The 65858-nt window shown below is 37.8% G+C and overlaps 1 pseudogene; it reads left to right on the top strand.

Moving 5' to 3' along the window:
* The first annotated feature begins 25178 nt into the window (after positions 1–25178).
* LOC102502871 (60S ribosomal protein L10a-like) lies at positions 25179–32107 on the top strand (annotated as a pseudogene).
* The last annotated feature ends 33751 nt before the right edge of the window (positions 32108–65858 follow it).

Below are 65858 nucleotides of genomic sequence, written 5' to 3'. Positions count from 1 at the left end.
GTTCTATCTTTACTAAAAGCCACAAAAACCCAAGGATAAAGTGAATGGTTTAATTATTTTTTTTTCTGGATCCAGATCACTTAAGCCCAATGTCATTCATCAAACAGTTCCCTTGAAGGCCTACAGTTTATGAGAGTGAAAAATGCTAAAAATCTTCCTAGAAAACAATTTACGAAAGTATACCAAAAGCCTTGAAAAATTATACCATTTGAACCAGTAATGCCATTTCTGGGAATCTAAAGAAATAATAAGCAAAAGTTATTACAAATAAAAGTATTCATTGAAGATTTATTTATGTAGACCAAAAAAAAAATAGGAAATAACCTTAATGCCCAATACAAGGAGAATTGGGCAGTAATTTAAAATAATATCTTCAAGAAATATTTAATTACATGTGGAAATATGTTCAATATGCTGCTAAGTGAATAGAACCAGGTTGCAAAATGGAATATACAGTATGATTCTAATTTAGAAAATAAAGAAGAAAAATATACCAATTGTTAGGTGCAGTTATCTCTGGGTAGTAGAAATGGGTTTTAGACTTTTTTTTTCTTTTTTTTTTTTTTCGGAGAGGTTTTTGCTATAGGGCGCGTGCGCTCGCCAGACAGACAGAGAGAGACAGAGAGACAGAAAGCGAGAAATCACCCCCCAGGGGGGATGGCCACGCCGCAATCCCTTCTCCTCCATTCTCCTCTTGGGATCTTGGGCACGCACGTACACTCACCCTGCGTGAGTTTACGCCACCGGGTCCAAGATGCGAACCACGGTTGGTTACATGGGAGTCCAGTGACATAACAATCACGCTAACTGCTGGTCCCTAGACTTTTTTTAATCATACGTGTATTTGTGTGTGTGTGTTTGTGTGTTTGTCGGGATTTGCATTTTTCCTACCACATTCCATATATCACTTTTCAAATTAAGACAATGTCCCTCAGACTACTCCATGCCATCTGAAAACAGCTCAGTAGACATTTAGACTGTCTTCTAGAATTCAAATGAAATTGGAAGTTCTTTCTCCTACTGACATTTCTGCTTTTGCTCCGATATCTAGCCACCTCCCATATCTAACAACTGTGATTTAAGAATCTCCCTCAGTACTGCATATGGTAATAGCTTTGGGAATTCATATTGTATGCTGTAAAAATGTACAATGATTAAATATGAATAAAAATACACAAACAATAAAAGAGACTCCTTCAGTCTATGGGAGTCCTTGATAATCCCCCTTAGTTGATGGGAAAGTCTCTGTAGGAACACTGGCAAAGAACCATTTCCTTGATCTAGGGAATTTATCCTTTCTCCCCAGACTGAAGCAGACACTTGGTCACTGCAAGGGCATCTCGCATTGCACTGATAATCTAACTGTTAGAATTGATAACTAAATGCACTTTGCATTACTGGGTAGTAGAGGAGGGTTTGCCTTGGGCCTGTACTTAAACCTAGGAACAGCCCACCACTGATGCAACCTTTCCGCCAGAAAAGCAGATATCTTTGATACGGTTTCTGGTCATAACCAGCTCCCAAATGGAGAGGCATCTCAGTTTAAGATTTATTTGTCCTGGTTTCCAGTGTTGTGCTATGGCCCATATGTTCTATCATCTACACATCCAGCACTGGGTATTAGGAAGTTAACTGGTACGTCAGACCTTTAGAAAGGAATATGAGATTGGGGCCAGCAGGTGGTGTGGTGGCTAGGGGCGCTGGACTCCCACGTGACTGACCTTGGTTCAAGTCCCAGACCTGGCATCTTCCTTTCTCACTTTCCTTCTCTCTCTCTCTCTCTCTCTCTCTCTCTCTCTCTCTCTCTCACACACACACACACACACACACACACACACACACACACACACTCTGTCCCTCTCTGGGCAAATTTAAATAAATAAATAAAGTTAAATAAAATAATTATTTTTAAAAAAGAAAGGAATATGAGATTAAGAGCCTTAAGAAAGTAATTTTTCCTCATTGTAAGTACCGAAAGAGGAGGGGCTACCTCATTCACAGACCTCCAGGCCCCCGGCACATGCCCTTGCTCATAGTCAGTACTCGGTATTTTTAATTAACTGAGTGGTAAATGGCACTTGTTAAAGCATTCTTTATGGGGTTCATAATGACCATTTTTAGCATGTACATGTGTATAGCTAGAGTTACGTTCCTTTTATTCTAATGGTCATGCAAGATGGAAAAAGTAATAATGTCTTCCCCTTTTTTTGAAGGTTTACTGGGCCTCAGATAAAAGGGAAGAAATAATTCCATCTCGTTCGAAGGAAACTACGGAGTCTCAGTTCAAGAGATCAAAGCTGCATTAACTCTTCCAGTTACTGCCATTTACCATTTACTATCATTTAGCGCTCTGGAAAAGGTAATCTACTAAATAGTACCCAAGTGGCCCGGCAATTTATTAAGTGAGCAATTTATTCTTTTCTCGCTACCAAGATCAAACCATTCACCATTTAAATTCTACACATTTCTCAGAGATAACAAGGTGGGAAAATGTCTTAGAGACAGGGAAACTAAGGTTTAGTCTTGAAATAAAACAGCGGGGGTGGAAGGGAGAAAGAAAAAGAAAGAAATAGAATTTTCTGCCGCTTATTCTAATTCTCTAGTACACATTGCATCTTTCCTAAATTTAGAATTGTGTTATTGAAGCTCTAGCCTTCTCTTTTACCAAATTTGTGTAAAAGAAGAGCTGTTTTGGGAGCTCTAGTCCTAATGCTATCCTGCAGCACTGTGAGGAAAGGAGTGCTGGTAGAAATGGGTAAGAAGATGGACTAAATCAATCAAGAAAGTGATAATCAAGACACAGAGAGTCATTAAATCTCAGGAGACTAGGAAGGGTTAAAACATTTAAAGATATTTCGTCTTTGCCAGCAATTACTGAAAGTAAATATTTCAACTGAAATCAGGCTTACACTAAAACTAACTCGTTATTTATCCATTCCTCCTATTGTTCACATTAGGGGAAAGGGTTCTGCACCTCATCTCCCCTAACCCTTGATCAGCTTGAGGTCACCTGGTTTCCTGTAACAACATGCCTCTTGCCCCCAACCTTGGAAGTGCTGATGCCATCAGAGTCAAGACAGTAGTGAGCCAGCCCTGTGGCTTAGTGGTTAAAAGAACTGGATCCCACGTGACTGACCATGATTCAAATACCAACCGGCAATTTGAAAAACATGCCAGGCACATGTGTGTGCATGCCCCAAATCCCAAAAGGATGGTGAAATGGAGAAGGGATAGCAGTGTGACCATGTCCCATACAAGGGTGCTTTCTCCCTCATCCTCTCTCTGTCTCTCTCTTTCTCTCTCTCTCTGGCAAACAAATGCACCTTCTTGCAATTTAGTAAAAAAAAAAAAAAGACAGTAACAGACTCCCTGGGCTGCCCATCCTGTCCTGAGCTCCCAGAGATCTTCCTGCTTCAAAAAAACAATAGCAGCAACAACCACAATATACATGCAAATTTCATAATATACATAACCCTACAGGGAGAAACTACCATTACTATCGTATGGATGAAAAAAAATAAGACACAAAGACCTAAAACATGTCCCACATTCACATAGTGAAAGTGATTGTAGTCAAGTTTTAAACCCATCTACAAGATTCTAAAATGCATCTCTTCTTACGTCTCTTGACACAGACAGTACATTTGTGTTTTACTATACTGTATGGACTCTTCTAGTGAAAAGTGGAAGTAACGTTCCAGGACTTAAGTTCATTTTGCCATACTCTTCAAAAAAGTTCAAAAGCTTATTTTAGCAATTCATGGGTGGTTGTTGTTGCCTAGTCACAGGCCAGAATCCTCCAAAATGAACCAAATCTATAAATTCATTAAAACATTTCCAAAAATGTGACTTATACCACAACACAATACAAAAAGAAAATACAATACAATACAAAATACAATAAGAAAATACAGTTGTCCCTTGCTATCCAAGGGAACGGGTTCTGGGACACACACACATATACACTCATACCAAGTCCTGCAACCTTCCCCCCCACACACTCTGTGAGTACCAAAATCCATAGGAACTCAAGTCGCTTATATAAAGTGACACAGTGTTTTTATGTAACCAACACACATCCTCCTGTATATTACTCTATTTCTAGAAAACAAATCATTTCTAAATTAAGTTATCATAGCATAAGATAAGAAAAATACATAGATATACTTCTTCACCATCTTTCTTTTAGGGAATCACTTCCATTTCATAACAATTGGCATGGCATGGCTGCATCTGTGATTGGTTGAATCCAAGAACACAAAGGGCTGACGATACAGTATCATGTTACCTCCATGCCCCTTGCCCTTAGAGAAATTCTCAGCACACAATTTGCAGTAAATGAACACCATGTTGAGTACATAAGTTTTTATAAGAAAATACACAGACATTACTATGGGGATACCTACTATCTTATACTAAATAACTTGCTTCCTGGAACTCATCAAAATACTTAACTTTACTCCTAAATTTTCAGTAGCATGTCAAAATAATTAAGTACAACTAAACATGTCAGAGTGACTGCTGATCTGTCTGATTCACTTCCTGTCACCAGTAGATAGAAGTGTATTAATTCTAGATGCAGGATAATTTTATCTATTAGTAGAGACGTGCTCAAGATTTCATGAAAAACTCAAATACCCGTAGTTAACTATAATTTTGGAGAGAAATACTTGAAAATGTTACTAGAACTACCTTTAGATGTTTCAATTTCTAGTTACAATTATTTGTTTATGATTATAATTTCTTATAGGGCATATGTACTCACCAGAGAGACAGAGAGAGAGAGAGAAGAGTGAGAAAGCAAGCCTCCAGGTTCAGGACTTGAACTGTGATTGGCCATATGAGAGTCCAAAGCCTTAACACCAGCCACTGGCTGGTCCAGTTATTTTTTTCTTTTAAATCTCTCCTGCATTTCTATATTTTAACAACAAACCCATGACTTTTGTAATAAAAGTTTTAATATATAAACGTTCAGGGAAAAAACTCTTCTGATTTATAGAAACACTGTTAATTAACATCAACTAAACCTTACTGTGCATTTTCTATGTGCAAGCCACTGTCCTGTATTTTATATGTAACCGCTTACTTAATGCTTACATTAATAACCCAGTGAGGTGGATAATATTAACCCTGTTTTACAAATGAGAAAATTGAGGCATCAAATGGTAAAATAACTTGGCTATGGTCAAACACACTTAGAAGTTGAAAAGTCAATACTGGAAAAGGCCTTCTCATCCCGAAGTCTGCATTCCTGACAACTGGACCATTTCTTCATACCATGAACACATTTAGAGTGACACAACACTTAGTACTCAGAGTATACTCAAAAACATAAGCAATAATTACCCAGAAGTCTGTAAAGGAAGAAAATGGAAAAGAGCTTTAAAATAGTAGCAGTGATCATTTTTCTGTGATAGACTCGGGAATGACTACTTCCTATTTCTAGTGTTTTCTCTCTTCCAGTATTTATTTAATCTATGTATTATCTACATAATTGTTTTTGCCACAAAGTGGTATTATTTTTGTTACTCATACAAATACTTTTCTATTATGCCCCAGGGCACACTGGAGAATTTGGCAGTCCAGGAGGGGTGGGAGAGGGGATCCCCTCAAAGACCCAAAGACCGATAACAGAGGATGGGGGGGGGGTTGTTGTCATGGTGCAACTTGTGGCTCATGTCCATCTTGCAGGTGGCTCTTCCTCCCTCTACCTAACAACTGGGGGCTTGAAGATGACAGGACGGGAATCCTCCAGGTGCTTAGGAAATTTCACTTCGCTTGTCCTATGCAGTGGTCTCTTTGGTAGGCAGAGTGTTCTCCAGCAACTTCGTTTTCTTCTCCTTAGCCTTTCAGAAAGGTGCATAGCCTGGCAGTTACCCCCCACCCCCACCCATCCGGTCTGTCTGCCATTTTTTTTAAAAGTCTGAGCTGTCTAGCTCCAAGCCCAAGCTCCTGGTACTTCCACTCAAGTAGCAGCAGCTAAAGACCTATATTTAAAAAGAAAAAAGGCAGTGGAAGTGGAATCAATAGAGTCTGAGGAAGGACATTTAGAAGAAAAATAGGCAAAGTATTAATGGGACAAAGAAATGTGGTATTACCTGTTGAAGATATTTTATAGTTTTATCAACTGGACTAATGTTCACATGTTGAAATATTCGGTTTGTAAGCTAAAGAATGTAATTGAATGTAAAAGAAAAAATGAAATTTAAAAAAATTTAAAAAAAGAAAAACAAAAAGAAATGTAACATAGAATGGCCCTAGAATATATTCTCAAATAAACACATAGTTGTTGGAGCCTAATCTCTGAGGAAGAGTTTCAAACTTAAATTCCAGACGTCTAGTATGCTCTTAAGGAAATGAGCAGATAGGGGCTAGCAGGTGGCTTAGTGGTTAAGGAACTGGGCGCCCATGTGGTTGAACACAGTTGGAATCTTGGACCTATGGCTTGAAACACTGGGTACATGTGTGTGCATGTCTAAAATCTCAGGAAGATGACAAAGGAGAAGGGATTGTGGTGTGGTCTTCCCCTCTAAGAGGTATTTTCTCACTTCTTTCCCTTTCTCTTCCTCTGTGTCTCTGGTGAGTGCACTCACCCCTCACCCTATGGCAAAAACCTTTAAAAATAAAAAGAAGAAGAAAGAAAGAAAGAAAGAAAGAAAGAAAGAAAGAAAGAAAGAAAGAAAGAAAGAAAGAAAGAAAGAAAGAAAGAAAGAAAGAAAGAAAGAAAGAAAGAAAGAAGAAAGAAAGGAAGAAAGGAAGAAAGAAAGAAAGGAAAAAGAAAGAAAGAAAGAAGAAAGAAAAGAAAGGAGAAAGAAAAGAGAAAGAAAGAAAAAAGAAAGAAGAATAAAAAAGAAAGAAAGAAAGAGAAAGAGAAAAAAGAAAGAAAAGGGAAAGAAAACAAGAAAAGAAAATGAGCAGATACAGCTTAAGTCCTACTTAAAAACTCTAAGCTTAGATCTGGTCTATTGCTGAGAAAGCAAGGACAAATAGCATCGGTATTAATTGAACAACCCTTCAATTATTATAGAAGCAAATTTGGATAGAGTTTGTGTTGATATCTAAGCTCCAATTAAGCTAGAAAAGAATTAACAGGTGTCTAAAAAGCTCTCAGAGGCTTGTGGACAAGTCCTAGCTTCTATGGGCTCAAAAGCACTTTGAAACATTAGCCTCCTCTTTAGTAAAAAGATTGATTGATTGAAGGGTGGGTTGGTTAACATATTCCACTTTTTGAGGGAGGAATTTAGCAATAATGTAGTATATATACTCATTAAAGATGGGCTATAAATTTGACTCTAAGGTTTCTGGCAGCCAACTGAAAAAAAGTAAGCTCAGCCAACACTACAATTTTCAAAATATGTAAGATAAAATGAGCTAGTGTCCATGCATAGGTCTAGTAGTTTGGATACAAAACCAAACAGGAATTACAGGACTTCACACAAGTAAGGTGCTGTGTAATGTCATGAGCAATATGATTATCATAAGCATAATAATATGTTTAACAGACTAATTCTTTGAAGCCAAAATTCAGATCAGTAACATACACACAACACATGCACACACACACACACACACACACACACCCTGGGCAAGAAATGACATATGATCTATCTATTCAGTACTCAGCAAGTCTTTTTTAGGTCTAGTTCCATCTTTGGGAGTGTTTAAAAGTATTTCTGCTCCTTTGTCCTCTTCGTCTAGATTCTTAACCTGCACAATAAGTCCTGGGAGCAGACAGGAACAGTCCCTTTACTACTGCATACTTGTTGCTGTGGGTTTTCAATATTTATTGACTGTGACCAGGGTGGAAATTATTCAGTTGTCAGGGCACTAGACTGTAAACTTTTTCAAGTTCGGATCATATCTCTTACTAACTTTTATTGGTCTGTATCTTAATGCCTAGTACAAAGCTATGAATCAGGTGGTCATCCTGTTGTTAAAACTGAATTGATTTGTGGTTTATCATATATTTTTCCAGGGTGGCTGAACTCAAGAAATAGGTGAGAAAAAAAGGAAAAGTAACCTAGTGAGCTCAAACAGGTACTCAGGGAAGAAACGCTGTATGACATACCTCTCGTCGATCATTTTAAACATGTGCCATTGTCCATTTGCATAGTTAAGGTCTGCTTTCTAATTTCACCTTTGCTTTTGTCTGGAATCCTTTGGATCCAAGAGACTCTCCATGCTGCCAGCTGGGATCATAGTATAAACTGGAGCTTCAGAGTTCTTCAGCATAGCCCACCCCAAAGTACTGTGCTGAAGGTCTCCACGATATTTGCAGTTAGCAACTACGTAAGTATGGAAGCAAACTAATAAACAGAGTCTTAACAGCCTTAACAGGCATCTGTCTATGAAAAGGTCCTCCAGGAATAAAGTAAGAGGCTCCTAAAAGCTAATAAGGAGAGAAATATGTATCAGATAAGCTGCCCGTGCTTTTAATTCTTCTCCCTTACATATCCTGCTGTATGTAATTTATGAAAATCAAGCCTTCGGATTTAAGCACATGATACATATATAGGAAATAGGGCTTCCAATAGTTTTCCATTGCTTCCTGCGTTCTAGAAAGAGTCATTTCTTTTAATATTCATAAATATAACAACAATTTCCTCCATGTTATAGGTTACAATGGTAACATTCTGAATAGTTAAATAATAACATAATATTTTAATTTGCCCAGGATGTTAAACCAGATCTCTTAAACTGAGACCTGTATTATTCCCTTTACACCATCTGTATTATTTAAAATTAATATGATCAGACTACATAAATGATGCACAGTAAATAGGGGCACATCAATTTCCAATTGCTGATGATTCCAGTGCACTTGCCCCCTCCTCTGGGCATGGAGCATGTGCCTGGATTTTTGGGCTCTTCAATCCCTTTGTACAGGGACTGTCTTAATACCACCAACCCCAGCCAAGATCAAGCACTCCTGTTCTTGAATAGCTGTCATGTCAACTTTCAGGACCAGATTTATTGCATCCCTTTCACCTCAGTTACCATCAGAATCTAAATATTCCACACCAGTCATCATCACATGATTATATTTGTAAATATATGTTCTACGTTTTTATTTCTCACCTCTTTCTATTTAACCAAAATTTCCTATTCTGCTTTTAGAGACCATTGTCTATTATCGCCAAATGCCCCCACATCTTCAATCTCTTCTATGTTTTCTTCATGTTCTGATCTAATTCCCCTAAAGACATTGCTTTCCTTCTCACTTTCAATAGCAAGTTCACTTGGTAATTTCAAAAAAGAAGTGGTTTTAATTTAAATCAAAGAAATGCTAAGGGACTTTGCTTAAACTTAAAGCCAGAAAACAGGTTAGGGTTCTGTTCAAATGGTAGAATGGGAAATCACATTTTGTATGCTGTGATGGTGCTTAGGGAATGAATGTAAATTAAGTTGAAAAAAAAAGCTTCAGAAAAAAATATTTCAGAAGTAAATTACAGGACATTCGTGACTAGATTCTAGCTTTGTGCATAATTTTAGTTTAGCATATTTTGTGAATCAGTAAAATATGGAAAAAAGTTTAGTATGGGAGGGAGGGAGGGGGAAGGAAAACAGTAAAGTATGCTTAATTGACAAAAAAAATGAGAAACTATTTGCTGATTAAGTTATAGAGTAATATCTTTGACTTGACTGACAAGCATAGTATTTGTGCTAGAAAAAATGTACACTGTAAAGATGTGATTAAATGTAAATAAATAAATTACTTTAAAAAAAAACAAAAAGACATTGTTTTCTTTTATCTCTCGATAGAGAGTGGACTTTTTTCTATACTTTGGGACCTACTTACCTTGATTTTGCTTCTGCCAAGCTGTATTTTCTTCAAAATCACTTCTGCTTTAGAGCTTGTGTGTTCAGACTTTTTTAAATCTCACTCTTCTCACTTACCAACCTTCTGGTCCTGCCTTCTCATTCACTGATAACTAACATCTGGATACCTATCTTCACCCATTACAGTGTGATGACTTCAACTTTCACAAAAATGAGATATCAAATAATAGGTTCTTTTCAGTTCCTTGACCTCTTGAATTCCAACTATCTCCTCACCATTCAACCTCTGCTAGTTATACAAAACACCTCACCATTACTATTAATGGCCTCACCTTCAAAATTTCAGTTTTAAGTGTGCTGTCTGGCAGTCACCTTCTGGCATTTCTATCCCTTCATCTCACTTGTGCTAATGCTCTAGTCATTTTATGACCTTACTGGTATTTGTCCTCACCATTTGTTTCAACTTCCATTTTACCACTGACCTTCTCTACTCCCTAATCCAGTCCATATTAAATGGTCACCATATTCACCCCCTTGTAGACATCCTTAACTAATTTGCCCCACTCTCCCTCTATCACATTCATCTGGCAATACACAAACCCTGGTCAAACTTATTTACTTAATGTCTTCAAACAAATTATTGGGCATTGCTGGAGAAAATAATGTATCCACACTTATTGAACTTCACTTATGACTATGAATCTTAATTTGGCACTCAAAAACATTATGAGGTAGTTTGCCTATTAAATTAAATTTTCTCTCCTCCATAATATGTTTTATGCCTTCTGTTATGTTAATTATATGTTCCTACTTTACAGTTGGAATACAGGTTACTCAGATATTTTGTGAAATACCATTATGGGTATATCTGTGATGGTATTTCTGGATGATATTAACATTTGAATTATAGACTAAGTAGACTGCCCCCCACCCCAGTGAATGTGGACCTTATCCTATCCATTGAAGGACAAAACCTCAGGACGGCTCTTTGCCTGTCCTTGAGTTCAACCACTGGTTTTTAATCCCACCTTCAAACCCCACCTTGAAATTATACTATTGGTTCTCCAGAGTCTCTAACATGCCAGCTAGTTCTGATGCCTCTATACTTGGACTGGAACTATACCATAGGCTCTCCTGGGTCTCTTACTTGTCAAGTGCAGATTATGAAACTTTTCAGCCTCCATAATCATGTGAAAGTGTGTGTGTGTGTGTGTGTGTGTGTGTGTGTGTGTGTGTAGGTATGCACACCCCTATTGGTTCTTTGAAGATCCCGGACTAATATGCCTTCTCTCTTTTCAAATCCTCAACTAATATTCTCCTTCATCCTCACTCTTAAATTATTTTTTTGCTACATACTTCATAGAGAAGGTACATACAGTCAGAAATACTGTGTATTTCTACTCCCAATTTCAGAAAACTCTCATATCTACAACCACATAGTCTATGTTCCTTCTGTTCAAATGTAATCAATATCACCACCCTTACCAAAGAACAAGTCTTCGACTTGTGCTTCTAATTCAAGCTCTTTCACCTTCTGAAAGACTCACTCTACAGCTGGTGTTTTTTATCTACTGTATCATCAATTTTTACCTAACTTCTTATTTCAATAAACATGTAAACATGCCTTACTATCAATCATCTTTTTAAAAAAAAGGGTGGGGGGGAATGTCTTTCTTAAACCCCTTTATCTCTCCAGCTCCTGTCCAGTTTCTTTTTTCCTCATTGCAGTAAACTAACTTTTAAAAAAATTGTCTATCTTTACTGTCTCCAATTCCTAACCTCCCATTCTCTCCCCAAGGTACTAAATCTTTTCTATCACTCCACTGAAGGAACCAGTTCTTCAGTGGTTGACAATGACCTGCTTAAACACTGTTTTGTCCACCATTCAGTGTTGCATTCTTGTCTCAATTTTCTCCACTTTCATGGTCATACCTTCTCGATCTTAATTGCTGGTTTTCCCTGTTATGTCAGATCTTTAGTGATAGAGTACACCAAGTCTCTGTCCTTGACTCCCTCTTTTCTACCTACGGTCTCTCAAATGATCCCATCCAGTTTCAAACACCATCTATATGCTAATAAAACTCAATTTATATCCCAAGTCAAGACCTCTCCTTGAGCTCTAAACTCCTAGATCTAACTGTGTACTTGACATCTCACCTGGCTTTCCAATGGGCATTGCACACTTAACAGAAGCCAAATAGAGCTATTAATTTTTCCCAAAAAATATACTTCCTACACTTTTATGCCTTTTGCATCTCAGTAACTGGCACCATCATTTACCCAATTTCTCAGGCTCAAAACCATCAAGTCACTCTGAATTCTTTCTTACCCTACTACCCTCATTATCCTACCCATCAGTAAGCTCTTATATCTTGCCTTCAAAAATACATCTCAAATTTGACCAATTCTTAACATGCTCACGGCTAAAATTGATCACGGCCACCTTGCTTGGACAGCTGCAATGGCCTATTATTTTGTGCTTCTGCCTCCACTTTTAAATCTTTATGATCTAGCCTCCACAAAGCAGTGAGTGATCTATTCAAAGGACAATTCATGCCATGTCATTCAGTCCTCATGCACATGCACACACACACACACACACACACACACACACACACGCACACATACTTCATCAACAGCTGCAATGCCTCTGATTAAATCCTTCCCATGACTTTCTATTATATTCAAATAAGATCAAAACTTCTCACTATGGCCTACTGGATCCTCTGTGATCTGATCTTTTCACCCTTCTGTGATATCATTTCTTCTCAATATTCCCCTTGGAATCATCAAGAGTCATGAGATTATTCTTCATATGCCCTGGAATCAGGCTGATGCTTATCTTAGTGTCCTTACATCTGCTATTTCTTCTGCCCAGCATGTACAAGCATGCACACACACACACACACACACACACACCATCACCCTCTTCCACATTAACTTATTTTATATCTTTTATCACATTTGTCAGGATTTGAAATTATATACCTTATTTGTCTATGTTGTTTTTCTTCACAACTCAAACATGAATTTCTTGAAGCCAGAAATGTTTTTCTTACATATTACTGTATTCTCAAGACCTAGCATGGTGCTCAGCACCTAGATGTCACAAAATAAATTATTTATGTCTAGTCGCAATAAAAAATGATGTGGGCCTACTTCAAAAGATGAATGATCTATTTCAATAAGGTTGCAAGATTAAACTATGGTGATATCAGATGATTAACCAAGAGAAATCTAGGACAGATATGGAAGATAAAAAAAGGAAGAGTTATGCTCATTGCAGGTAACTAGCCTAGTTTGAATATGGTTGTAAATAGAAAATATATTATACTTTAGAGATGTACTGAACCAAGTAAAACAGCAAGCCATGTTATTGAACTTAGAATTGCTTAGGAGTCTGGTGAATAAAGAAATAAATGTTATTGAACATGAAATTATTGAAAAATTCTACCAGTAATAAGAGATCACTAGGAAAAGACTATATCAGAGGTCATTAGGAAAAGATGATAGCCATAGGACTATCTAAAGAATCTTGGAAATACTGTCTGAATGAAATCATAATTTTAAGATATAATGGTATGGATGTCACATAAAGTCATTCTCCAGTTTGCTCATCATATATTTTAAGAAATCTTAACTTCGTTCCTTCCTAAAATATGTTATATTACCATGGGAGTCCTGAAAAGGAGAAAGTTAACTTGCCTGTAATATTTTTTACAGAATTATTTTCTTTAACTTTATTTTTAATTTTATTTATTTAAATTTGACCAGAGAGGGACACAGAGAGAGAGAGAGAGAGTGAGAAATCAAGCCGCCAGGTCTAGGACTCAAACCACAGTTGGTCATGTGGGAGTCCAACACCCTTAACCATCATGCCACCTGCCGGCCCCTTGACTGCAATATTTAAACTGCGAAGTAGTGATCAATTAGTTTATTAATAATCAGATAATTGAGCAGCGGTTCCAGAATAAAATGAAAAGGAGAAATAACCAGCAGGACAATTTTAAGAACCAACTCTCAGCTTTATAAACTAATCCTCCTCTAATGGCCCTTTTTAATGTAATTTATAGTTTTATCATTACCCTTTTTGTATTAGTAATTATTTCTAAAATACCAAAGAACCATCTTTTTTTTCAAGGTCCTTCCCTCAGTCTGATTTACAACCCAGCTCAAGTTGGACTCTGTCTTTCTGAGGTTTGACATTTCAAAATATTTATTGCTCTTTTACATTAATGCCTTTCTCATGAATCTGAAGGTGACCGTTATTTCTTTCATCGTGTTGTAATTAAATGGATCAACTATTGCTTTATTATTTCCACTATTTGTCTGCACAGCACATTAAAACTTTCAGATTAGAAAGTGATATTGAGCACTGTGTGAACTATAACAAACAAATATTTCCGAAAATATAGGGTCCTCTTGATGCATCACTAAAGGAGCTGTTCCAAGTGAAAGCACAAAATCTTTAATATTTTATTGATCAGATCTAAACCTTCTGCCCAAAGTGGCAATTAAATTTCAATTAAACTGACTGAAAGCATCATATTAAATTTCAGCACTTTACGAGCTATCAGATAATGCTGCAGGACAAATCTTTAGTATGATCACACTCTTTTCAAATTATATTATCCTGTTCATTCACAATAAAAGTGACAGTTTTAGGTATACTTTCAATATTTCTTGAATATAAACCCTCTAATGAACACATTTTATTGCCTTTAAATCAATTATTATTGGATATTTTAATAAAGTGAATTGAGCACTTTGTTTTACACACTGCTTAGAAGTTATTATATTTTGCAGTCTGCACAGCAAAGAACTGAATCAAAGAGCGAGAGAAAGAGAGCGAGAGAGAGATGGCCAAATATCTGACAATATAGGAGAAAGGGAATGAGCCATTTATAAGGAGGAGGGCTGCCTGTCTCACACTATAACAAGTAATGAAACACGCTTATTGGCATCTGATTAATTTTTTTTTCTTTTGAAAATTTAAGTCCAAGCTCTAGAAGTACCTCATATCACAACAGAAAAATGTTAGAAACCACAAAATCATAACATGAATACTATCTCATGTATGTTTGATGATGGAAATTGAGACCTTTTTGATATTTGTTTCTGTCTCCCTTGCCCTTTGAATGTGTGATTTATAACATTATATCTAAATTTTTCAGAACAAAGTCCATGTTAAATGTTGACCAATACTGTGGCCGGCAGAATAACACAAACAGAATCCTGAAGCAGTTGTGCATCATCACTGTGGTCACCTCATGATTAATGCAGACTCCAGACTTTAGCACCCAGCCAAGGTGGTACTGATTACCCAGAAGGCCAAAATGAACGCTACAGGTCTGTGCTATCCAAATCACCTGTCACATAGTGGCCAACCACTTCCCATAAAACACAATGTACTAGTCCCATCTCATACATACATGTACACTATTAACACAAACTAGACAAATGTGGCATAGCAGTTCTCAGAGAGAAGACCAGGTAAGAGAATGCCTTCCACTTTGAAAGAACCTAGCCACAGGCAAGGATTTGCCCTTGCTTTGTGAACAGAGATACCTTTATTGCTAACATTGAAAGGTTGCTGTAGTAACATCAGTGTAATTCACTGGAATGTATTAAATTAAAATTTAGATAAAAATTGTGATTTTTTATTCAAGTGATTCAATTAGGTTATGATTGCTGAATTCAAGTAATTGAATCTCAAGGCAATGAGGGACTTTAACAAGTCATTAAAACTACCCTGTGTGGGGCTGGATTATGGGACCAACAGCAAGGTTGTCCAAGGGCCTGGCATGAGTCTAAAAGAGATACTAGAACAACATTCAATAGATGTGTGGCCAGTTAACTCTGGTTTCCAACACAACCCATACAGTGAGTAACCCCGACTCACTCACCTCCCGCTAAGTGAACAGAGCCTCCAAGTCACTGCTCTGAAAATATGTACTCTCCTGGCACCATTCTTTCTGCTGGCCATGGTCTACTGCACCTAGAATTAGCCAGACACCGTCAACTCCTTACTGCTTACCTGGACTGAGTGGCAAACATCTGCTTCCCAATGGAAAGATATCACTTAAGAATCAAAAGGTAATATGAGCAGTTCAGAAAGTAGGAGGTGCTTATCCTTACCCAGAATATCAATTGTGCTTCAGATAACTGAAGTGAATTAATAAGACACCAGTCTCTATACAATTTTATTAAGACAAAAATCAGTTTCATTTTGACAGAATCCAAAGAAATATTATGTCAAGCATGATCTCATGTATATCCTTCCTTATAGATACCAAGATAGGAATGGGAACTATTAGAAACACATTATAAAGTAAAATAGCTCTCATGGGGACTGGCAGGTGGCATGGTGGTTGAGGGCGCTGGACACTCACATGGCCGAACCTGGTTAGAGTCCCAGACCTGGCAAGTTGCTTTCTCATCTCTCTCTCTGTGTCCCTCTCTGATCAAATTAAAAGAAATAAATAAAGTTAAAAAAATTCTTAAAAAAAAATAGTTCTCAGTATCAGTGAATTTCTGTACAATATTATGGATGCCTTTCTACAGATTCAGTCTATGTGTTAACAGTAGACAATCCTGAAAAAATTTACCTTCCTGTGTAAGTGACTTCGTGTTTTATACATTAACAAAGCAATGGTGTCATAGATGTGCAGTATGACTTCTTTTTTCTTTTTTTTTTTTTGGAGAGGTTTTTGCTATAGGGCGCGTGCGCTTGCCAGACAGACAGAGAGAGACATAGAGACAGAAAGTGAGAAATCACCCCCAGGGGGGATGGTCACACCGCAATCCCTTCTCCTCCATTCTCCTCTCGGGATCTTGGGCACGCATGCACACGCACCCAGCGTGAGTTTTAAGCCACCGGGTCCGGTACTCAAACCGCAGTCAACTACGTGGGAGTCCAGCGACATAGCCATTACGCTAACTGCTGGTTCCCCAGTTGGACTTCTGATTGGACTTTTTATAAAAATAAGTATTTCAGAAAATACATTTCCCAAAAAAGACTGAATCCTTTAAAACTGAAATTTGGGGAGCCTACCCACCCTGACTTCCTCAAATGAAGCTGACCAAATGGAAGGAAGCCACAAATGCCCTCCTGACCACTCTGCCTGGCCTTGGCCAGGCCCTCCAGGATTCATCCTCTCTCCAGAGTGTCTTCAAAGTGTTCAGGGTGAGCCACTGACATGAGAGAGCACACTCAAAATCCTACTTGTATTGATTTTTATCTAAACATAAGGAGGGACATTCATCTTTATTAATACTTAATATAGAGTTTGACACTGACAGCCTCACTCAGACATGTGTAGTGGCCTCAGACAAGAGTTGGACTAAGCGCAATGTGAATGCCATGAAAGCAGCCAGGCCCACCTACACACTTCTGCTTTCAGCCTCTCCCAGCACATAATCAGTCATTCACATCTAGCCAGTTAGTCGGGCCTCCAGGTAATGTTATCTATTTTTAATTAAACTAGCCCTTACAAGATGGTCATAGGATTTTCAAACAGAAACTGGGATGTGAAGGAAAGGCAAGCACACGAACATACTTCTTTTTCCTAATCTAGTTCAGACTACAAGGTAAAAAATAAGTTGATATAACAAAAATTCAGGCAAAAATGTTTAAAATTATCAGGATAATTATTGGCAATATGGATTATCATCCATAATTGCTAATAACAACCTTCACACTATTCATATTATGCCACAACTATTTTTATTTTTATTTATTTATTTATTTAGCTATAGGCATGTGTGCTCACCAGAAAAACAGAGAGACAAAAACTGAGAAATCACCCCCCGGGGGGGGTGGTGCATGGCAATCCCTTCTCCTCCATTCTCCTCTAGGGATCTTGGGCATGCAGGCACGCATCCCCAGAATGAGTTTTAAGCCACCAGGTCCAGGACTTGAACCATGGTAGACTACGTGCAAGTCCAGTGGTATAACCATTATGCCATCTGCTGGTCCTTTTGCAAATATTTCTTGAGCACCTTCTACAGGCCAAGCAGTACTCTAAGTGAGATGATTCAACAGTGATCAAAAAAGAAGTCTCTGCACTTATGAGACAGAGGAGAAATGTGCATAATAAACTAAATAAATAAGTTATAGAGAGTATTCGAAGATAATAGGAGAAAATTGAAGCAGATAAGAGGCAGGAAATGCCAGAGAAGGATTTATAATTTTAAATAAGATAGTCAGGGATGGCCTCACCAAGATGATGATAGGTGATAAAAATGATACGGTAATGTTCAGTAAGGCATATCAAAACTAAACATCAACTGCATGAAAACAAAAGTCAAAATTTGAAGGCAGAAACATTGGTGGGATTAAAAAATGAAATACTGTTAAGCCAGCTGGTGGTATAGTAGTAAAGACAACTAGCTCCCACTTGGCCTTCTGTGCTGTTGGAGTCCTGGACCCACAAGCTTGAAAACCTTGCTGGAGGCCTACAAATACATGCCCAAAATCCTGAAAGAAAAAAATAGAGGAGAAGATATTGTGGCATGGTCATTTCCCATAGGAGTGTTTTCTCATCTTCTTTCTCTTTCTCTGTCTCCAGTGAGTATGCATGCCTTCTAACAAAGCTTGATTTTAATGAAATACTACTTTGAATTTTTTAAATATGCATTTCAAAATTAGTGGGTTTTTTTTACATTTTTAACTTAGTGCATGCTTTTAAAATAAACATAATATACTCAATGGACCATGTACTTACTATATTCATAAAGAAAGAAAGAAACATTCGCATATTAGGGACACATTCCACAGTAATATTTATTGATAGGAGTGTATGAAGAAAGAATATATAGAGTGCCTCTCTTAACCACAACCAGAGTAGGGTTTTCTTAAAACAATTTGATAATCATTTTTTTATTTAAGTAACTGTCCTAGTTTCTTTCCTGTACATCTTTTTTACTTGTCACTTACTTATTTGTTTCTTCCACAAACGAGAGAGACAGAAAAACACAGACAGCACCCCAACAGGGGCTTGATGCTGCAATCGACCTCCAGCCTCAGCCAGCCCAGATCACGGACATGTGTGTGCCCTGCATGCTCAAGGCAGTCTCTGGTCACAAACCCAGAATCTTCCCATGTCGATTAGCCTTGCAGAGCAAACTCTTTTACTCATGCACCACCCATCTGTCCCCTGAAGCTCTGTAATAGTTTCTGATTACCCTGAATAAGATATCCAAACTTTCAACTTGACTCTTGAGACCTCACATGACTTCTCCCACTTCCTGCAGTAGACCTGGTACTCCCTCTTGCTGACTTTTAGATCTCCTATTCCCTTGATTAGGAAAACTTTCAGGGAACATCCTCACTCTCAGGGATGCCCCACTGTGCAACTGGTCAGCTACTCCTTGTCCTTCATGTTGTGGACTGCTTCAGAAGTCACTTCTTCTAGGAGTCCTTCTCTGACTCACCAAGCCCAGTTTAGTTGTCCTCATCAATAATCATCTCACCACATATATATCCCAGCTTCCCTGGGAGCAACGGGAGAGCATAGATTTGTTCTAGGTCAATGCTGCAGTCCCAAACCAGTGCCAGGCACATAATGGGTATTTCACACATATTTGTTAAATGAGTAAATGAATAAGCAAAGAAATGTAGCTACGGAAAAAAACTATTGCAGCCAACTTCATGGCCTTGACACACCCATAGAGTTCAGAGTTCATCCCTTACACTCATGGCAGTCTCTCTCTCTCTCCCTAATATATAAAATCATAATAACAAGATATTTTAATCTGAATTTTATTTATTTTCACCTTGAATAGTATGAACATTGGTAGAATTTGACAAGCTCATAGTGCTGTGGGTTTTGCCTTACGTATAGCAAAATCTTCAAAAATATTTATAAAATTATGTATCACATTAATTTCTTTGAGAATATAATACATAGCCCTCAGCAAGGGAAAATCTGTGTCCATTGATGATCAATTTTCAGAAGGCACAATGTCTAGGAAATAACCTCTAATGTTATTTTGGATTACTGTGAAGGTTACTGCTCATTCAAATTCACTACATTGAGGGGACAAGCAGTTAGCGTAGTGGCTATGTCGCTGGACTCCCATGTAGTTGACCGCGGTTCAAGTCCCAGACCCAGTGGCTTAAACACAAGCTGGGCACATGTGCCCAAGATCCCAAGATCCCAAGAGGAGAATAGAGGAAAAGGGATTGTGGCATGGCCAACCCACCCTAGGGGATGATTTCTCGCTTTCTGTAGCTCTGTCTCTCTCTGTCTTTCTGGTGAGCGCACATGCCCTATAGCAAAAAAAAAAAAAAAATGCTACATTGAAATAATTGGTTTTTAAAATATATTTTATTTATGCTACAATTGCACCATAAATACGGGAGGTGGGGTGATTGTAAAGTATCAACAACGTACCATAATCATATAATATGTTTTATGTTAATGAGGAGAGCTGGGGAGAAGGGGTGTGTATCCAGACGTGGCTTCCCCATGTAATCAAAGGCTGTCTCTGCCTCGCTAATGGCTGGAAGAAGAATTTAATGAGATTCCGCAGGATCCCACCTTCTTCATGATAATCACTAGGGAGATACGAGGGGATTAGATGTGAATATAAGAGACTATACCTTCTCCATAAGAAAGACTGATCACCTTTACCCTTCTGGAAATTATGTAGATCTTAACTCTTTCTGTTGTACCAATCCCCTAATTGTTCAAACCTTGGACTAGCAAAATGACATGATTTTTTTTTTAAAAAAAAAAAAAAGGAAGAGCAGATGTATCTGGAATGACTCTTGTAGTAGTCAGACTATATTCTTTTCATGGAACACTCTTGACATTTTTTTCTTTATTTTTTTCTAAAAGCAACACTAATGTTAAATGGATAGTAGGAGGAAACTGCTAGCTTTGATCAGGAAAACAATCAAAATCAATGAATATAAATACAGAAAGAGATGCTGTTGGTTTATAAGGACACATTCTTGGTAGTTAAGCAAACACAGTCTACAAACTGAGTAGTGTATTGTGTTGATAAACTGCATGATATCTGAAAGAGCATTTTTTCCTATGATTCAGTATGTTTGGTTTACTTTTAGCAATAAACACCTTTTTCATCCAAGTTCACATTTCCTTCTGAGACATACATATGTAAGCAATCTTGACAAACTGATCAAACCAAGCTGCTAATAAATATTTTTGATAGCTATTCTTTGCATATTCTGCACCTCCTAAATATATAAATTCTCAAGCGTAATAAAAGACTAATTTTTATTGCATTTTAATGGAGTGATTCGGCAATTTTTTATGCTTGTATTTTATTTAACTACAGCAAAAGCCTTCAGAAAAGGCTTCATGAAAGAGATATAGGTAGATGGGGAAGGGAAAGGGGGAAATGCAGATGGGAGGTAAAGAAGCTTGCAGTGCTCAGAAAGCGCTTTGCATTTCATTGAGTCCTTACAATTCATCCTCAAGTACAGTAGCTCTGTTGTGTGAGCAAATCTCTTTGCCTAGACCATAATAATTGAACTTTTACAGATTTCTCAAGTACATCGAAACTGCTGCTAAATCAGAAAGGGTGAACTGAAGCCTGCTCCACTATACTGCACTTACTCATCTCCAATGCTATGCTGGATTTATTTTTGACACTAAGAAAAGAACCATGAATTTTTGTCAACTGCAGCATGGGAATTTACATTTGTTCTATAAAATGCACTGAAAGGACCAGCCTGCTCTTTGAGAATGGGAAATGTAATCTATCCAACTCTCAATAAACTTGAGAATATATATCTGGTTAAACCCATCTGAAATGAGATGCAGTTCTGGCAATATGGTGGGCTCAGAAAGGCTGGCAATAAAAGTAGATATACAGTACCTGACATCAGATTGTTTCAAGCTTAATTTCAGTAAAGTAATAATGTCAGGAAAAGAAACGCTCTGTGATGCACAGATTGATACCATTAGATAGAAACTATGCAATGCCTTATGAACACAACCATTTCTGACTTGATATCATGTGTAAAGAATAGAGCAATATTCAATGTGCCAGCTCCAGATTTGCAGTTATGGGAGTTGACCAGGAGAGTGGTCAGGGAGAGCGGTAATATATGGCAAAATATATTGCTCTGTAAATAAAATCAAATAGAATTATATTACTCTAAAATATGTTCTGTGTAAATGCCCTCCACAATTTGCCCTGGCTAGCAAGTAATTGCTCACATTGAATAAGGAGCCTTCAAATACAGAATGTTGAAGAAGAATGCATATGTATCATCATCAAGTGAGACAGGCATCTTGGTGGCACTCCCAGCCTCCATGGCAGAGATGCATGAAACAATTGGTGGAAAGAGATGACTATCTTGAAAGACCCAAGCAATGGAAGCCCAGATCCATTTACCTTTCTCCTAAATTGCTTTTTCCAGTCAATAAATAATCACATCATCACATACTGCTTCCCGGAGAACCTACGTGGTTGCCACCTGAAGCAAGTTCCATCGGTGGGCTCACGCCTTGATTCAGGATTCCAAGTGGTTGGGTCTGCCTTTGGCGTTCATCTTAACAAATGTCAAGTGCATTTTGTCTTCAAACACAATGGCATGTCCGGTTTTACTTGTCCTGTACAAAGGATCACTCCATGCACAGCTTTCTTTTTTGGAGAAGACCCTATGGCAAGTTCAGGGAAGATCGAGTTTGTAAAAATGAATGAAGTGCACACTAAGGGTAAAATTAGAAATAGACCCTCCCCCCTCCCCTCCCAAACATACATGCACACACTTCCCAGCCCAATATGGTTAGATGCCTTAACAAAGAAATCACCCGGGCATATACCCTTCAAAACCAAGGAGACACATAAATAGTCCATAAAGATCTGTCCTTCATCATTTTGGGAAATACTATGGCAAGTTTAAATCAATAGCTAAAGCCACAATTAAAAATTACGTCAAAAGTCATTTAGTTAAATATTAAGTGTGTTCCTGATCATGCTGAGAAATGAATGAAATGTTTTCGCCTCCAAAATAAAGAAAAAAAATACCCTGAGAAATCCATATTGTGGCTATTAATAGTGTCATCCATAAGCCATTTGGGGGAAAACATTATGCTTTCCTCTATTTGTACACTGGGAGTCTGTCCTCTGTCACTCCCTTTCCCTTTAATCTTGTTTGAGTGTACAGCTCACTCGTCCTTATTTTATTGACTCAATCACAGGCACACTGTCACTTTTTATAAAATGGTCACTGCAGAATCACATCAAGCAAATTTTTGATTCTGCAGTCAGTAATTTAGTGCCTTTATGGAATTGCAATTTCAGGGCTCACTGCTTGTTTTTCTAAAATGTACTTTAGGAATTAGTTACTCCAGCCACAAATCAGTTGAATTTATGCACAGTTGTAATACAGTTTATGGCCTCATGGTACATTGCTTCAAAAACAGCAGATGTGAAATTATGATAAATATAATGAGTGTTTTTTTGCCTGATCTAGTGGAGTAGAGAAGGATCTGGAGCGTGTTTACCTATCCCATACAGTACATTTAATGTCTTAGTCAGGAGCTCTGACAATGGCTGATTAATGTCCTCATCTCCTTTATTAAAGATAAGAGTAGCACTGCAGTCAGGAGATAGAAAGCACACCATAAATCTTCGTAAAATGAGCAGTCAAATAATCACTCATCAGAAATAAAATCTACATACATTAACACTAACACTCAGCCTTCCACGCACACTCCCATAAAAAGCGAGGAGAGGCGGCGGTTCCGAAGTTTTAATTTGAACTAGTTCTTTAAGTTGAATATTTCCAACCCTGTAACCTGGATGCAAAAGCTGGCATTTAAAAGCACATGTGAAAGGAGCAGATGCCTCATCATTACATTAAGAGCATGAAGCAGGCAACAATTAAGCGATTCACTGGAAAGACATAACGCTGATCTATGCTAGCAATTAATCACAGAATACATTAGACAATGATGGGTGACCTACAAATTTTTGACAAAATAATTTTTCATCATGTTGGCGATTTCTTAGCCTAATATGCCTGCAAGGCACAGAGTCAAAACCTGTCATTTATTCCATCTCTCCTTGACAGGCGGCAACCTGTCTTCCAGACAAAATGAACATTATCTGTGCTCACTAGACATTTAGTGCAGGGCTTAGCTTATGACTAATGATAATCGGCAGACAGAAATGTTAGAGTCTGAAATAATGTTCTCTTTGTTAAAGAAATTTCTTGAGGTAGAATTTTTTTTTTCCAAAAGATGTATAAAGATAAAAACTGGTTTGGATCTGGGTTTTAATGCAACTTGAAGAACCAATGTTTCCCTTCTACCAAAATAAACAGAAGGATGTAACAATTTTTTTAAATTAACATCTCATTTGAATATCGACGCTTGCCTGAAAATTTCTTATGTGGTTAGGCACTGCGATACAAAGAAAAGCCCAGGAGATAGAGCCTTAAACAAGGAAATATAGGCAAGCTGTTTTGTGTTCCAGGTTTTATTTTGAATCTGGTGGAAATAAGTTTGAAACATCATAAGTGTATGTGCTGCAGAATATAAATAAATGAAGACTGTGTTGAGAAATGGACTCCCACCACTCCTATTTCTCTTGATTTCCATTCATCACTAGGTTCTTCAAAGCCTAAGACAACCGAAAGCGTATTTGAGGAAGGCAATTTTGAGTGAGAGAAATGCATAAAATTGTGAATTTATTAAATGGGTTTAAAAATTCCACAAGCAAATACTTATTCTTATACTTATAATTAATATAATTGTTTTCTGTGCTTTGAATAAGAAGAAATGGATTTTTTAAAGTTATTTTTCTTCAACGTCACATGTGCAAAATGCCATTTTAGAGGTAGATTTTTCTTTGGATTCAGGCACCAAATTCCTATTAGCCTTAATGGGACTTACGCATGCACATTGATAGACGAATATACCCCTTAGGCTGGAAATTGAAAAGAACAAATGACAAGGACATCAAAATAGTAAAGTCTAATTTAGATGATCCATAAGCCTGCACAGTTACTTTCCTGAGAAGGCAAACAAATGTTATGCCTTATGATGTTTCTGATTGTTTTGATAGCCCTGTAAATACATCCTCTAGACTCATTAGTTAAGGGGAAAGTCTGTTTTTATCAGCAACGCAATTTCTGACCACACGTGTTTAGCTCGAATTATACATTTTTTTCTCGTTTGCATAATGTGTTACTGCAAGTTAGTACAATAGCGTTGATCGCTTCCATCACAGCATCCCGCATTATACCTATCATACAGCTTGTATGTCATTCTTTTCCCAAGGACGAAATGGAGGAAGAAAATCTCAAAGGTTTTCAACTCCAAATTGTGAACATTTTATAAGATTTGCTCCAAATCCCTTCCAGAAAGAATCTGGCTGGTACATACTCTAGAAAAACAGCATGTTATTCTGAGATGACTGCTGAAGTTCCATACATCACGTAAGTTTTGTTTTATCCATTTATGAGACCAGATAGGCAGTCACCTACCTGGCAAAGGACTGACTCGTTCTGCTATTGTTCAAAATAATTCAGTGAAAAGTGGTGAGAAAAAGTGGCCCTTTTTCTCTAGAAATATAGCTGGGATGTGGGTACACCGACTGTGAAAACCAATATTGAGTGCCTGTTTAATCTCAGGATAACAAACAACTTTAACCTTCAATATTCAAAAATCTCTACTTTTCTAGGCATTCATTTTATCTTTTGCAAAATAAACTTGGAAAAAAAAAATCGCCCTTTTCCCTATCGCAGAGCTCCTCCGTGTATTGATTCACAGCACCAAGCAACTTCTAAACGAGGGCGATGAGAACTTGAGTGTTGTAACACTCTCCTCCTGTAGGTTGCAACCATCTGCCAGTTACTGGCTGGGTTCGGATTGCTTCTCTCTTAGGGTAAAGCTGGTTCTGTGTTCCTTATTCCCACCACCAAGTGGGAACTTCCCAGAAACTTCTTTGCATTATTGAAAATTGAAATTGTACCTCAACATAAATAAAAAATGAACAATATGAGCCTTTACAGTGAAATGGCCAATTGATACCAATCACCTGTTAAATGTCATAGAAGAATAAATTAGAAAAAATTAAAATATTAAAATTTAGAAGTCAGCCAGTCTCACTTGGAGCTAAGTAACCAGAGCTCAGTGCGCTAATTCTAATTCTGAAAAAGGCCTATTTTGTGAGCTTGACCTGGACTCTCCTCATTCTCTTCGATGCTTAGTATGCCTATGCCCTTTCCCTCACCTGTCCCTTCTCCCTTGATGCCAGCTGATGGACTCGCCAGACACTTTTCTCCACATACAGACTGGAGACAGAAGAAGAAACAAACAGCAATTCAAACGTCTGCTATCTGGATCAGAATTAGAGTTTCCTAGGCAAATAAGAAAACATTCAAAAGAAAATAATGATTGGGTGAGTTTTATGAGCATGAATATGATGGCACAGCAAATGGGAATTATGGCTTTGTTTCTAGTCTTTTTTTAATATAAATTTCATTTTTTTTTAATTTGCTATAAGGTATGTGCACTCACCAGAGAGAGACAGAGAGAGGCAGAGGGAGGGCAAGTGAGAAAACAAGCTGCCAGGTCATGTGGGACTCCAGTACCTTAACTACTTACGCCACCTGCTGACCCTTGTTTCTGTTTTTAAATAGACACTTTGCTGATTAAGGAATTATTGTGAAATTATGCTTCTGATATTCTCAAGTTGACAGAGCACTGGTAACCACACTGACTAGAAGGCCAAAGTCATAACATCACTGTACATTCAAATGGAGGTGACTTGGAAACTATCCACTCTGAGCATGAATTCTCTGCAACATCTGTAATGGCCATCTGTGTCTGCCCTTACTGTTCTTCAATGATGTGGAACTTACACTAAGACCTTGTTTCCACAGTAATGTTAAAAGCTTAATAATAATAGTTATCATTTGGGGCCAGCAGGTGGCTTGGTGGTTAAGGGTGCTGGACTCCCACATGACTGACTGTGGTTCAAGTCCCAGACCTGGTGACTTGCTTTCTCTCTCTCTCTCTCTCTCTCTCTCGCTCTCTCTCCCCCCCTCCCTCTTCAGTCAAACTGAAATAAATAAATGAATGAATGAAGTTAAATAAAATAATATAAAATAACAATAATAGTTATCACTTATTTAGCATACCAGAAATTAGGATAGAGCTTTACAGACATCCTCTCAGTTAAATCCATTTGACATATTATAAACTCATTTTAAAGTAATCAAGACAAAATTTAGCAAACTTCCATAAGAACAAAGAGCTGCTCTCATCTTATTCTAGAGACTGTGCTCCTGACCATTATGAAATACCACCTCCTTGAAATAAATACACGGTTTGTTTTAATCTTGCAGAATAAGTGGCTTCCATACTGGTATCATATCTAGTAGTCTGGGTTAGGATTGACTCTGCATTCTCCTCTCTTTCCCCTGGGTATCCTTTGTAAAACCTGACACCCAGAATCAAACGCAATCATTGTGATGAGGTCTAGCCACTTTTTCTGGAAACTATGCTCCTATTTATATGAACTAAGATGAAATTAGCTAAATGAATATCGTGGTTTAATAAAGGGCTGACTATTTTTCATAAGATTATGACACATCTCCCCCTGGGTTTCTACATGGTTTCATCATCAACAGAATGTGCAACCTCCACTAGGCCTGTTTCCTCATTGGTCAAAGGAACTGATCTGTTGGATTTTCTCCAAGACTGAATCCAGGTAGAACAGCATGTGATTTTTCATCGGAGATGCCTATAAATCCCCTTTCACATATCCCTCATTCTTTTACAGGCCTACCACATTGGGGATGGGATGAGTAGATGGTATATGCTGGCAAAAGTAGAAAACTAATTAAAGGAAAAATCAAAAGCTCACTTTAAGAAGCATTTTTTTTACATTTAGGTCATTTTGAGGTACGATGTAAAGAGTCTCGTAAATCTTTCAGAGTTTAAGCTCTTAAAAGTCAGGTACATTTTGTCAGAGAAATTTGGATGTGTTTTCAGACTCAACAAAAGAAACAATCCTTTAAACAGCCCTTTTTGTAAACTGCATTCATCATATATCAAATTAACTATAGTCCATTTCTTTGAACCTAAATCATATGTGATAGTTCTTCCAGATATCACTAGAATCAGTTTTCTTTCCAGATTTCCAAACGAAGTGGCATCTTTGACAATAGAGTACCTCCAAGCCATTCACTTTAATCCTGTCCTGAGCAGAAGAACACAGAGATTTTCTAAATCATTTTGGATGTTTTTAGTGCTGACCGTGTTTCACTAACTTTGATGAGAGGAGAGACTAACACAGGATGGGGGGAAATTGCAGATAAGTTCCTCTCTCCTTTAGGCTTCAGTGATTCTTGCAGTATTCTGGGAAACAATGCCCCAGGTGCCTTCGTTCATTGGCTGAAAGATACTCAACTTATTTCTGAGAGCTCCAGAAGGAGACCTTTTTAAACGAATTATTCTTCGTGAATCTAAAAAGGATCAGACTCCGGAATCAAATTTTTCAGTTTCATTTACTACTTAATTTATGGCAACTACCAACAGAAGTCTCCTACCACCATTACTCTTTCCTCAATTTCTCCTTGCCTTTAAGTGATGTGGTAACTTTGGTTCTTTTCCTGCTTTGAAGGAAACATATGTTGAATTATGAGATCATGTCGATAAGACTTCAACTGCTAAAAGATCAACTGTAAGTTAAAACTTTATTGATTCAATATTCCATAGCATATGGGGGCAGCTTTAATATTCAGCTAACATACAGCTGAAGTCTTCAGATGTCAGGACAGTCACTTCTATTTTTTTGTGGATGGGAAAATAAAACCACAATTTTCTTTCTTTAGAGAGATTTTTGCTATAGGGTGAATGTGCTCCCCAGAGAGACAGACAACAAGAAATCTCTCTCTCTCTCTCTCTCTCTCACACACACACACACACACACACAATTACTCCCAGCTATACTGCAATCCCTTCTCCACATGCAGCCATGCATGCCCACATGCCTGGAATGCGTTTCAAGCCACCAGGTCTGGAACTCAACTATGTAGGAGTCCAGTGACATAACCATTACTCCATCTGCTGGTCCCCAAACCACAAATAATTTAAACACTATCTATCTGGCTGCTGTGGGGCAAACCAATAATGACTGTTATTCTTGATCTATGTTATCCGACATCTCAGCAGCATATATCATAGTTAACAATTTGCATCTTCTTAAAACATTATTTTTTCTGGCTTCTATGACACCATGACCCCTACTTTGCCTAGTGTGTCTGTCAGTAATCTTCCTTTTCAGGCTCTTTTCTTGGCTCTTCCTGTTCTATGCTTCCTTCTGTATATACAAATGCTTTAGCCTCTCTGAATCCACTGTCACAGAGCTCTAAACACCATCCGTAAGTCAGACTTTTAACATCCAACTGCCTCTATGACACTTCTACATGGATAGCAAATAGTCATATGAAATATATATCCCAAAACAGAAAGATTCCTTCCCTCAAACCCTGCTCTTCTCTCAGTCTTTTCCAATTCAAATTACAGCTGGTCAGCAGTAATTTGGTCACGCACATTGAATCTACTCTATTCCAAACTATCCATTTAAAAAGATTTGCTTTTCCATCAAAGAAAGCTGTTAATAACCAATACTCTGAGCATGACAATGCTATACCTTCATGGTGTAATGTTAATTATAGCTCTTTTTATTAGCCATAAGTATCAGCATTGTTTTTTTCAGAGTTACATTGACATACATCTGCTGTTAGTGTTTGATTTATTTGGCCACAGCAAAAAAATTTATATGCCAATGTAAATAAGGATGAGAGAGAAATACATAGCATTTTATAATTCATCATCCTATGAGGTCCTACAGCCTATTTTTTAACAGAAGAGACAGAAAAGCACTTCTACTATTAAGACTAATACATAATAAAAATATATTTGCATCTCACTTTGCTTTCTTCGCATACACACTTCTTTTCTTTTACTGCCTCGACATGACACATACCTATTTTGAGATGGTGTGATTTAACTCATTTAATCTGAGCCTTTAAGAACTTTTTGCCATCCAGTTTTATTATTATTACCTATAAGCTTTTACAATTTAGATGAAATTTTGAAAAACAAATAAATGCTAGACATGTTGCCTTCCACTGCATCTCCAAATGGCCAGATCAGCTGAAGACTGCACAGTTATCCAGCTATGAACAAGAGGACAGTTGTGCATTTACTTCAAACTTAAGGTGGCTAAACTTCCCATTTTATGTTTTTTTCTGTGATTACTTCTTTTGGCAGTCTCACCCTCTAGATCTTAAAATAAATGTATCTTACATATTTCTTTGTCTATTTGAAGTCTTGCATTGAAGCTCAATACGTGCACCAAGAGTTAAATGTTGAAAAGTTAAGTGGCTTCTTTAATTTGGTCTTATTAAAACACTTTTATTTCATCTCCCAAACTAAAATTATTTTTATATTTTATTTATAAACAAAAAAGTATTAGTGTCATCATGTAAATGCTTCTTATACTTCATTATGTTAAGTAGTAGCTGTAATTATCTGTACATTCCAGTATATTTTACAATTCTCTCTCTCTCTCTCTCTCTCTTTTCCATAAGAGCAGATGCATATTTCAGCAAGAAGCTTCTATTTTTTTTTAATAATCTTCCAATGAGTTATTTCTGCAACATTCTCCCAGGACGACAAGTAGTCAGACTCAAGCACACAGAGATTTTGAACTTGTCTTATGATGATTTTGTGGTAGTTCCATGAAGGCGAGTCTTACCCTAGGTATCCTGTGAATCCATATATGGGAACACTTTTTTAGTGTCCGCTGATATGTGATGGTTATGGGGGGAAACAAGGAGCCCTTTCGTTTTTAACAAAATATAATATTTTAGCCACATCCCATTTATCTACATCAATATTTGTAGAGGTAAATACAAGCAGTGCCACCCACATAGTTATTTGTTGGTCCATTCCTGCAGTCTATCAATCTTTTTTCAATCCTGAGTTCCTGGCTAGAACGGTGTAGCAACATATATTGCATCTCTATGATAATTTAATTTAACTACAGACTGCTCGGGTCTAGATTGCTCCTCTTAGCAGCCAGGGGTGACTGCAAACACTGCCAGGGCCTAGATAGTTGTCAACAATAATTACTGGCTAAAGAGAGTTTTGAAAGAATATGACATTCTACAGAAATATTCAGCAATAGGAGTCAGAGTGTATATATGATACATAGATGGGTATTTTAACAAAACCATAAATTTCTTTGTCAAAACAGTTCATAATTGATTAGCTGAAACAATCTCTAAACTGCATTTGCATCTTGGTATAAGTCTGTATGGTTTCTCCTTGCTCCAGGCGTGTTTCTTTAATGGGTTATATATACAGATAACCTGAAAACGAAGTCATTGGCTGGATTAAATAGTGGAGTATAGTTGCAAGAAAAGAAAAAAAGTCTGCTAATATATTTTCTCTTTTTCCTACTTACACAAATTCAACTGTTAAAATTAAAAGAAAGATAGAAATGCCTTTTCCCCATTTAATTACCCACATTGAAGCCATACTGTAAAAGCACACACCATTTCGGCAAATGGCATCAGTTCTGAATAACAGCAGATGACGCTGAACTGAAAAGCTTATCTTAGAAAGTGCTCATTAAGGCTCTTTTCCCCGCTACTGCGGCGTGAAGCACCGTGAGGAGCAAAGTTTCTCGCGGCACCCTGTCTGGGGCAGTACGGGAAGTCCTGCACCGGAACCAGTGCAAACGCCGGTAGTTTTTGCAAACGGTGGAGCTGCAGATCAGCTTGAAGAACTGTGACCCTCAGAAGGACAAGCGCTCTCCCGGCACCGTCAGGCTTAAGTCCTCTCCCCGCCCCAAGTTATCCGTGTATGTCAGAACTGTGGGGAGGCCAAGGCTGTGGACATCCTCCACATGGACAATGAGGCCCTGAAGAAACTCAGCAAGAATAAGAAACTGGTCAAGAAGCTGACCAAGAAGTACGATGCCTTTTTGGCTACAGAGTCCCTGATCAAGTAGATCCCACGAATCCTGGGTCCAGGTCTAAATAAGGCCGGCAAATTCCCTTCCCTGCTGACACACAATGAGAAGAACATGGTGGCCAAAGTCAATGAGGTGAAGTCCACAATTAAGTTCCACATGAAGAAGGTGCTGTGTCTAGCTGTGGCCATTGGCCATGTGAAGATGACAGATGATGAGCTTGTGTACAACATTGACTGTTAACTCCCTGGTGTCATTACTCAAGAAGAATTGGCAGAACGTCCGGGCTGTATACATCAAGAGCACCATGGGCAAGCCCCAGCATCCGTATTCAAGCACATCTTAATAAATTCTAGTACCACCAAAAAAAATTGTGCTCTTTAAGAACCAGCCAATGGCTGGCAATTAAGGCTTCTGGATCCCACATGGCTGACAGCACCGTTTGATTCTGAACACAGTAACTTGAAAAACATGCCTGACATGTGAGCATGCGAGCCCATATTCCCAAGAAGAGAATACAGGGAAAAAGATTTACAGCATGACCATCCCACCCTGAGCAATTTTCCTCACTTTCCCTTTCTCTGTCTCTCTGTCTCTGGCAAATGCACACACCCTATAGTAAATTTTTAAAATATGTATTAAAAAGAAAAGAAAGTACCCTTTAGTCATGTGCTGGTTTCCTCAGCCTTTATGTCTGTGAAGAAAGCAAAAGAAAATGATAGGCATCTCAACATAATGATTGCAATATGATTCTATATTTTGCCTTTCTTTTTCAAGCCTCATAAGAAAGTATTCACAAACAGTAAGAAGAAAATATTTGTTACGTTATAAAATATACAGATGGTTATAGAAATAGTGTCATTTTCACATGATTTTGCATTAATTCTACTAGAGCACTCTCTCCCATTGATGCTGATTAGCCAGGGCATACTGAAGGTAGTGGAATTTCTGACTGGCAATTTAACCTTAAAGGTAAGAATTGGTAGAATGTTTACACCAGCAGTTGGCACGATGGTTAAGGCACTGGACTTTCACATGGCTGACCATGGTTCGAGGTCTCTGGATTTGGTAGCTTGCTTTCTCACTTTCTGTCTCTTTCTGTCTGCCTCTCTTTGGTGAGAGTACATGCCCTATAGCAAATTTAATAATAATAATAATAATAATAAAATTTAAAATAAATTGGAGGTAAAAAAGAAAAGATTGGGGCCAGCAGGTGCTGTGGTAGTTAAGGGCACTGGACTCCCATGTGGCTGACAGTGGTTTGATTCCCAGACCTGGCAGCTTGCTTTCACACTTTCTCTCCCTCTCCCTCTCCCTTTTCCTCTTTCTCTGGTCAAATTTAAATTAATTAATTAATTAATTTTTTTAAAAATTCATTAAGAAAAGAAAAGGTTATAGAACTTGCAGGTAGTCTGGTGGTTAAGGTGGTTGGAGTTCTACCTGGCCCACCACAAATCAAGTCCCAGAGCTGGTAGATTGAAATTACACAGGGTTTGTGTGCATGCATGTCCAAAATCCCAAGAGGATAATCGAGAAGGGATTGTGGTGTGGCCATACCCACTGAAGGATGATTTCTCACTTTCCCTTTCACTGTCTTTCTCTTCTCTGGAAAACACATGTGCCCTATGGCAAAAACCTAAAAAATGATATAAAATAAAGTAAAATAGAAAAGATTCTGTTTGGAAAACTTACGTGAGTTTGAAAATTATCTAACATTATCACTTTGAATAAAATAAAAGGAGAAGAAATCAGAAAGGTGAATGACATTCCACTAAGTTGTTCTCTAGAGACCCAGGACCCAATGGCAGAGACATAGTTCCTCTTCCTGGAACAACATTCACCATCATCCCACTGTGGTCATTGTCTTATAGCTAGAGAAGCCTCAGGGTTGTAAGCGACTTCAGCTGTCATCTTGGTTAATACCCAAACTCCATTCCACCGTTACCATGAGAAAGTTCTTCTCTCATGCCTTGGATCTTTAATTGTTTTTGTCCATTTCATAAGAAGGCATTAACAGGAAGGGGGTTCCAGGAGGAGTTATTTCACACCACATATTCCTCACTTAAGGTTTTCACTCACTACTAATTTGATCTGTCCTGAGCTATTCAGGCCTACCTTGCATGTTTCCTACTGATTTTATGAGTATATATCTTGTTTAACCAATTTAGTTGTAAATTCATAAATGGTAAAATCTGTGCCTTAGTCCCAAAACACATGCATGGGTGTGAAAATATCCATAAACACTTGTGGCTCAATTATAAAACTGGGACTAGGCCATTTCATGCTTAAGAATTTCTCTAGGTGCTGTCTCCAGAACCCACTCTTTTTATTTTGCCTTTTCTCCATGGCAGATTGTCCCCTTCAAGTTCAGTTCTAAAATTATCTCTGATTACATCCTCTAAGACACAAATATTAACTTCCCTTTGTTCTTTTTTTTTTTTTTTTCCTGGAGAGATTTTCGCTATAGTGCGTGTGCGCTCGCCAGACAGACAGAGAGAGACATAGAAACAGAAAGCGAGAAATCACCCCCCAGGGGGGATGGTCATGACACAATCCCTTCTCCTCCATTCTCCTCTCGGGATCTTGGGCACACACGCACACACGCCTGGCTTGAGTTTTAAGCCACCGGGTCCAGAACGCGAACCGCGGTCAACTACGTGGGAGTCCAGCGACATAGCCATTATGCTAACAGCTGGTTCCCACTTCCCTTTGTTCTTTTACCACAGTCATGGGACACATTTTGAAGACACCTGGTCAGAAAAGAGCCCAAGTCCCTCACCTGTCCACTTATACTAACAGATGCCTAGACCATAACCTAACTCGGCCAGGGAAGTTTTATAGACCTTGCTAAAGAGTTTGGACTTTGGGGACTAGCAGATGGCATAGTGGTTACAGTTCTGGACTCCCACATGGCTGACCATGTTTGAAGTGCCAAACCCGGCACCTTGAAAACCATACTAAGTGTGTGTGTGTGTGTGTGTGTGTGTGTTGCATGTCCAAGATCCCAGGGGGAGAATAGAGAAGAAGGGATTATGGTTTGGTCAACCCCCTTGGAGGGTGATTTTTCACTTTTCCTCTAACTGTCTCCGTTTCTGTCTCTCTCTCTCTGCTGAGTGCACATGCCCTATGGCAAAAACCTCTAAAAAAAAAAATTTGGACTTTGGGCCAGCTGGTAGTGATGGTTAGGGTAGCTAGATCCCACATGGCCAAATGTGTGGGTCAAGTCCTGACGTTGAGGCCTGAGAAATATGCTGGGTGCATGTGTGTGCCCAAAATCCCGAGAGGAGAATGGAGGAGAAGGGATTATGAAGTGGCCATTCTTCCCAGGGGAGTTCATTCTCTCTCTTCTCCCCCCCTTTCCTCTCTCCCTTTCTCTTTCTCTTTCTCTGTCTCACTCTGGTGAGCACATGTGCTCTATAGCCAAAAAAAAAAAAAAAGTTTGGACTTTATCTTCTAGTATAGATAATAGGGAGTCTTTTTATACTTTGTCCAGAAAGCCCTGATAAAAAGATGAACACTTAATAGGATATAGCTAGAATGGCATTAAGTCTAGATTATAACCTTTGATTTCCATATGTTTTCCTGAGTATTAGTGGAATGATTAACTTAAACCATTAATCCAAGTAAACAGTTGATCCATTATTGTTTAGACTTTAAGATAGCATGTGAATCAAGCTAATATTTTACTTTGCAGATTTTAGCAGCGCTCAGAGAACCATTTTTCTGATATCCATATGTCATTGCACATGGATGATTTATTAATCAAATGTATTTAAAAATTCTTCATGTACGCAGATTATAATGTGCCCAATAATCAAGCACTGTGGTACATGATTTATGTTTTTAACATCATGGTTTTGTTTTTATCTAAAGGCAGTCTCTTCAAAAAAGATTGACTTCCTGTCTTCACTATTTCTCTGTTTCTCAGTGACTAAAGGAGTTTTACATGACAATCCTAAGAGAAGAAACCTTTCTTCTTACCTCAGTTACCAGTTATTTGAATTATTAGAGAAGCACTATGTCCTATCAACCTATCAAACTTTAAGTTTCAGGAGTCAATCTATGAATATGGTATTCCTTCAGTGAAAGTGTGCAACTGTGATTAAGAAAATATTGTTTAGGTAAAGTTAAAGACTCTTCATGTTTCTTGCATATAGTGATGCAGATTGTGCCCTGGCTAGCTTCTAGGAGAACCCATTAATACTCATCATAGATTTATTTATGGGACAATTGTTCTAGCAGATCGCAAGAAAATGTCTTGAGGAAAGAGAGATCTCTTCTAATTTACACAAGTGTTCCCTATGGACTAGCAGTGCAAGTGTAACATCAAATTTTATTCAATTTATAAATTAGTAGTATTTCTTCTTCATTCTAAAACCAATGCACATGTAAGAGTTAAAATGGACAGATAACATAGTTCAGAGGAAAGAAATCACTGCATCAATAAAATTGGAGGGTTAAGAATCACACTAACCTTGAAAACAGTAAGATCTGGCTCACTGATTTTCACTGACCATAACTTAATAGGGAAACAACAACAACAACAACAACATGCTAAGGACAGTCAGAAGCCTAGATTGTACTATTAGTGATTTAATTAAAAGTATCTAAAAAAATTGTCTGAATCTTTTTTTTTTAGTTCAACGTTTTTTAATTTATTACAATTTTGTACAGCTTTGTTAGGATATTTCACACAGCATGTGCATAAGATATATACAGTCCAGTAGATTTAGATATATTCACAGAATTGTAGAGTAATCTCCACACTCTTATTCAGAATATTTTCTTCACCCTGAAAAGAAACTCTATCTCCATTACCCATCCTTTTCGATTCTGCTTCCCTCCCAGCCCTTGGAAACTCTGATCTGATTTCTGCCTTTAAGGTTGACTTCATTGACCACTCCACATATGGGGATCATACACTTGTAGCTTTTTGTGTTTGGCTTCTGTCATCATAATATCTTAGCGGTTCATTCAGATGGTAGTATGGCCAAGCACTTCTTTCCTTTTATATATAGATATATTTACCCCTATGTCTGACCCTTTGCCCTTTCCCACCCTCTTCTCACACTATCTCTGGTGTCTACAGTTGTCTTCCATTCCTTTTCCCCTCACATTGTATTGATCACACAATTTCTTAAATAGTCGAACTACTTTCAGTAGCAAGTTCGGCTGGTAATTTCAAGAAAACAGTTTTAAATTGGTAAGGAAATTAGCTTAAAACTTAAAGCCTGGATACAGGTTAGTATTCTGTTCAAATAGTAAGTACATGAACCTATTGACAGCTGAAGACAGGACAAAAACTCTTAAAACTGGACAGCAAAACCTAGAAGAAAAGCAGCAATATTTTAGTCAAAAGTCACAGAACGTTATTTCACCAATTCAGTCTCATATACTTAATCTATCTTCTGTTATGGTTCGATGTTCCCAATTGAATTCTGGGATGTAATATTCAACTCCAGACTTGTCCCTACAATTAAGTTGGCCATTTTTTTAGTTTTCAAACTCTTATTTCTGTGAAACTACATTTAATTTTCCTGACATAGCACTCCCTTGAGAACTTCTCAGATATCTGGTCTGGTGCTGGTAAATTCTTTTAGGGTTTGTTTATCTGAGAATGTTCTTGTTTTTTCTTCCCATATGAAGGATAATCTTGCCAGGTACAGTATTCACGGTTGAAATTGCTTTTCCCTTAACACTTCAAATATATTTTTCCATTCTTTTCTTGTTTGCTTTGTTTTTGATGAGAGGTCTGCTGTTATCCTGATGGCATATCTGTTGTAGGTAACTTGTTTTTCTCTTGCCAATGTTAGTATCTTGTCTTTGTCTGTGGTTTTGGTCAATCTTGCTATATTGTGTCTTGGAGAAGATCTTCTTAGGTTGATTCTATTTGGAGTCCTTTGTATTTCTTGGGACTAGATTTTTGAGTGCCTCTCTAGGTTTGGAAAGTTTTCTTGAAGGATTTCATGGAATAGATTATCAATGCTGTTATGAGTCTCTGCCTTCTGGGATGCCAGTTATTCAGATGTTTGGACATTTCATGATATCTACTATTTCTTGTATATTATTCTCAAATTTTGGGGCAATTTTCTCAGTCTTTGTGGTGGATTTTTCTAGGTCAGCAATTTTCTCTTCTACATATGAGATTCTATTTTCTGTATAATCTAGTCTGCTTTTAATACTTTCAAGAGAGATTTTGACTTCCTGTATTATAGTCTTCATCTCTAACAGTTCCATTTGATTCTTTTGTAAAGTGTGTAATTCCTCTTTTAGATCTTACAAGAATTTTCTCATCTCCTGGAACTCATCAGCTCCTTTCTCCTTTCTCTTCTGAAGTTCATTGTCTCTCTTCTCTTTCATCTCTGTTAGCTTCGGCATTATAAATGTTCTAAATTCTTTATCAGACATTTCCATGATTTCCATTGAATTGTCTGTGGATGAAGGGAAGTTATTCTTTTCCCTTGGAGGAGAGATATTTTCTTGCTTTCCCATATTTCTTGTGGTACTGTGGTGATTTCTAGTCATCTGATGGAAAGTGTGTTTTTCCTCAAACTTGAAGTTCAATCTGAGTGTCCAGGAGCATGCAGAAAAGGAAATAGAGAGAGAGAAACAACAGCACCAAAGCAGTCAAGAAACAGAGAAAAAGAGAAGAAACAAACAAACAAAAAAACTAAACAAACAAAAATAAATAAAAAATATATTATTTTTTTTAAAAAAGCGAAAATTAGAAAACCGTGTGGTGTGCTAGTTCTCAGGAGCCATGAAGATGTTTACTTAGGCCTGTTCCCTTGCTTCTCCTGGGTTGGGAGAAGGAGAGGGGATTATTAACAAGATTAAAGGAGAGGAGGGGCTGAAAGCTGAGAAAATGCTTTACCTTAAAAAAATTTTTTTAAAGAATTATTTTATTTCAACTTTATTTATTTATTTTAATTTGACTAGGGAGAGACAGAGTGGATGAGAGAGAGAGAGAGTGAGAAAGCAAGCTACCAGGTCTGGGACTCAAACCGCGGTCAGTCATGTGGGAGTCCAGTGTCCTTAACCACCACGCCACCTGCCAGTCCCAGAAAGTGAGTAATCATTACCCAGGGGGATGGCCATGCTGCAATCCCTTCTCCTCCATTCTTCTCTCGGGATCTTGGGCATGCATGTACCCGGCGTGAGTTTAAGCCACCAGGTCCAGGACTCGAACCATGGTCGACTACATGGGAGTTCAGTGACATACCATTACGCTAGCTGCTAGTCCTTAAAAAATTTTAAAAAGGAAAATAAAAAAAAAAAAGAAAAGAAAAGAAGACAGAGACAGAGACAGAGTCAGGGGCAGAGGCAGAGAAGGCTTGAGGGAGCTCTTACCACTGGAGTTTGTGGGTTGGAGGCTGAATTATCAGTAGAAAAATCTTTTTTTTTTCCCTGAAATCACTAGTTCTCAGGAGCCATGAAGGTGTCTGAGGTCTGCTCCCTTGCCTCTCCACTGGAATTTGTGGGCTGGAGGCTGAATTATCAGTAGAAAAATCTTTTTTTTTTCCCTGAAATCACTAGTTCTCAGGAGCCATGAAGGTGTCTTCTCTGAGTCTTTATATGTATTAGGATCCAGCCTTGTTGGTAGAGATCGTAAGTCATTTAACCTTAGAGTTGCACATTTTTCCCTCATTGTACTGAAAGGATAAACCAGCTTGGCAGAAAACACCTTAGGAGTCAGAGATAAAATGCTATTCTCTAGATAGTAATATCAAAACAGCAGTTGTCTTAACTTCTGTAGTAAAAAGATCTCTATAGGAAGTCTTCATTTTTCTTATTCTTCCTATTCATGCTTTTATTTATTTTTTATAGTAAGTAAATGGGGAGGGGAGGAAAATCATATTGGCAGAGGGCTGACCGCTATTTTATATAATGTGTAGCTAAAAAGCTTACAGGCAGGCTATGAAGGAGAGACATTATATGTCCCCACCGAGTGTCTGCACTCTATGACTGAAACTGATTGATGAAAAGATACACAAATACAAGCGATGAATCTGAATGCCAGATGTGGTGTGTGTGGAGGAGTGGGGCCTAGGGAAGGACATTTGAAGGAGGGATACAGAGATAGAGCATTGACGGGATGGGGAGGTGTGGTGTTATCTGTTGAAGATATTTTGATCAGCTGGACTGGAGAGAAATGTTCAAATTGAAATGTTCACTTTTTAAGTTAAAAAATGTGATTGAATGTGTATAAATAAATTAATGAATTAATTTTTTTTAAAAAAGCTTACAGGCTAAAACATGTAAATATATGCAGATCTGAGAGCAAGACCTCAAAAGAGGGGAAACTGCTGGGGTTTTTAGCAACCTGAAAACCTGAAATGAATTATTATCTTGGTCCAACTGTGACCTGCTTTGGATCCCAGGAGCATATTGGCATACAAAGAAATTTAGGACTGTAGGAATCACTTATTTACTTGACCTTGAAGATACACCAACCAGGTTGACGACGGTTGATTTATCCTGGTGAGCAGACACTGCGGTCATTACAATCCAATTATTTGTGCTAAAACAGCTCACCCTACACTGTGGACAAAGGCAACCTGGGCCTGTCTTCTCCTGAGTCTTATTTTCATTGAAATAGGCCTTATGTGAACTGTAACTATCCCAGATACTAGTAGTAGAAAAAAAGCAAAATGTATATCACCAACATTTTCACTTTTTCCAAGTCTCTACTGTTTTAAATTATGTACCAATGAGAAGAGAAACATCAATTTAAGAAGAAAGTTAGAATGAGAAATCAGTTGTTTTGAATAGAAGAGCAATATATTTCTTTGAACTGGAGAATACAGATAAACAGAAACCAGGAATATTTGCAAGGCCAAGAAAATGAACATGATGCTTCTCCAAACCTCAAGAATCCCCTCTCCCCCAACAGACTCATCACATTAAAGAGCTGGAAGGAAGCTCAGCTACAGCGGCACAAAGGCAGCCCCACTGACTGTGAGGCTTGAAGCCCATGGGAGGCCCAGTGGGGCCTAGGGAAGGACATTTGAAGGAGGGATACAGAGATAGAGCATTGACGGGATGGGGAGGTGTGGTGTTATCTGTTGAAGATATTTTGATCAGCTGGACTGGAGAGAAATGTTCAAATTGAAATGTTCACTTTTTAAGTTAAAAAATGTGATTGAATGTGTATAAATAAATTAATGAATTAATTTTTTTTAAAAAAGCTTACAGGCTAAAACATGTAAATATATGCAGATCTGAGAGCAAGACCTCAAAAGAGGGGAAACTGCTGGGGTTTTTAGCAACCTGAAAACCTGAAATGAATTATTATCTTGGTCCAACTGTGACCTGCTTTGGATCCCAGGAGCATATTGGCATACAAAGAAATTTAGGACTGTAGGAATCACTTATTTACTTGACCTTGAAGATACACCAACCAGGTTGACGACGGTTGATTTATCCTGGTGAGCAGACACTGCGGTCATTACAATCCAATTATTTGTGCTAAAACAGCTCACCCTACACTGTGGACAAAGGCAACCTGGGCCTGTCTTCTCCTGAGTCTTATTTTCATTGAAATAGGCCTTATGTGAACTGTAACTATCCCAGATACTAGTAGTAGAAAAAAAGCAAAATGTATATCACCAACATTTTCACTTTTTCCAAGTCTCTACTGTTTTAAATTATGTACCAATGAGAAGAGAAACATCAATTTAAGAAGAAAGTTAGAATGAGAAATCAGTTGTTTTGAATAGAAGAGCAATATATTTCTTTGAACTGGAGAATACAGATAAACAGAAACCAGGAATATTTGCAAGGCCAAGAAAATGAACATGATGCTTCTCCAAACCTCAAGAATCCCCTCTCCCCCAACAGACTCATCACATTAAAGAGCTGGAAGGAAGCTCAGCTACAGCGGCACAAAGGCAGCCCCACTGACTGTGAGGCTTGAAGCCCATGGGAGGCCCAGCTTCTGTTCTAGGCCAACCTGAACACACCAGATGCAATTAGAACTGCCTGTGATCTGAACTAATTGAGAAGCTGGGGCAGGAGGATACACTACTGTGAAAATATCTATCTTTGTCCCTTTTCCTCCCCCCTCTTCATTCTCTCTCAAAGAAAATTTTAAAAAAAGAACTGGAATGATTCAAAGAGAATATCAATTGTAATGGTTGGGGTTTACAGTTGAGGAACACAAGGAACCAAATCTTAATGCTATAAAAAGCACCAGACCAGAACTCAATTTTCTAAACCCCCAGATCCTTCCATGCTTTTGCACTATGCTGCTCCCTGCTATAAATGTTTTTTGTTTTTTGATTTTTTTTTCCCCCAAGCCTCCTGGAACATAAATCTTTTCTCCTAGCACTGTGAATCAGCAGAGTCAGGAATAAGGGGAGCTCAGGTAAAGGTAATGGCTCTGAGCTTTATTTTCCTCTTTAGAGAAGAATCTACTAAAGGACCAACTTGTGCTCTTTACTTGAGTCAAGGCAGACATGAGTCAGAGTTGAAATTGGATTCTACACTTAATTTTGCTTATGTACATCTAGTGTGGAATATTTGTCTTACAAATGGATTCTTTCAGAAGAGTCAAACCTGAACTGCCATGAGTGATGGAAAATTCCAAGTAACCCAATTAACACAAATGAGTAAGTTATCAAATGTGAAAACTTTAGGTGAATTAACTGCCATCCACTATGTTATGATGTGATGAATAATGGGCATCTTGAGTTTTATTAATGAGCATCTAATGGAAAAGATGAAACTGGCACCAACAAGTTTAATCCCCAGCAATGTGTAAAACAAGCCTAAACTGAAACCAGGAGATCTGTAGGTGCCAGATCCTATGCTTCCACAATAGGAAGCGCCTTAACTCATGGTTGTGCTACCAGAAAGACACATGCCAGCCAGCTCACAATGTTTTCATGGGACAAGAACCTCAACTTTAAGCCACTGCAAGCATTGCTCTCTTGTCTTGAAATGGCACAAGTGCGTCTCAGAACACATACTATCCAGAGAATGGCCAAAGCCAGTCGTTACTGCTACTTAGCAAGGTAATCAGATAGAGATAGAGGTCAATGACTCTATTAGTAAACTGTGGTTAACATTAAAGAAATCCTTAAATATGGCACAACTTATTATCCTTTTTATAAATTTTTTAGAGAGATTTTTGCTATAGGGCACGTGTGCTCACCAAAGAGACAGAAAGTAAGAAATCGCCCCCCCAAGGGTGATGACCATGCCGCACTCCCTTCTCCTCCAACCTCTCCTTGGGATTTTGGGCATGCACGCATACGCACCCAGCATGATTTTTAAGCCACCAGGTCCAGGACTCAAACTGCAGTCAACTACATGGGAGTCCAGCTATATACCATTACACCATCTGCTGGTTCCATAATATCTTTCTAGGAAGAAAAATTCTTTTAAATACAAAGTTAGGTATCTTCTCAACTCTGCAAAGGCTCTAGGCATGCCGTGGCCTCTTGGGCACCCAGCATGCACCCTGTCCACAGCCAAGATGCCCAAGAGGAAGGTCAGCTCAGCCAAGTGGGTGGCCAAGGAAGAGCCAAGGTGAGGTTGTCGGCTAAACCTGCTCCTGCAAAAGTAGAGACGAAGCCAAAAAAGGTGGCAGGGAAGGATCAAGCTTCAGACAAAAGAGAGCAAACAAAAGGGAAAAGGGGAGCAAAAGGGAAACAGGCTGAAGTGGCCAACCGAGACACTAAAGATTTACCTGCAGAAAATGGAGAAACTAAAAATGAGGAGAGTTCACCTCTGATGAAACAGGTGAGAAAGAAGCCAAGTCTGAGTAATGTCACACACCATGTCTTATCAATGGTCCCTGTCTCCCTTCTTGTACAATCCAGAGGAATATTTTTATCAACTATTTTATAAATGCAAGTTTTTTAGTAGCTCTAGAAACATTTTTAAGAAGAAGAGAATCCCATCTCATCCCAGTTTTTAAAATGTAAATTCTTTTTTTAAGAGGTGAAATCATTTACTGGTTGTTTGTTTTTCAGTACAACCAGAAAATAGTGGGATATTGACTTACAGGAGGCTGTGACTCTCTTGTGTGTCAGCTTAACATTCCATAGGTGGGGACGGGTGACTAGTTTTTATATCCTAAATACAAAGCATACTAAATGGCAGTTTGGAGTCACAGTCATGCATTTAATGTGTCTCAAATATTTTAAATTACTTCTTTTATGTTTTTTAGTAGTACTGTTCCCTAAAGAAAACCACTCTTTGATTGTTGCTCTCCCTGTCAGAATTGTGTGCACTCTGTAACATCTTTGGTCGTGGTAGTCCAGTTTTCCTAATAATTTTGTTAATGTGCTGTGAAAGATTGGAAATTTGAAGTATGTAGTGTGTATGATACTAAATTGTGATTTGGTGGTACTTACATAACAGCAAGCCACCAGGTCCAGGACTCAAACTGCAGTCAACTACATGGGAGTCCAGCTATATACCATTACACCATCTGCTGGTTCCATAATATCTTTCTAGGAAGAAAAATTCTTTTAAATACAAAGTTAGGTATCTTCTCAACTCTGCAAAGGCTCTAGGCATGCCGTGGCCTCTTGGGCACCCAGCATGCACCCTGTCCACAGCCAAGATGCCCAAGAGGAAGGTCAGCTCAGCCAAGTGGGTGGCCAAGGAAGAGCCAAGGTGAGGTTGTCGGCTAAACCTGCTCCTGCAAAAGTAGAGACGAAGCCAAAAAAGGTGGCAGGGAAGGATCAAGCTTCAGACAAAAGAGAGCAAACAAAAGGGAAAAGGGGAGCAAAAGGGAAACAGGCTGAAGTGGCCAACCGAGACACTAAAGATTTACCTGCAGAAAATGGAGAAACTAAAAATGAGGAGAGTTCACCTCTGATGAAACAGGTGAGAAAGAAGCCAAGTCTGAGTAATGTCACACACCATGTCTTATCAATGGTCCCTGTCTCCCTTCTTGTACAATCCAGAGGAATATTTTTATCAACTATTTTATAAATGCAAGTTTTTTAGTAGCTCTAGAAACATTTTTAAGAAGAAGAGAATCCCATCTCATCCCAGTTTTTAAAATGTAAATTCTTTTTTTAAGAGGTGAAATCATTTACTGGTTGTTTGTTTTTCAGTACAACCAGAAAATAGTGGGATATTGACTTACAGGAGGCTGTGACTCTCTTGTGTGTCAGCTTAACATTCCATAGGTGGGGACGGGTGACTAGTTTTTATATCCTAAATACAAAGCATACTAAATGGCAGTTTGGAGTCACAGTCATGCATTTAATGTGTCTCAAATATTTTAAATTACTTCTTTTATGTTTTTTAGTAGTACTGTTCCCTAAAGAAAACCACTCTTTGATTGTTGCTCTCCCTGTCAGAATTGTGTGCACTCTGTAACATCTTTGGTCGTGGTAGTCCAGTTTTCCTAATAATTTTGTTAATGTGCTGTGAAAGATTGGAAATTTGAAGTATGTAGTGTGTATGATACTAAATTGTGATTTGGTGGTACTTACATAACAGCTTTCAACATTTGAAGACAGTGGTTCTTGATATCCTCTTAAGGAAAATTTGCCTACAAAGTTGAAGCTGGGAATGTCACTGGAATAACTTTAAAAAGAATCGCTATACTTGGCTTTTTAAATGTTTGGTACGTATGTTAAGAATTGGGCAAAAATTGAAATGTCTGTACTGATCCTTGACACAATCAACCAATAAATCTCAATTACAAAAAAATTCAAAATAAAAAATAATACAAAGGCAAGTTTTTGTGTGGCCAAAGTAAATGTCTACTTATGAGGAGCAATTTGAAAGGCACCAATATCTTCAGAACAAGGCTGCAGTATTGCCTGAAATTCTACCACTGTGGCTCTGTTCCAGTAGGTGCTGCCCCTCTTTTTGGATATGATTGTGCTTAAGAAAGATATGGGTCAGCAGGTGGTATGGTGGTTAAGACTCTGGACTCCCACATGGCCAACTACAGTGTCCAGGATCTGGTAGGTTTCTTTCTCACTTTCTCCTTTTCTCTCTCATCTCTCCAGTGAGCACATGTACCCTATGGCAAATTAAAGTAATAAAAATAAATATTAGTAATAATTAAATAAATAAATTCAGGAAAAGAAAAATAACATAGGCCCAGCCTCAGTGACACAAGCACTAGGGTGCCCCTGAGCGAAGCTGGACCACATGAGAGGTCCAGGTTCAGTTCCTGGACCAACCTGAAAACAGGCCAAATGGGGTGATGTGCACCTGTACCATTAGCTAACTGGAGCAAGAGAATGGTGATATGGTGAAACTATGTCAAAAACATCTCTTTCCTTCTATCTCTCAGTGAAAGAAGAAAAGAAAAAAAAAAGATAGCATGTGCAACCTCCTATAATATGTTATAAGTCAATGGCAAATATTCACACAAAGGTGTTAGTTTTCTCCTAACCAGTAACTAGAATGGAGAAAAAAATTGTGACTAGGGCAGAGAGACTAGATTGGTTCTGGTCTTAGTCCACTGCTTAAGGAAATCCACGTGGATTTTGAGCCTTGGATAGGTATCGGATAAAGTTAATAGGTTCAATGGAGAGCATTAAAAAAAAAAAAAAAAAAAAAAAAAAAACCTCCAACTGAATCCTTGCAGTTTCCTGAAAGCATTTTGCCCTTTCCTGCATTCAGTCTTTGCATACATTGTCTCTTCTAATGGAAGCCCTTGTCAATTTTCTCCCATTTTCCCTGGTTGAGAGCTTTCTATGATCATGGAAATAACCATATTCTTTTATTCTGCCACCAGGAATAAAATATTATTTATGCCCAAGAATTTTTCAAATTATAAATAAAAAATAAATTAGGGGGCCAGCATGTGGCATGGTGGTTAAGGACTCCCACATGGTTGACCGCAGTTTGAGTCCCAGACCTGGTGGCTTGCTTTCTCACTTTCCCTTAGTCTCTCTCTCTGTGTCTCTCCCTGGTCAAATTAAATAATAATAATGAATAAAATGATGTGGATTTTTTTTTAAAAATTGAAGTTATGAAAACATCTAAAATCAATCATACTTAGGCCAAAATTCTTCCTTGGGCCATCACAATTATCTGAAACTTATTTTCTCAAGGTGTCTACACAATTAAGTTAAAAACACATTTGGCAAGAAAATAAAATTTACCAATCAATATGGTCGTATGTTAGAACTGCATTAGTAAAACTCTTTAAATCTGCTTTTAAAGAAAATTATCTTTTAATAAAACACATCAGGGCTAAAAACAATATAACCATTAGTGCTGCTGTGCTTCTCTTGGAATATTATGATATCATTGAAACAAATAAGAAAAAAAGAAAGAAAGAAATTCCCTAGTGTAATTTTTCTAACTCATACCTAATAATGAAGCAGCTTTGGGGGAGAAATTTTCTGAGATTTTTTTTTCTCTTTTTTTTGTTCATCAAAATTACCCAAATTCTAACTTTGCACTTAAGAATATTATTTTTGCCCATTTTCTACTTTAAAAATATGTTAGGTTTCTTTCAAATCTCTTTATTTGACATATATATTTTTTTCAACCTATACATTCAATCACTATATATCATTACAGCTTGTCAGATTAATTTTCCCAGCATGAATACAGTATATATGAGTCCGGTTAAAGATATTATCATGAACATTATCATCATCAGGTAATTTTCCATTTTTGTATCCCTTGAACATTTTACTTCTTTCTTTTTATTCTTTTTCCTCTCACTCTCCTCCATCTCCCACCATCCTCCCACACTATCTCTAGTATCCACAAAGGTTCTCCATGCTTTTATATCATCCAATATTTCAATTTCTGCCATAGAGGGCAGATATTCAATATATATTGAGTGGGGACATACAATGTCTCTCTTTCATAGTCTGACTTACTTTGCTTAGCAGTGAAATTTTCCATATTTGTCCACTTTATATTAAATACCAGGATAGAAAAAGCACTTGCACATTCACATTCATTGTGGCATTATTCACAATTGCTAAGACCTGGAACCAATCCAAATGTCTATAAACAGATGAATGGATTGAAAAAGTGTGGCACATATGCACTATGGAATACTACTCAGTCTTAAGAAACAAGACCCTGGTGTATATTTTTAATTTTTAGAATATCCTTTTCAAGAAGGCTAACACACATACAAAAAAAAAAAAAGAAAAAGTTACAGGCTATCTGCTTCAATGAAGACTCAAGCCTGTCTGAGTGAGGAACCTCTAGTTAACAAGAACTAGTGCACAAAGAGAGAAATATTCTGTGGGTCATTCTATTCTCAACTGATTAATTTCTGGTGGCCTCCAGAAATTTAGTAATCAAAAACTGGGTCTAGGAGCTTTATAATACATTCATGTCAGTTACAAAGAAATGCAATAACATTTATAATATATACATATTGATTTTCCCCAGGAAAATGTCCTCCATGGGAATTCTAAGAGGAGCAAGATAACAGGCAAAGAAATGACAACCTGGAGCCAGCAAGTGGTGTGGAGGTTGAGGTGCTGGACTCCCACATGGGTGGCTATGGTTTGCATCCCAGACCTGATGCTTGCTTTCTCAATTTCCCTCTATCTCTATCTCTGTCTCTATATGGTTAAATAATAATAATAGTAAAAGTACATTAATTATTGTAAATTTTAAAAATGAAATGACAGCATGTAATCCTAAAATTCTGAAGATGAATGGTTGTCTTTTCTGGAGTGAATAAACAGAGAGGTTATCAATTATTTAAATTTATCACTCAAGCAAATTTTTGTTAAATGAACAAAACTTTTGCACTTTAAACAAATACAGAAGTGTTCTGCTCTTTGTCTATCTAAAGAAAGCAGAAACAGGAGCCAGCAGGTGGTATGGTGGTTAAGGTCCTGGACTCTCATATGGCTGACTGCAGTTCAAGTCCCAGACTTGCTTGCTTTCTCCTGTTCTCTCTCTCTCTCCCTGTCTCTCTCTCTCTGTCTCTCTCTCTCTCTCCCTCTCCCTCACTCTGGTCAGCACATGTGCCTTCTATCAAATTAAAAAGTAGTAATAATAATAAATAAAATAAAATTTATTTAAAAAGAAGGCAGAAATAAAGAAAAGAAGAAAAAAGGAAGAAGAGCTACAGAAGGATATTCACATTTGAAGTGAGAGATCTTGAAACTTAAGAAAATTGGGAATGTTTTCTGATACAAGCTTATTGATAGGTAGGTTTACAATATGTACCAAAGCCTTCAAAATCTGCATATACTTTGATTCAATAATTTCACTTGTAGAAGTTTATTCCAACCAAATCATTAAGCAGGTGTGTTTAGATTTACATATATGGATGTTATTCACTGTATAATTTATTTCAATGACAACAAATTTATAATAAGCATTTGGTTAAATAAGTAATAGCATTCCATGATAGTGTAGATACATATTTGTTAATATGGAAAAATATTTGTTGTCTTTTTTTATGAAAAAAATTATAGAGCAGCATATATAGTATAACCCCATTTCTTTTCTTTAGAGAGGTTTTTGCTATAGGGCACGTGCACTCGGCAGAAAGACAGAGAGAGACAGAGAGGCAGAAACTGAAAAATCACCCCCTGGGGGGGATGGCCACACCACAATCCCTTCTCCTCTATTCTCCTCTCAGAATCTTGGACACACACACACACACACCTGGTGTGAGTTTAAGCCACCGGGTCCAGGACTCAAACCACGATCGACTACATGGAAGTCCAGCAACATAGCCATTACACCAACTGCTGGTCCCAGTATAATCCCATTTATAATATGTGTTTGTGTACTTTATATAGTTTCTTAGGAACATTTCATGTATGTATATGTATTTACATTGTGTGTATGTGTGTGTGTATATATATGCGTATGTGAGTGTGCGTGTGTATATATACATGTACATATATATATACATATATAATATACATCTAAGACAAAAACAAAAAAGAAAATAACTAAATACTAAAAGGGGTAATCAATAAAAGTTGTTTGTCTTAGTACTTGCATAGTTTCGTTTTTAATAATGAACAACACCGATAAATATAGAAAAGTAGTAAAAAAATTTTTTCTTAATATCTATTATAGATATTAATCTCACAGGAAGATATTATGGTAATGATATTTGATTTAATGTTGACAACACTACCATTACTAGTTCAGTTTTGTTTCCAAACTAGGAAAAGGTAAAATGATTCAGGCTTCCAAAGTTTTCCTCCATCTAAGTACTTCTCTCAGACTTACTATTTATTTACCACGTCTTCTGGGACATGACTACAAATCGGTTCCCAACTTGGGAATACACAAAACCCCCAAACTAATATGTAAAACAAATTGTTCCATCATCCCATGGTTAACAATCGTGAAGAATTATTGGTATTATAAATAATATTCCATTGAAATTTCAGAACAGATATGGCTCTGCCTGAGTAGTTTATTGGAAAATCATTTGTTTCACATCAGTTTTGGCATCCAGTATTCAATGTGAATTATGTAGTTATAGCCTGGTTTATTATATTTCTGTTTTTTCCACTGTGTATATATGTGTCTTAGGCTTTAAAAAGGTAATTTGTGCCCTCAAAATGTATTATGTAACAAATTGTGATTCATGCAAATCACTTTGATTTGTTTTCCAAAAATGTAGCCTGCTTCAATTAATCAGTTGCTATTCATTTCATATGTTTCAACTGCACTCACAACAAAAGCTCCAGTGGGTTATCACTTACATAGGGGGCTGGCCTCCAGAGGGTATGAAAGACACAACAATCAGACATTACACCAAGCATACAATTACAGTGTGTGTCCCTACAAACTCCAATAAATCACACACCACATTATGCCGGACTCCCACCTCTCTGAAGTTCTCCGTTACCCGAGCCACCTACCTGCTGTAATCACAGCGCTCTGCAGTGCGTGGGTGCACGGCTTTCAACCTGCTGAGACTGACTCCACCACTCCAACTGGAGCAGGAATCAGCTGGCACATTGCTGTATCTATGTTCTGCAGCCTGCCCATCACAAGTGAGTGGCTGGAAGTGCCATGCTCCTGTGCTTAGACTTCATTTTAAAAAGATGGAAAGGAAGGGCAACATGTCAATTTTGATTGTGCTTGGATATTGATTCTATACAATGTTCTCATATAGCCTCTTTACTCAAAATGTTTAAATGGACATCACAAAAACTTGCAAGAGATGTTATAAACTAGCTATAGAAATGTCCTCTTTTAGAAAGATTTTGTGTAATGGTGAGATAACTCAAAGTATAATTACCACTCATACTTATACTTAAGTGTCACATTGTCTCAACCCTATCCCATAGGATGAACTAATAATAACGGACTAGGCTTTGCATTTTATATGAGGTGTATTATTATTTATTTTCTTAGCAATTACAGGGTACTTAGTGTCATCTAAAATAGAGGGCATTATTACACCAAAACCACTTTTCTATGCCAGCTATTTATATACCACATATGAATAGCTCTAAAATATAGGGTACTGAAATGACTAATTGCACTGGGTAGGTACTTATTAGGGGTAAAACTGCCCACAGAAGGAAGAGTTGTATATGGAGTTCTGATATTACTCTGTCAGCCATTGCCAAGTTACTTGGATGACAATGACACAAGATCTTTTGGGGGGATATTTCTTCTGAAGCCAATTACGGCAGAAATCAGTAAGGGTCAGAGGAATAAAGCATTAAGCATTTCTACCATGGAAGGATACTAGGTCTGAACCAGGGTGAGAGGTCTCAAGAGAAAAGATGCTAGGGTGTCGGTGTGTCCCCCAAAATTCATTGTATTGAGATTAGGTTTCGATGCAATTAAAAGGGTCAAATCTTGGGTGCAGCAGGTGGTGTAGCAGTTAAGGTACTGGGATCCCACATGGTCAACCACAGTTCAAGTCTCAGACCTAGCAGCTTAAAAATCACACTAGGTGCATGTTCGTGTAAGCCCAAGATCCTAGGAAAATGGAGGAGAACGGATCTCAGTGTGCCATCTTTCCTGGGGGATGGTTTATCACTTTCTCTGTCACTGTCTTTCTCTCTCTCTCTCTGGTGAGTGCATGCATCTGCATGCATCCTATGGCACAAAAACCTTTTTATTTTTTTTTAAGGGGTGAAACCTTAATCTGAATATGTTGTCAAAAGGTTGGCATTTGGGAGGAGATAATGATTAAAGTCATCAGGACAGGATCCCCATCACTGAAGCCTGGTGGGTTTATAAAAACAGGGAAGAAGTCAGAAACAGGAGGACACAGACATATGCTCTGCTCTGCCCCAGCTCTTGCTGTTGATATGTGCTGCTCTCCTAAGACCCTCACCAGTGCGACCCCTGGGCCTTAGATCTCCAAATGTGAGCTAAACAAACTGTTCTCTTAAATTACCCAGACTTGGATAGTTTCTGTACTCAGCAACAGAATGAAGTAGAACAGTAGATAAAAGCTACAGAAGGCCAGTCATATGGCATATGATCCTGTGAACCTTTCCACGTTTGATATGAATAGGAGAAACTTCAGTTCCCACAGGGTCAATCCACCAACAGTAAATCTCTGGTAAGTATTCTAAAGGGGAGATTTCAACTTTGACATTGTTGCCATTGCATTTCACAATTCTAATTTTCCTTTCCTTTTCTTTTCTGTTCATATATTGTTAGAGGGCACGAGTACTCACTAAAGACAGGGACAGAGCGAAGGCACCCACTAAAGGGGCGTGATCACATCACAATCCCTTCTCTTCCTTTTCTTTATCCTGTCGGGTCTCTGGGAACGCATGCACACACACCCAGCATGTTTTGATTACTGCCCATGCGGGATCCAGCTTCCTCAACCACTAAGTCAAAGGGCTGACACAAGAAGTTCTCATTTTCTATTCTCATTATTCTAATTTAATACTTTAAAGAAGGAAAATTAACAGTGAATGAATTGATTGAATAGCCACCATGTTATTAGTAATCAGAACTTTATCAATTGCCTTGACTTTAAATAATCACAACGAACCTGACAAACCCCATTTAAGTCAACAGAGAGTCAAAAAAGATAAGTAGCAATACCAATATAGCAAGCCCAGGTTCTGCAGCCTTTCTGAGTCTCCAGCCTGTGCTCTACCACTAACTCAGTTTTATTTCTTTGCTTTATTATGGAAAGGGAGTAATGCTTAGCTGCAAACTATAGCATAATGAAGTATTTGTATATTGCACGACTTATAAAATTTTTTCTTTGTGAAAGGAATTAACCAAGTGATACTAAAATGTATACAGAAATGCAGTTGATAGTCAAAACAACCTGGAAAAGAAAAATAAAATTGAAGACGTTTTATCTTCTGCATTTGACTTATTTTAAAAGTTAAAGTAGTTATGACACTTTGTTATTAAAATGAGGACACTTTAATATATTTACATATAAACAAGCAATTGATTTTTGGCAAAAGCAAAATTCTTTGGAAACAACAACATGTTTTAAACAATAGATGTTGGGAATCCTAGACAGCTGTATGGAAGAAAAAATACCCTTGACCACTGATTCATACTATACCCCCAAATCAATTCAAAATGAATTACAAATCTAAACCTAAAAACTAGAATTATTTCAGGATAAAAAATTGCTATATACAGAAATAGTCCAAGGACAAAACAGGGAAGACACTTTAATATATTTACATATAAACAAGCAATTGATTTTTGGCAAAAGCAAAATTCTTTGGAAACAACATGTTTTAAACAATAGATGTTGGGAATCCTAGACAGCTGTATGGAAGAAAAAATACCCTTGACCACTGATTCATACTATACCCCCAAATCAATTCAAAATGAATTACAAATCTAAACCTAAAAACTAGAATTATTTCAGGATAAAAAATTGCTATATACAGAAATAGTCCAAGGACAAAACAGGGAAGAATATCTTTGCAAACGTAGGGTAGGCAAATATTTCTTAGACAGATTCCAGAAGAATATCTTAGAACACACACCTTGGATGTCACCCAAAAAAAGATGAAAATATATGCCCACAAAAAGAATATTTAAAGAAGCTATATCCATAGTAGCCAAAAATTGGAAACAACACAGATGTTCATCGAAGAACTGATAAACAAATTGAAGCATAGTCATAAAATGGAATACTGCTCAGAAATAAAAAGGTAAGGACTACTGATTCATACAATATGTTAAGAAAATAAGCCATTTATTATAGACTCCAAGGACAACTAAAACTGATCTGTGGTGAATGAAACCAGAAACTATTTGCTTCTGGAAGGGAGAAGAGACTGGATAGTGATATAAAGAAACTTTCTAGGGTGGTGGAAATGTTCTATATCCTGTCCTAGGTGGTGGGCCGATGAGAACAAACAATTGTCAAAACTCAAAAGTGAATTCTTGAGATTTCTTATTTTATTATATGTGAAACGTTCTTCATTTCTATTGAATATAAAAATTATGGACTCACTGAGGCACTAAATAATTCTAAAACATATTGACAATTTTGTTTTGCAAATATTTCTAAGAATATTTTAAATAAGTTATTTTAACTGGGAAAAAAATCAAGCCTTTACATATTATTCCCATTTATGGGAAATAGGGAATAAAGAAATAAAGTTATTTGGCATGAAGGAAATAATCAGTCAAACCCAAAATGTGGAATGTTCCACAGGACAAATTACTTTATTTATTTCGAATAAATATTAAAATAAAAGAGGAGAGGGGCCAATCACTGCAGTGGTAGCACAATCAGATGCACATGGGAAATTAGATTCGCATTCCAGGACCTCCCTGAGCACGTCGTGTTTGTAGGCGTGCCGGCGATTCAGGCCAGCTGAGACAGGTTGCATTGCAGTGTGAAGACCCTGCTGGTGATGCTTGTTTATCTTTTTTTCTCCCTGGCTCATGAAAGAAATAAAAGAAATAAACTAATAAAACAAACAAAAGAAATGGAAGATCTGTTATAGATTAAAAGAGACATGGGGCCAGCAGGTGGTGTGGTGGTTAAGGTGCTGGATACCACATGGCTAACTTCGTGGTTCAAGTCCCAGACCTGATGGCCTGAAAAAGACGCCAGGTACGTGTGCATCCATGCCCAAAAATCTTAACAGGAGAATCGAGAAGGGATTGCAGCATGGCCATTTCTCTTGGGGGGCGGGGGGTGATTTCTCACTTTCCCTCTCTCTGAGTCTCTCTCTGGTGTGTGAGCTCACACATGCTAGAGTAAAAAAATATATTAAAAAAATGAAAAAAAGAGACTTAAGAGACATATCAACCAAAAATATATAAACTTGCTTGAACCTTGTTTGGGTCTCTTTTGGAAAAACCAATTATAAGAAAGACACTTATAAAAATATTTGAGATCAGACAGATATTAGATTATAATAAAATTATTAACTTTGTTAGATGTGGTAATGTGATATTGTGGACTTATTTTTTAAAATCTCTCACCTGTTACCAACACATAGAAAAGTTTTTAAAATGAAATGACATGATATAAGATTTCCTTTAAAAATTTCAGAGAAAAATAAAAGTACAAGAGGGAGAAAAATGACACAAAGGTAACAAAAATTTGACACCTATTGAAGCTTAGTGATGGGAACATATGAATTGATTGTAGTATCATTATTATTTTTATTTTGTGCATTCTGTAAGTGTACTATAATAATAAATTTTAGTTAATTATTTTATATATAAAAATTGGGTCAATTATCTTCCAGTGAAAGATATCGCTGACTGTTACTCAAGCTCTTTTTAGGCAGAATCTTCCAAGTTACACCTAAGTCATTCATCGCTTTTCAACTTTTATGCCGCACTGCTTTGAAGTCATTAAATAATTAACTCTAATGAGCTAGTTATAGCAAATGCTCAACTATCTTAATTGATAAAGACCAATCATTTTTATTTCCATCTATAGTACGTAATTAAATATTCATCACAGATGATTATTATATATGTGTGTAGGTACATAAGTTTATTTATTTATTTATTTATTTAATGAAAGGGAGTTGAAGAGAGAGAAGAAGAAAGAGAGAGGTGTCTTGACAGAGTCTGGATGTACCATGATCCTTCCCCGAGCCTACCAGTTAGCCAGGCTCACGGGTGTACATGGGCCTGTCTGACATGTCAGGTCAACCCAAAATCAGGACAAAGGCATCCCCTGTGGCTCCGGTATTGCAGAGCAGTGCCCTACTCCCTGTATCGCCAGAGCTGACCCATGTGTATATCCTTATAAACCAGAAACTATCCCTCATTTTTCCCAAAAACCAAAGCAATAAATCCAGTCTCTATGAAGCCTTATAAACTAGGTTTTCTTCTTCTAATTTTTTTTTTATTTTTCTGATGTTTAAAGTGAGTTAAATTGACTTTTGCTAATGCCCATGTCTGAGCTCTAGTGTGCATTTTTAACTTATTATTGAGCAGGCACAGAGCTAAAAGTGGAGGTAGACTGTCGTTTCCTATTACAATGACAATCTGAGCTTGGCACATCGATAATATCTTAACCTTTTATTCATCAGGGTAGACTCCCACTCTCTCCATAGCTTTTATTATTACCTCAAAAGACCTCTTTTTTGAGTCTTTTTCTTTAACTTTCCTATAAGAGCCTGAACTTTTTATAATAAAATATTTGATGGCTAATAGTTTCTTTAACAGTGTTAGTCACACACTGATTATGTGCTTCCATTTTTAAGGAAGGTTAAATATAGCTGATTTCCCTCATATGAGCCTCCTTTAGAAACAGGAAATCAGTCAACAGTAGTGGCCCCAATAATTGGGCATAAATTTCTAGATCACCTTTTCAGACTGATTTTGAGCTGTAATTGAAGGATATAGCATAAATGCCTATTAAAATTATCGTAGCATAAACTGCTGCTAGTCCAAGTTCTAGCTCTGCTTCTAATAAACTCTGTGGTCTTTGACAAACCATTTATACTCTCTCAATTTTAATCAATTTAGAGCTTAACTCACACAAGATTCAGATAAAAGTTGCCATGAATACATTGAAAAGAAAATCAGTTTACTTAAAGTTGAAGCTTGGGGGTGTGGCAGGGGGTTGTTTGTTTTTTAAAGAGATTTTTGCTATATGGTACATGGGCTCACTGGAGAGAGAGAGAGAAAAAAAGTGAGAAATCACCCCTTAGCAGGGATGGCCACGCCACAATCTCTTCTCTTCCATTCTCCTCTCAGGATCTTGGGCAGGCATGCACATGCATCCTGTGTAAATTTCAAGCCACCAGGTCCAGGACTCAAACTGTGGTCAGCTATGTGGAAGCCCAGCACCTTGACTACTGTACCATCTGCTCATCCCAGAGCATGGTTTCTTGGTGCCTTACAAACGCTCTTTCTCTCTCTCTCTCTCTCTCTCTCTCACACACACACACACACACACACACACACACACACATACACCCCACACACACACACACACACATGCACACACGCACAAAATATGCTAATGTCTATCCAAACTTTATGTAATCACCTACTTCACACAATCATCCCTGATCCCACCTACCTACATCTTATCTACCTACCTACGTCCCATCCCTTTACTTCAAGGGATTTTTATCTGCACCACTTTCAGGACACCCTATTACCTTTGATCTACATTTGAGGAAATAATGAGTCATCGTATAAAAATGCCTAAGCTTCAGAGTCAGAAAACCCTTTTTCTTTTTTCTAGGCCAAAGACCCAAAGTCTCTAGACCTATTTTCTCATCTCTTATAAAGAAAGCAATTTCACCTATCCTTACAGTTACTCTGAGGGTTAAATGAGATTTTCTGTGGTTTTAGTAGTCTTCGGCACATAGTAAGACCTCCATAAATTTACTAGTTCATATTATTTTATAATTATTTTCACACATTTCTGTTTCCCTTGTAAGTTCCTCAGTAAAAAGTTGTGCATAATTTGTTCTTTGGATGTAGTACGTTTTTGGTTTTGGCTTTTTTTTTTTTTTTTGTTTTGTTCTTTGGATGTAGTACGTTTTTGGGTTTTGCTTTTTTTTTTTTTGGAGGTTTTTGCCATAGGGTGCATGAAGTTGCTGGATAAACAGAGACAGTGAGCTAGAAAGTAAGAAATCATCTGATCATCCCTCCCCACCCCCTGCCCCTCAGGGAGTTGGCCATGCTGCAATCCCTTCTCCTCCATTCCCCTCCTGGGATCTTAGCTACTCACACACATGCACCCAGCATGAGTCTTAAGCTGCCAGGTCTGAGACTCAAACAACAGTCGTCATTTGGAAGTCCAGCAACATAACCACTAAGCCATCTGCTGGCCCCAAGGTAGTAAGTTCTTAAAAATAATGTAAGAATAGAGGCAGACGGAAATGAAAGAGAAGAAGGATGCTACAAGTAGACAAGGAATATTAAATAGCATCTCAAATAAAATGTGTTCCCTTTACACAAAAATCAAGAAAAGATACCATTTTAGATGGTAGGTTTTCTTTGCATAAAATCCCACCCAGTATAAGATTCCAGAGGAAGGACATGTGTTTTAGAAGTAATTTTAAACATACCAGTCATGAGGCTAGCTCTCTGACAGAGTGGTAATGTGTTACTCAAAAGAAGCTGAATCCCACATGGTGACCACAGATCAAATCCCCAGCCCTGTCTACCTGAAATACACTGGGCACACATGCAAGTACCCGGGATCTGACCAGCTGGAGGCCTGGAGAAAGGGAACCATGGTGTGACCAAGCACGGTGGAGGTGCTTATTACCCCTCTTCATTCTCATGTACCTGTGTGTGCTTTCTATCATAAATTTTTTGAAAATGTCTTACATATATGTATATGAATTGTGTTTATTAGGAAGAATAAGAGTTGTTTCTCTTACCTTCACTACATTTCATTTAACACACTGTGTCCAATGAAAAATTTGGTACTGACGAGAACAAGATTCCAACTGTTAGACTGAATGTCTTGCTCTCAGCAGTTGGTGCAGCCATTTTTGGAGGACTTCCTGAGCACCAAGGAAGGACAGAGTGAACCTAAAAGAAAGGCCATGTGGAAAAGCAGCAAGCAGAGCAATATGAAGATGAAAAACCAGAGGTCTGGGAACTTTTGAAGGATAAGTACCTTAAATCTACCTGAATGCAATAAAATAATCCACATTTCAAGTCTTCTAAAACAAAAACACTGGTATCTAATTCTGCATTCATGGCAGCATTTGCCTAGCTGACCAAATGCCTACAGGTGCATTCTTCTTCTTTCCTGTATCAAAGAAAAGTGCTCACATTCTAACATTTGATTTCTTTCCAGACTTTCAAAATGCCATACTGATGACAAATTCCCAAGTGCTCTGAGCTACAGAATTACCTAAAATAGCAAAAGCTACCATCTTAAATGTGTAAAGGTACATATGGTATGCTTGACTCTCTGGCCCAAATTGGACTCCCTATTTCAAATCTAGCTCACATCCAAAAACGTAAATAATCATTGCCACAGAACACGAAAGTGGACGAAGATCCAGACTGATAAATAGTGATGTATAAATTTATTTAGAAAAAGAGAAGACAGAAAACACGTTAGAACCTAGTCTGTTGAGGTAGTCTACATTGATATATTGTGATCTTACAATTAATTACATAGTATATTCACATTGTTATGGTTAAATTATAAAAATAAAACATTTTCCTGAGTCATATTTGGGTATTTCATTTTCAAATTTTTCCTATTATTCATCATTACAAATGGTCATTTTTCAATATATCTAAAAGAGACTTTGTAGCCTGATACTATCCAGTGTTGTAGAAGTTTCCATTTATGACCTCAGTTTTGACAAGTAGATCTCAAATAATGAAGTCATCTTTAAAAAGCTCAACTTCCCAGGCCAGCAGGTGGCATGGAGGTTAAGGTGCTGGATCCCGCATGGCTGACTTAGTGGTATGAGTCCCAGATCCAGCAGCTTGAGAATCACACCAGGCACATGTGCAAGCATGACCAAACTCCTGAAAGGAAAATGGAAGAGAAGGGATTGCAGCATGTCCATTCTCCCTGCGTGTTGGGGAATGGTTTCTCATTTTCCCTTTCTCTGACTCTCTTTTCAGAGCAAATGTGCCCTACTGCAAAAACAAAAACAAAAAAATGTTCAACCTTAAAAGCAATAAATTCTAATAAGACATAGGAACTCAGGTGCCATTGATTGAAACTGATGTTTATCACAGTGTCAAGTTTTTTTCAGTTTATTTATGCATGCTGCACTGATTATAGAACAAAATTATAATGAAATATATTTGCATTTATAACCTAAGGCTACTACAGTAGCTTAGAATTTCTAGGGCATATCCAGCTCAACATAATTTTATTCCTTTTAATAAATTAAATGTCGCCTCATTTGTATACCTCTGTAAAACTTTTCATATAGTAAATTTAAAATTCAGAAAAAAGAATTCTCTAAGAGGTTAAGTATTCCTATGTTTTTATTTTTTAAAATGCTACTACCATTCCTAAGGTATCTGTTAAGCCTAAACTTCTTTCAACTTAAGCTGTCACCCCAGAAAGTAACAACCAGAAGACTAGTTGCTCGAGACCCACACCTAGTCAGGCACAGTCTAGGGCTAGCATGGAATGACAAGTCAATGACTGTCTAGTAAGTTTTCACTGCACACTTTTACATGCTGCGCTCAGTTCCGAGCAAATTAGAATGACCTAAAGTCTTTCAGGTTAATACTTCAGGCTTTATAAAGGACCATTTTTTGTGAGGCAAATTCTTCAGTGAATGAAGACTAAGATATACACTGCCTTCCTCTAACTTACCGTTGGAAATTTCCCTTGGAAAAAGGTGCCCTGAGAAATTCATTTATCCAATTGCCAGAAGAGAGGACAACAGACGGGGGATAAAGAGAGAAAGCACCTTCCGCAGGGAATGGACACACTGCAACACCTTCTCCTCCGTATCTCCCTCCTTTTGGGATTTTGGCCATGCATGTACATATGCCCACCATGTTTCCCAAGGAATCAGGTCTGGGACTTAAATGGAGTGTAGGCCATGTGGGATCCAGTTGCCTTAACCACCAGGTCACAGAGCTGGTCCAATTTAGAAACATTTTCTTAAATGATTTAATGGATGGTTTTCTCCTCACCATTTTGTTTTTACTTTGTGGAACTTGTAAAAGGTCTAGTCTTCTAGTTTTATCTTTTCAGTCCTGTTGTTTTTCTTTTTGCATTTTAGTTCTATATTCTTGGATGTTTCCTCACCCCGTCTTATAAATTATTCTCATTTCCATTCTCTCTGTTTTACTTTTCAACAGCTTTTTGTATCTGATGTTCCTTTATATAGTAACATGTTCTTATTTACTTCAAGCATGCACTGTTTTATCTGTATGAGGGTACCAGTGAGCGGGACTTGAGGTTTTCTAGACCCAGTCTGGTTCTTTTCCCCAAGGTTGCGCTTTTTTACTTTATTTGTATCTCAAGCTTTCACACTGAGGGCTTTCCTTGAATGTCTAGTGATCCTTGATTTCCTGTACCCGTCTAAGAGTAGAGCCCTATCAGCTGATTTGAAGCTCTGAGCTCGAGACCTAGGCTTAGTAGAAGTGAAACTGTGGGTTTCACGTTACGGTGAACTATTTCAGTTGTTCTATCCACTGAGGTCAGTATCTTGAGTTCTTTTTTCTAGGCTATTGAATGCTCAAGAAAAATTTTACAAGTTTTCTGACCAGTGGCTACAACTATGGCTACAAAAGTTCCACAAACCAAGTAGAGGATCAGCTGGATGGCCTGGTGGTTAAGGCAAGTGGATCCAACATAGCCAAATGTAAGGTTCAAGTCCTGAACCTGGTGGCTTGAGAAATATACAAAGCACATGTGTGAGTGTGCCCAGAAGCCCAAAGGAGGGAGAGATAGAGAAGGTATTGTGGCATGATCATGCCCTATGGGGGGATGCTTTCTCTCTGTTTTCCGTCTCTCTCTCTCTTTCTGTTTCTGTCTCCCTCTGTGAGAATGCATAATGAGACATTTTCTAACAAAGGAAAAGAACAAGAAACCAAGTGGAAGCCATAGATTAGGAATGGGATGTTTTTCTAGGTGAAAATATTTACTTAAAATTTTTTAGTCAGCATCCCCAGAATTAACTTAAAACAGACTTCCATATATTTTCTTGCTTTTATCTCCACTTTTACAGGTATATATTGTCACAAATTGCTGAGCCTTTTTGAGATTCCATGGCATAAATCTGGTTATTTACCAGTGTTCCCAACTGTGATTTAAGGTCAGGGTCTTTCTAAGACCTACTAAGTTAATTAGTCACAGCTAGTATATCTGCTGTCCTTCCAGATTCTAAACTGTCTTGCTGTTGTCCCTGCCAGTCCTTTGGCCTTGTAAGCTTACACCTGTGAATCTCCATAGAGCAGGACTACTCTCAGAAGTATATTGGAAACCTATTAATTTATTTTGTTTATTTGTTGTTGGTTATCACAATGATTGGGGGACACTGCTGTCATTTAATAGGTTAGAGACAACTTTATTTTAGTCATTCTATAAATTCTATAAATATTTTGCTTATAGACTCATATCACAGTCCACACCCAGATTAGGAACTAGATACTTTTCTGAGATACAGACTTTCTGAATTCTGCAGATATGCCATAAGTGAAATTCTTTATCTTCTTTTTTTAAATATTTGTGAAGGAAATTCTGTGTTCTTAGTTGGTCTTTGCTCTGGTCACAAAGAAAATATTTTCCAATGTCTATGTATCCACCAGGAAATGCTAATTAATTTTGTTGATTTTATTAACAGTACTTTGAAAAATTAAGCAAGCTGAGTTTGCAGAAGTGCTAGCTGTTGTTTTTGTTTCGTTTCACATTTCTAACTGTGTCCTCTGTGAGAATGCATAATTAGACATCGGCTAACGTAATAAAAGCAATTAATTCAAATATTTAAAATTAATTAATAACAGCCTCAAAAAGCCAAGACTAATGAAATCTACAAAACAGTTACATAAACTTCAATTTACCATCTTCCTTGGTTTGACCACATGTGAAATATGAGACTCCTTTAATACACTGAGAAACTGAGAAACGGGAGGAAAAGAAGGAAAAGCCATCTTTTTTCAAAAAACAAATTGAAATTAAAATGCTATGAGAATTCAGTGGTTATTCTTTGAAGTTGTTCAATGTACTGTTGGAAGAGTAATTGCTTCACTATGCCCTTTTCACAAAACTTAAAAGCCAGAAAAATGGGGAACCAGCAGTTAGTCTAATGGCTATGTCGCTGCACTCCCACGTAGTCCACCGCGGTTCACGTCCCGGACCTGGTGACTTAAAACTCATGCCAGGCGTGTGTGCGTGCGTGCCCAAGATCCCGAGAGGAGAATGGAGGAGAAGGGATTGCGGCATGACCATTCCCTCTGGGGGGTGATTTCTCACTTTCTGTCTCTATGTCTCTCTCTGTCTGTCTGGCGAGCGCACGCGCCCTATAGTGAAAATCCTCTCAAAAAGAAAAAAAAAAAAAAAAGCCAGAAAAATGGAGAGTGAGTAGTTATGATGCCAAAAGAAATGCTCTTTCAAGAACTCTTGGGTCATCAGAAAAGGCATGATACATTTTTGCATAGAAAAGCATAGAAAAATACATCAGGACTTTGCCAATGACTCAATATAAGTTAATATTTCCCTTGTACATATATTTCATTTAATGCATATCTTATATCTCCTGGTTATTTATATTGTCGTCTATTATTTTAAGCCAATGATATACTTTCAGAAAAAAAATTAAATAATGTCACATGTAGTGCTTCATCTTCAAAACTTCACATAAGAATTACAGACACTGTTAATCTGGCCCCATAGTCTAGTGGTTAAAAAAACTGGATCCCACATAACTGACCACGGCTTGAAAAATAGGCCAAGCACGTGTGCATGCATGCCCCAAATCCCAACAGGATAAAAATGGAACAGAGGATGGTGATGTGACCACACCCACTGGGGAATGCTTTGTCCTACTCTTTCTCTTATCTCTCTGTCTCTCTCCGGTAAGTACACACACCCTCTGATAATTAAAAAAAAAAAAAAAAGGAAGAAGAAGAAGAATCACAGACACTGTCAAAACCAATTAATCCACTATTTTCCTTCATAGTCGGGGTAAACATACTTTTTTCATATTATACTAATGATTTGTCAGAAAATCTTGTTGAATAATATATACACCACCACCCTGTTTTGTCTGTGTACTATCGATAAAAATAATAATAATACCTCAGAAAATGTAACGAAAGAAATTGCTATTTTAGGCAAGAATAAAAAACATTGTTTTTCCAAGTATATCACCATCAGTAGAATAACAAATTTAAACCATTCCATGCAACCCCATCCACTAAAAGGTTAACATGTGGCACATCTACAGTGGCTACGTCTTGTGAGTCAGTTGAGGATTATAATAATTTTATTTTTTTAGTTATTTACATCGAACCTACCTCTTTGGAGTCCTTGGCAAATGTCTTTGTTTTCTAGGTTAATTTAATGTATATATAAGTAACATTGTCACTTCGTTCCCAATGACACAATTCATATTATGTTTTGAAAAAGGATTTCAATGTTCAGACTGTTTGTGGGCCAAAAATACTAGTGTGTCCAGAAGTCTATTGCTTCTGTGCCTGTAAATTACAATTCTAGTAATTTCCCAGATGCTTCCAGCTTGCCACAGCTAGTTGAATACAAGCTAGTAAAAGTCTCCCCATCCTCACCATCCCAAATCATTCATACAATAAATGGAGAATGTCATGGACTTCTTTTTCAAACGGGTGCTTCAGAGCCACCCAGGGAACAGAACCAGGAGGCTATGCATACCAAGTACTTTATCTCTGAAGAAAAAGGAAATATATCAGGTATGTCCCAAACTCGGAAATATTTTATTAATTCTTTAAAGACATATATCTGTGGGAGTGTATTAAAATTGCAGGTTTTGAAAGAACGTCTCTCCCACCCTAACAATAATAAAAAGCCACAAAATATTCTTTTGCACCCTTCAGAGAGCTAACATTATAAAGCAACCAAGGAGCCTGAAATCTGAGGAAAGCTAGGTCCCTCCAAGGAGGAAGGGTTTGGTCACTGCCACAGTTAGAGCAGAACATATGAGAACGAGATGCCGAGCACCATACAAGCAGGTTAGATCTCAACTATGATTAATTACCAATTTCTAAGGGTGTGGCATGGGCTCTCAGGAGAATAAAATCCCTGAGAAGGGCAGATGCAAGGGGAGTCCATGACCACGTCTAAGTTCTTTTACACTGACCTTCTCCAGGCTCTGAAGAAAGAGCATGGGCAGGACAGGACACCAGAGAAATCCTCCCAGTACCATATATCTAGGGAAGAGGAGCAACCACTGCAATGAAAGAAATCCAAAAACTTGCACCATACCCTTCCCTACTGTGGAATAACACTCTAAATCAGTGGGCACAGGACAGAAAACTTTTGCTCCCATGGCACAGGTCAAGACTCATTGATTCTGCAGAAATGTTAGGAGAAAAAAGAGTTCTGTACCCCTAGGAATGGGATGGAAATTCACGCTGGGCCTAAACTACTAGTGACAATGAGGTGCTGACTGAGGGGCAGCTGCCACATGGAGAAGCAGGATCACGGAGAAAGTCCGCCACTGAGACCCAAGGACAGACAGCAGGCCTGCAATGGAGGCTGGGTTAGGATACAGAGAATCGCTCCTGCCCCCAGTAACAAGCAACAGGCTTCTCTTCTAAGGGGGACAGTAGCTTGGAAACAAAACACCCTTTTAAAAACAGGCACGGAGAAGGACAAACGTGGGCTGGTCCCATTTCATGGTTTACGGGGACAGATCCCACATGACTGTGGTTTGAATCTCTGCCTGGTGACGAAAAACATGCCAGGTGCATGCGTGTGTGTTCAAAACCCCAACAGAATGGAGAAATGAAGGAAAAAAGATTACAGCATTACCACACCCCATTGGGGCTTCTTTCTCCCTTCTTTTTCTCTCTGTCTCTATGTGTCTCTCTGGCAATTACAAAAAAAAACCATAAAGACAAAAAATAGCAGAGGTTATTTAAAAAAGAGAGAGAAGAGAAAAAGCAGAAAATGGAGAAGGACAATTATAAAAAGTCTCCAGCAACATAGCCCATACTGCATAAATAAAGTAATGCTAGAGGAATCTGCTATTGGTGTGCACAGAAAATAGTCATAGCAGCAAAGAAAACACAATACGAACAAGTAGCATGTATCTAGCACACAAGTTCAAATCCTGAGT

Source organism: Tupaia chinensis, unplaced genomic scaffold (assembly GCF_000334495.1).
Source record: "Tupaia chinensis unplaced genomic scaffold, TupChi_1.0 Scaffold000062_1, whole genome shotgun sequence".
Classification (NCBI taxonomy): domain Eukaryota; kingdom Metazoa; phylum Chordata; class Mammalia; order Scandentia; family Tupaiidae; genus Tupaia; species Tupaia belangeri.
Note: the sequence above shows the minus strand (reverse complement) of the source record. Positions and strands in the feature narration are given on the sequence as shown.